General features: G+C 48.4%; 1 protein-coding gene across 1 annotated transcript; it reads left to right on the top strand.

Annotated features, from left to right (window-relative positions):
* Positions 1 to 54,941: 54,941 nt before the first annotated feature.
* Positions 54,942 to 67,347, top strand: LOC119957092 (serine/arginine-rich splicing factor 5-like). The gene is made up of 8 exons (XM_038784778.1): positions 54,942 to 55,034; positions 58,418 to 58,555; positions 59,171 to 59,241; positions 59,319 to 59,444; positions 60,029 to 60,098; positions 61,875 to 61,948; positions 62,843 to 62,953; positions 63,287 to 67,347. The coding sequence occupies exons 2-8, from the start codon at positions 58,433 to 58,435 to the stop codon at positions 63,585 to 63,587; spliced, it is 876 nt and encodes a 291-aa protein (XP_038640706.1). The 5' UTR covers positions 54,942 to 55,034; positions 58,418 to 58,432; the 3' UTR covers positions 63,588 to 67,347.
* The last annotated feature ends 4,742 nt before the right edge of the window (positions 67,348 to 72,089 follow it).

Genomic DNA, 72,089 nt, shown 5'->3' with positions numbered 1-72,089 from the left:
TGATGGGTTCCCGGTTGAATTCTATAAAGTTTTCAGACCTGCTGGGCCGCTGCTAGTGAGGACTTTTAATTTTTAAAATTTAAAAAAAAATAGAATTTACAGTGCAGAAGGAGGCCATTCGGCCCATCGAGTCTGCACCGGCTCTTGGAAAGAGCACCCTACCCAAGGTCAACACCTCCACCCTATCCCCATAACCCAATAACCCCACCCAACACTAAGGGCAATTTATCATGGCCAATCCACCTAACCTGCACATCTTTGGACTGTGGGAGGAAACCGGAGCACCCGGAGGAAACCCACGCACGCACAGGGAGGATGTGCAGACTCCGCACAGACAGTGACCCAAGCCATAATCGAACCTGGGACCCTGGAGCTGTGAAGTGATTGTGCTGTCCACAATGCTACCGTGCTGCCCTAATGAGGCAAGGGAGGGGGGGGCTTTGCCCCCGACGATGTCTAGGACGTTGATCTCACTGATTCTGAAGCGGGATAAGGATCCCCTTCAGTGCGGGTCATATAGACTGATTTTGCTCCTGAATATTGACGCGAAGCTGCCAGCAAAGATATTGACCAGGAGGGTGGAGGACGTCGTGCCGCAGGTCATACACGAGGATCAGACGGGTTTTGTGAAGGGGAGGCAGTTGAATGTTAATGTACGGAGGCTGCTGAATGTCATAATGATGCTGGCAGTGGAGGGGGAGGCGGAGATAGTGGCAGTGATGGACGTGGAGAAGGCCTTTGATAGGGTGGAGTGGGGATACCTTTGGGAGGTGTTGAAAAGGTTTGGGTTTGGGGAGGGATTTATTAGGTGGGTGAGGCCTCTGTATGAAGCCCCGTTGGCGAGTGTGGTTACGAATGGGAGGAGGTCGGAATATTTTCGACTACCGGTGGATGAGGCAGGGGTGCCCCTGTCTCCCCTGCTGCTGAGGGAGTCGAGGAACTGGAGGGGGATAGTGCGGCGGGGGGGGGGGGGGGGGAGCATCGGCTGTCGTTATACGTGGATGATTTATTGTTGTACGTGGCAGACCCTGTGGGGGGGATGCCGGAGGTGATGAGGATGCTTGAGGAGTTTGGGGGCTTCTCCGGGTATAAGCTCAACGTGGGGAAGAGTGAGCTGTGCGTGGTGCATCCAGGGGACCAGGAGAGGGATGGGGAAGCTCCTGTTGAAAAGAGCGGAGAGGAGTTTCAGGTACCTGGGGGTCCAGATAGCTAGGAGCTGGGGGACCCTGCACAGGCTCAACTTTACAAAGCTGGTGGAGCAGATGGAGGAGGAGTTTAGGAGGTGGGATGTGTTGCCACTCTCCCTAGCGGGCAGGGTCCAGTCTGTCAAAATGACGGTGCTCCCGAGGTTCTTGTTCTCCAGTGCCTCCCTATCATAATTCTGAAGGCTTTCTTCAGGAGGGTCAATAGGAGTATTATGGGGTTTGTGTGGCCGCAGAAGACCCTAAGGGTGAGGGGGGGTGTTCCTGGAGCGGAGTAGGGATGTGGGGGGGTTGGCGTTGCCCAACCTATGTGGGTACTACTGGGCCGCCAATGAGGCGATGATACGTAGGTGGGTGATGGAGGGGGGCGGCTTGGAAAAGGATGGATGTCCTGTGTGGGCATGAGCCTGGAGGTGCTGGTGACGGCGCCGTTGCCGCTCCCCCCAACAAGGTATACTATGAGTCTGGTGGTGGCGGCTACCCTCAAAATTTGGGGGCAGTGGAGGCGGCATAGGGGGGAGGTGAAGGCTTCAGTCTGGTCCCTGAAACGGGGGAATCACCGGTTTGTACAGGGAGGATGGATGGAGGGTTTCTGAGCTGGCACAGGGCAGGTATCAGGCGGATGGAGGACCTCTTTCCCGATGGGAAGTTTGCAACCCTAGAGGAGTTGGAGGGCAGGCTGGGCCTTCCCCCAGGGAACACCTTCAGGTACATGCAGGTAAGGGTGTTTGTTAGGCGGCAGGTTGCGGAGTTTCCACTGTTGCCGCCAAGGGGGGTTCAGGACAGGGTGCCCACAGGGACGTGGGTCGGTGAGGGGAGGATCTCGACAATCTACCAAGTGATGGAGGAGGAAGCCTCGGTGGAGGAGCTGAAAGATAAGTGGGAGGAGGAGCTGGGAGAGGAGATTGATGAGGGGACGCAGGCGGATGCCCTGGGGAGGGTGAATTCCTCCTCCAGCACGAGGCTTAGTTTAATTCAATTAAAGGTGCTGCATAGGGCGCACGTGACTAGGACTAGCTGAGCCGGTTCTTTGGGAGTGAGGATAGATGCGTCAGGTGTTCTGGGATCCCAGCAAACCACACCCACATGTTTTGGGCATGCCCTGCGCTGGAGGGCTTTTGGAGGGGCGTCGCGGAGACGTTGTCAAGGGTGGTTGATTCCAGGGTTGAACCGGGCTGGGGGCTCGCAATGTTTGGGGTAGCAGCGGAGCCGGGAGTGCAGGAGGCGAAAGAGGCCGGTATTCTGGCCTTTGCGTCCCTGGTAGCCCGGCCGAGGATTCTTCTACAGTAGAAGGATGCGAGGCCCCCGGGCGTGGAATCCTGGATAAATGATATGGCTGGGTTTATCAAACTGGAGAGGGTCAAGTTTGCCCTAAGGGGGTCGGTGCAAGGGTTCTTCCGGCGGTGGCAGCCGTTTCTAGACTTCCTGGCGGAGCATTAGAGGATGGTCAATTTCAGCAGCAACCGGGGGGGGGGGGGGGGATTGGACGGGCTTGTTCTTTTTTCTTTATTGGGCATGTGCATTTGTTCCCATGTTAACTATTTATTGTTTCTGTATTTGGGGGGGGGGGGGGGGGGGGGTTGTTATTGTTATTAATTTATTTCCTCTGCTTTTGTTGGTTAAAACTTGTTGAAAATTTGAATAAAAATTTTTTTTTTTAAACAAAGGAAACTAGGATGAAATGAGGTGTGAGTTGGCTATTGTTGCACGTTTTACTTGAGTGTATTACGCGTTTATTGGAGTGTATTAACACGCCTCCGTTTAAAGGCCGTGTGCTTAACACTGCTACAGCTCTGTGTGTGTATTTTCAGCTCGGAGTCGCCAGGTACCGTATATAGACACCTCACAAGTATTTCAAGGTCAGGTTCAAAGTAATAAAACTATACACCGATTAGTAAGTTCCAACGATCAATATTTATTATACAAATATAATAAATATGCATGCACACGCTAAAGACTAATACCTATTTCTACTATTAAACGACTAAATACTTATCTAAGTAGGAACCAGCAAGGTCAGGGGACAAGGCCTTTGTTCCTTTCTGGGCTGCACCTTCTGTTCGTTACTAGTCGATTAATGTATAGGCAATGCTGGGTTCACGTAGCGAGCGTCGTTTTGGCACTTACTGAACGATGGCTGGTGCTCAACGGCTGGTGATGGAAGACAGGATCAACGGCTGGAGTCGGAGTCAGGATACAACAGCAGATCTGGGTCGAAGTCAAAACAGCAGTCCAAGCCGGAGCCAACAGCAGCGAGGCCGGAGCAAAACAGCAACGGAGCCGGAGCACAACAGACAGAACCATGTGCGGGGTCTATCTTTATAGGGCCCCCAATGTCCGTGCCTTTTCGGGGCGGGCCTTTACCTGCCATGTATCGATTGGGTTATTTCCCAATTGATGTCTTACAAATCCCCCAATCTGAGGGTCTCTTCTCGATGGGTGGGGCGGTCTCTAGGGTCTTTTGTGATGGATACTTCTGGTGCCGTTTCGTCTGGGCGTCCACTCAAAGTATCCATTCAAAACCAAATGTTGCTATTGTGTGTGCCCAGATCTGGATTGCCTCATTACTATGCAAAGCGTTTTGCTATTTACACCTTTGGTTGAGATCTTCCACCTGGCCATAAACTAGTTTCGTTACGTGCAGAATGCTAATTAGCCTTTGCAGACTGCTTGTCCTGGCTAAAACTGTTTTCTCCCTGCAGTCTTAGCAGTTCTCCATTTTGTTAGCCCAGTGTCCATCTTAGGTGGCTACATTCCCTCCTTGTGATCCTCACAATTAAAAATTGTGCAGGATCACCTATGCACGTTGCTTCGAGTGCTTCTGGGTGCCTTCTTTGTGTTCCCTGACCTCGGCAAGTTCCTGGGCGTCTATTCTGTCCTTGACTATGGGAATAAAAATTTTTACCTGACATCTCTACTTGGCGCTATGTCAAAGGGGACATGCATTACCAAAACCGGGAACCTCTACCTATCACAACTATCCTTATCTTACCTTAAACATTTTATTACAGTCTAAACCTTATTCATTCATACCACATTACATAACATTTCCTGACTCGGCAGTCGAGTCCAGGACAATATAATACATGGGTATTTTTTATTCACATAGTGCTTTATTCATTGAGGGGCTGGGGGGATTGGTGGAAACCGAAAATAGGGGATTGAACTCCATAGATGGTTGAGGGGCAGGAACGGGAGGCTCTCCTCTTCCACTTCCTCAACCTGAGGGTCTGTACGATTATGCAGAGGATTGCGATCACTAGCAGTGATTCAATCACATATGACATGGAGTACCATGCCATAAATTTTGTGCACCAGGTCTGAACTTCACTGATCAGAGCTGAGCACGGGGGAGTTGGTGTGAGGGAAACATTGACGGCGGGGGTTGTGGGGGAAACGTGACTCGCTTCCACACATACAAATATAACATTTAACAGTAATGGGTAGGCTTCCATCATGGTCTTCTCTTCGTTCTCTTTCTCTTCCTCCTGTATGGCCGATCCTTGCTGTGAACCCTCTTTCGTCCTTTGAAAGCTATGGGATCAAGCACAGTATCTGTCAATACACAGTTTAAGATCCGTACTTGTTAGTGTATCTGTCCTCCAATTCCAATTGACCCATTAAAATGACTGGCCAAGTCACACCCTGTGACTCCCCTCATTTTTTTTTTTCAAAAGCGAATTTTATGAACAGAATACACCTAACAACTTTCCTCCTGCGAGCCGTCTCGCAGGCTTTGCTCATTTACCATCCGAATGTTCCTGGATGTAAATAGCATGTGGGATGGCGGCCTAAGGGCTGCCTAACGAAAAATGAAAACAAATTTGAAACAAAAGGTCGAATGGGTTGCGTATGGGCCGCTACGGGTACGATTTGAATGGGATCCCCGGGTAAGGCGTGCTGTGCCATACCCGAGCTTGGCTGACCAAAGTGGGTTCTCAGACAGGGCGGGTCCTCAGTGCCGTTTGTCCACTGCCTGAGTAACCTGGATTAAACGGGCAGGAATGTGTTTACCGTAGATTTGCAGCCTCTATTCGCCGAATAGAGGGGCACCTAAAAACAAGGGAGGAGCCAAGATGCTCCTTTTGAAAATTTGAGCTGGGCTTCAGACATTGTAGCCGATAAGGTGAGCTGCTCACCATAGAAAGTTCTCAGAGGTATCTGCGGACAAGCTAAAGTGCGTGCGAGGTGGTCACAATCTTTTCAGCTGAAAAGAAGGTGTCCAGCCTCCAACTGAACCAATAACATTCAGTACAAACAAACATAAACTGACAAACAAAACATACGTGCAGGTTCCATCAGAAAGGACATCGCTTCCCTCAAGCGGTTCCTATTTTACATCATCTGGACACCTCACTTTTCCTCTGTCTCTGTGAACAGGGTCACAAAGGGGTTGCCGTATCGGGATTCAGACACCGTGTCGTCCTGCTCTCCCGGATCCCACACCCTTGTGTGGATCAGGCATGAAATTTTTGAATTATGTGACCGGGGGTCACTTTCGTCGTTGCGGACAAGTCGGTACAAATTGTCCCTGTGCCAGAGTGTTGGGTCTAAAAGTGAATGGGTATTGTCGGGGTAGTCGGGGTCGGGTGGTGGGTCTGGGTTTTTAATGTAAGTGACTTCCATGGGGTCACTGGAGTCGGGGTCATAGTCGCTGCAGTGTGGGCTGTAGTGTTGTGTGCTGTGGCTGTCCTCAGAGTCAGTGTCTGTATCGCTGTCTCTGCTGCGGCAGCTTGTGGGCGTTTCGGGGCGTGGTCTGTCGTGGTCAGTGGGCGGAGTCGTGGGCGAGTCCGATGAAGAACTGGTCTGTGAGGGGGATGGTGGAAAAGTGTCTCTAGTGGGCGGGGTGAGGTGTTCTGCTGCGTCTAGCAGGACATGGTGTGCAATGTTGGACTGTGTTCCATATGCCTTTAGCTGGTTAATATGGAACCACGCGGTCTTTCCATTAGGATATTTTATACTGTAAACTGAGGGGCTAATTTTATCCGAAATTGAATAGGGGCCGGAATATTTTGGTGCCACAAAACCGCTGGGGTTGTATACAGATAGCATTACCTGTTGCCCAACCTGGAATTCTGTGGGGTGTACGGTCTTATTAAAGCATGCTGTGCTTTGTTTACGCCGTTTCCCTAGCTGAACTGCGGCTGCGATCTGTGCAGACCTCACAGTCTCAACTAGGTCTTTAACTGCCTTTTCATGTGTGAGGGCCGTCACTTCGGGGCTAGTCATGTCCAGTCCTAAAAGGAATTCTGCACCTTTCATAGGGCGTCCGGTCATGAGTGTGTGTGGTGTGTATCCTGTGGAAGTTGAAACTGTATTTCTGATGAACATGAGTGCAAATGGGAGCACTGAATCCCATGTTGAGTTGTTCTCTTGAACCATTTTTCTAAGTGTGGATTTTAGGGTCCGATTCATGCGCTCTACAATCCCGCTGGACTGTGGGTGATACGCAATATGAAAGTTTTGTTTGATGCCGAATATTGTCAGGACGTTCTTCATGACACGTCCTGTGAAGTGAGAACCCTGGTCCGAATCTATACTTCTGGGTAAACCCCATCTCGTGAAGATGTGGTGGGTCAGGATCTTTGCAGCTGTCTTAGCTGTATTCGTTCTAGAGGGGAATGCCTCTACCCATTTGGTAAAGGTATCGATTACCACCAGAACGTATTTATAGCCATTCCTACCAGGGGGCAATGGTCCTATAAAGTCGATCTGGAGGTTTGTCCAGGGGCCATTAACTGGTCGAGTATGCCGAAGCTGTGCCTTTTTACAATACCTCTCCGGGTTATTCTGGGCGCAAATAAGGCAATTCTCGATGTAGTGAGTTACATCTGTCCTTAGGTTAGGCCACCAACAGAGCTGCCTGAGGTGCCTCGTGGTCATGTCGATTCCTTGATGTCCATGCCCGTCATGGAACAAAGCAATCATTTGATTCCTGTCCTGCTGCGGGACCACATAAAGCTGGTCCTTGATGATCACACCAACATGTGTGGTCAGTGCGTGTCTAAATTTGTCAAACTGAGGCACAAAGTTGCCTTTAAAAATCTCCCTGAGATCCTCATCCTGCTTCTGTGCTTCAGCTAAATCCTTGATATCGGTCTGTGAGACTTGAACTGCACTCACAGGGGCGCTAGCTGGTGCGCTAGCTGGGGGTGTCCACAAGTGTCCTCGCCTGGAACCTGCCTTAGCCAGTGCGTCGGCTTTTACATTCCCAGGGGGGGATGACCTATGGTGGCTTCTAACTTTTATAATGCCGAAGGTTCTGTCCTTCGCTTTATCTAAAATGTGGCGGAGTAAAGGGGCTGATGGAAGGGGTTTCCCGTCTGCGGAGACAAAACCTCGTGTCTTCCACAGGGGCAGAAAATCTGTCAAACTATTGCAGACATATAGACTGTCCGAATATATGTCCGCCGGGCTGGGGAAAGAATCGGGGTGGTCCACTATGTACGCTATGGCCGCGAGCTCTGCTGCCTGCGCGCCTAAGTGACCTGGCAATTTTAACGCTATTTCTTCGAGTGCGCGACCCTGCGCGTCCTCGACATAGATGCCGCATCCCGTGATACGCTCACCTTCTAAAACCGTGGATGAACCGTCCACGTATATCCGTAGTGGTCCACACGTGTCTGTGTGTTGGGGGCTTTGTTTTGGGTTCCCTATCTTCCTGGGGGGTGTCTTCGCTATAAAGGGTCCTGTGTTGTGTAGGGGTGCTACAATTTCACATTCATGGGGCTGTCCTGGATATTGGAGGTTGTCGGCTAAAAATGTGTGTGTGCGGGTCCGTTTTACTGTAATGTCCCGTCCTTGTAAGAGTAGTGTCCACCTAGCTGCCCTAATCTGGCTAACTGAACCGTCCTTCAGTCGACCGTCTAGGAGTAACTGTGTGGGGGTGTGCTCGGTCAAAATAGTGATGGGGTTGAGTCCGGTGATGTACGAGAAGTACTGCACTGCCCAGAAAACTGCTAGGAGGTGCCTCTCGCAGGCTGAAAATCCCTGTTCTACTGGGCCTAAAAGTCGGGAGGCATAAGCCACTGGTCTTAGCTGCTCGTGCCGTTCCTGAAGTAACACGGCCGAGAGGGTCAGATCTGTGCTCGCTACCTCTATTGCATAGGGGGAAAGGTGGTCTGGGACTTGTAGCGCGGGCGCTGCGCTAAGGGCTTTCTTTAACTCCTCCACAGCCTCTGTATGCTGCGGAAGCCATTCCCAAGGGGCTCCTTTCTTAAGGAGGTCTGAGAGTGGGGCTGCCTTTGTCGCGAATCCGTCGATGTGGTTCCGACAATAACCAACCAGTCCTAAGAACGACCGGAGGGCTGAAACATTCTGGGGAAGGGGCAATTTGACAATCGAATCAATTTTTTTGAATTCGATCTCGCGTTTGCCGTGTGTGATGACTGTACCCAAATACATCACTTTATTTTCCAAAATATGGGCCTTTCTTGGGTTAACTTTACATCCAATTGAGGTTAAAAGTTCCAGGAGTTCGGCCAGAAGCGTAATGTGCTCTGCCTTTGTGTCTGTCTGCAGTAGTAGGTCGTCCACATACTGTACCAGACATTCGGGGCGGGAAAATTTCTCTAAACCATTCGCCAGCTGTCGGTGGAAAATGGAGGGGGAATTGTGGAATCCTTGTGGAAGGCATGTCCACGTATACTGTTGTGCTTTGAAAGTGAAGGCAAATTTGTACTGGCACGCCTTTGCCAATGGGATTGACCAGAAGCCGTTGCTAATGTCCAATACCGTGAAAAATTTGGAGTTGAGTCCCTGTTTGAGCATGGTCTCGGGACTTGTTGCTACCGTGGGGGCTACTGCTGGGGTTACTTTATTGAGCTCCCGATAATCAATGGTCAGACGCCATGATCCGTCAGGCTTTCTCACTGGCCAAATAGGGGCATTATTGGTCGAGGCTACTGTTCTAAGCACACCTTGCTCCAATAAGCTACCTATCACTTTCTCTATTTCTCCCTCTGCTTCTAGGGGAAATCCGTACTGTTTCTGTGGTCGGGGGTCAGGTCCGGTAACGTGAATTTGTCCAGTCATTCTGCCGCAGTCGTGCCGGTGACTGGCAAATGCTGTCCTGTGTTTGTGTAATACTGCCTTTACTTGTCTGTCCGTGTTTAGTGTAGTCAGGTCAAATGAATAGTCCCCTACTGCGCTAATCCTATTAGCGTAGTCTCCTACTGTGAGGGTAGCGGGTGCTCTGTCCGATCTTGCCATTCGCCAGACACACTGGTTCACTGGGTCGAACGACAGGCTATGGGCATTCATAAAATCTATCCCTAGGATGTGTTCTGCTGTCCGGGGAAGATTTACTAGAACGACGGGGTGTTTGGTGGAAATGTTCCCTTGCTGGATTGCTACGGGTGCTGTAATGTGTCCCTGTTGCGAGTGTCCTGTGAAACCGCTAAGTGTGATGGTGGAGGTGGTCGGCCACGTGTCTGCCTGTGCCGTGGTGGTGGAGTTAATCGTGGTGCGGGACCCTCCTGTGTCCCAAAGTAACTCTATGGGCTTCCCTCTAACCTTAGCTGTGACTACCGGTCTTCCGGATTGATCCCAAAGAGTGTCACAGACCCAAGTGGGGGAGCCCGAACACCGTCAGTCCGTCCCGTCCACATTGGTCTGTCCTGAATGTATCCCTATACTATGGATTGGTTTGGCCTTATTCCTATTCAGAGTGCCTGTCTGCTGGCCTCTCTGTGATCTTTGGGGTGCGTAACATTCCTTAGCCCAATGTCCTAACTGGCCACAGTTGTAGCATTCCTGCGACTTCTGTGGAGGGCTGTTCTTTCCTTCATTTACCCACGCGGGGTTTTTGGTGCGCTCTCACTGCCTGAATGTCCGCTGCAGCCTGAGCTTCTTCTGGGGATTTCACTTTGCCTCTGCCCTGAACTGATTGCTCCCAAGCGCGGGACAATCTTTTCAGGACCCACTTCTCATTATGGGCCTCTTCTGAGGAGTCATAGCTGTTGCAAGCGCTCTGTCCTGCATCTGTGGCATGGGAAATTATGGTGCGCGTCCATTTAACCATGTTGTCACGGTTCAAATGGGCTCTATTTAATTCGCCGAAAACTGCGTTAAAATGGATCCACAGCCTTCCTGCGAATGCTGTGGGGTGCTCTGTTTTCTTTTGTCGGCACTTGTTAAGTCCTTCTACTGGGTCACCTCGGTTATACCCTATGACATCTAAAATGGAGGTGTGCATTTCCTCTAGGGTGCCTCCGCCAACGTTCTGTGGGTCGGGGAGGGCTGCTACTACCGATTGGTCTAAACTCAGAACCGTGAGCTTAACCTGCTCTCTCTCGTCCAGGCCGTACATGGTTGCCTGTTGCTTTACTTTTGCGAAAAATTGGTGGGGGTCTGCGGTGGGGAGAAACGGAGTGATCTTTTCACACGCGTCCCTGAGTTGGGTTACAGTTAAGGGGGTAGTGTAGGTGATATCGGGTGCGCCTTCTGTGGTCGCTTTCCTTTGGGTGGTGACTGGATTCATTGGTGCGGTAACTATCTGATCTGTGGGGGGTTGGGGTGCTTGTCTTTTCTGCTGCGCTGCTGGCGCACATGTTCCCTGAACATAACGCTGCGCTGTCTCGCTTAATTCCTTCCAGTCTGGGGCATTCTCCTCATCTAACTGCGTTCCAAAGGTGCTTTGGAACCCATTCTGCACTGAAAGCAGCGATTGCAGCTCCGCAATCTGCTTCCTGCATTTTGCATGGTCTACTGTACTCTGTCTTTGTTCTGTGGTGGCAGCATGGAGTGCTCTTAAAGCTGCCTTTAGGTCAGAGCATTGCCTCTGCAAAGCCTCTACCTGCTTCTCTGATTCTTCTCTTATCAGGACGGCACGTTGCACGTCCTGATAGGCCTTTTCGTACTGGGTCTGGGAACTGCTGAGATGGGCTAGACAAGACTGATGTGCCCTCTTGGCATCATCCACCTCTCTACCTTTCTCTGCCAACTTCCCTCTAAGATCCATATTTTCTTTCTCGATGTCCCTGACATCCACTTTACTCATTCGATTTCTCTCTTCTAATTCTGCCCGGAGCGTCTGAACGACCTCCTCTGTGCCTCGCAATTGTGCCAAACAGGACACGATTGCCATCGGCTTGCGTGCTTTACTAAGGGTTTTCTTATGAATTTGAGAGAGGTTCTCCCACCAAGTATGTCCTATACTTCCGGGACCTGTCTCCTCATTCATACAGAACTCATTCCAAAGGGGCCATCCCTTTCCTTGCAGATACTTGCGGAGTTCCAGCTCCCACACGGGACACTGACCTACTCGGCTACTGCTGGTCGCTGCGACCACAAACCGTTCTGGATTCATGAGGCGTTCCATTGCCTGCATGGCCATTTTCTCTGACTCACTTTAATTTGGAACAGGGGGTGTTGAGGTTATGTCTCACGAAACGGGTAAGGCTTACGCTATGTTCCGTTCACAAAACTGCCGAAAGTTTGTCGCAACAAAAATGCTTTCAGGTTTTCCTTATAACCCTGTTAGTACGCATGCACTAAACACACTTCCGAATTACGTTTATTCGTTTGAACACCTTGAATACTTGTGATTTCTTTCCTTTTTCTTTACCAGATTTCTAATTCAAATTTCAGGGTCCTCGACGGAGTGGGGGTGCCACTTGTAACTGTGTCCCGTCAGGATGTCGCCACTAAATGTTGCACGTTTTACTTGAGTGTATTACGCGTTTATTGGAGTGTATTAACACGCCTCCGTTTAAAGGCCGTGTGCTTAACACTGCTACAGCTCTGTGTGTGTATTTTCAGCTCGGAGTCGCCAGGTGCCGTATATAGACACCTCACAAGTATTTCAAGGTCAGGTTCAAAGTAATAAAACTATACACCGATTAGTAAGTTCCAACGATCAATATTTATTATACAAATATAATAAATACGCATGCACACGCTAAAGACTAATACCTATTTCTACTATTAAACGACTAAATACTTATCTAAGTAGGAACCAGCAAGGTCAGGGGACAAGGCCTTTGTTCCTTTCTGGGCTGCACCTTCTGTTCGTTACTAGTCGATTAATGTATAGGCAATGCTGGGTTCACGTAGCGAGCGTCGTTTTGGCACTTACTGAACGATGGCTGGTGCTCAACGGCTGGTGATGGAAGACAGGATCAACGGCTGGAGTCGGAGTCAGGATACAACAGCAGATCTGGGTCGAAGTCAAAACAGCAGTCCAAGCCGGAGCCAACAGCAGCGAGGCCGGAGCAAAACAGCAACGGAGCCGGAGCACAACAGACAGAACCATGTGCGGGGTCTATCTTTATAGGGCCCCCAATGTCCGTGCCTTTTCGGGGCGGGCCTTTACCTGCCATGTATCGATTGGGTTATTTCCCAATTGATGTCTTACAAATCCCCCAATCTGAGGGTCTCTTCTCGATGGGTGGGGCGGTCTCTAGGGTCTTTTGTGATGGATACTTCTGGTGCCGTTTCGTCTGGGCGTCCACTCAAAGTATCCATTCAAAACCAAATGTTGCTATTGTGTGTGCCCAGATCTGGATTGCCTCATTACTATGCAAAGCGTTTTGCTATTTACACCTTTGGTTGAGATCTTCCACCTGGCCATAAACTAGTTTCGTTACGTGCAGAATGCTAATTAGCCTTTGCAGACTGCTTGTCCTGGCTAAAACTGTTTTCTCCCTGCAGTCTTAGCAGTTCTCCATTTTGTTAGCCCAGTGTCCATCTTAGGTGGCTACATTATGATTCATTGGGGAATGTTACTTAAAGGGATGACAATGGCAAACATTCAAAGAGCGCATGGAGGAAGTGCAACAATTGTTTATGCATGTCCGGCACAAAAGTAAAATGGGAAAGTTGACCAGTCCATGGCTTACAAGAGAAATTAGAGATAGTTTTCTTTTTTATATATAAATTTTGAGTACCCAATTATTTTATTCCAATTAAGGGGCAATTTACCTAACCTGCACATTTTTGGATTGAAATTGGGGATAGTATTCGATTCAAGGAAGTAGCATACAAATTGGCCAAGAAATTGGCTGTGGCATAGACATCGGCCGAGGTGAGGGAGCAGGGCGAGACGATGTAGAGAGTAGAGGAGGCCATGTCACAGCGCAGTGATCAGCTCACCTCAATGGGGGATGAGATGCGGGGGGTGGTCGAGGCCAATAAGGGGCTTCGAGCAAAGCTGGAGGATATAGAGAACCGCTCGAGGCGGCAAAATTTGAAGATTGTAGGCTTGCCCAAGGGGGTGGAGGGCTCGAGGCCGACGGAGTACTTTTCCAAGATGTTGAAATAACTGATGGGGGAGGGAAAGGAACCCTCTCAGTGTGAACTGGACCGTGCTCATTGGTCACTGAGGCCAAAGCCAAAGTTAAATGAGCCGCCAAGGGCAGTGATCATCTGCTTCCCTAGGTACTACATGAAGGAGAAGGTTTTGAACTGGGCGAAGTCGAAGCAGGAGGTGCAGTGGGCTGGTGCTGGTGTTTGTATTTACCAGGACGACGGTGGAGCTGGCAAAAAGGTGAGCGGCTTTCGGACATGTGAAGACGGCATTATACAACAGCGGGGTGTGATTTGGAGTGGTGTATCCAGCGAAGCTGAGGGTGAGCTACAATGCCAGAGATTTCTACTTCGAGCCGGTGGAGGTGTTTGTGAAGGCAGAAGGCCTGGGACAGAAGTGAAGAATGGAACTGAAGATGGGTTATGGACTGGGAATGGGGATTTGGAAGCGTATAGATGGGTTTTTTAAACCTATATTGTTATTTTTTTACTTCATACTGTTGTAGAGGTTAAGTTTTTTTGATTGTTATTCTTTGTTGCAACGGTTTTATATTGTTGAGATGCTTGGGTCTGATTGTTTTCCTGGGACTGGGCAGATGCACCAACTGAGGCGGGCAAGGAGAGTGGTTTGCAGATTTGGAGAGAAGCATGTTGGCAGGCCAGCTTCTTAGGGAGGCAGCAGTGAGGGAATTTTTTCAGGTGCGGGATAGGGCAGTGATGCACGATCAATCACCACTGAAGCGAGATTGTAGTCCAATTAAAGGCTTTAATGAACAAGTAGTTACCCCAACAGCTCCGGTACAGAATGACTGCTGTGGGTGAAACACAGACTCTTATGCTCCGCCTGCTGGGTAGAACCAACAGGCAGGTTCTACCACTCATACTACAGTATAAGGTACATCCGTCCTAGGTACCGCGATACCCCTAATATAGCCTACCACATTCACCCCCTGTTTTAAAAAAAGAGTCCAGCGGGGGTGGTGGCCTTGCTTTCACAGTGGTAGAGGTTATAGTGGTACCCTTCGGTGCCTTTACATGCAATACACATATTTACAGACAATTATTTACAAGTTCATTTTACAATGAAACTATCAGCCGATCGGGGGCCCTGGTCATCCTCTGCGACCATCGCAGTCCCGGCGATGATGGCGTCGGCTCAGGCATTTGTGGCTCTGGGAACGTGTCGTCTTCAGCTTCATCGCATCTGGATGGGGCCAGTGGGAGGACGGATCCTCCTGGGAAGGGGGCTGCGGTGGTGTGCGCCGGTTGGTGGAGGGGGGTGGTGAGGGTGGGGATCCAGCGGGGGCCAGATCCCGGAGGGAGACCGTGTCTTGTCGGCCGTTGGGGTGCGCCACATAGGCGTACTGGGGGTTAGCATGGAGGAGATGTACCCTCTTGTGGGCCCGTAAGTATTGCGGAGTAGGACGGGTCCAGGGGATGCCAGCCATGTTGGTAGCGAGGTCTTCCGAGAGAAGGCCAAGAGACGTTCATGAGGTGTTTCATTGGTAGTAGTGCACAGTAGTGATCGGATGGAATGAAGTGCTTCAGGGAGGACCTCCTGCCATCGGGACACTGGGAGATCCTTGGACCGTAGGGCCAGTAGGACGGCCTTCCAGGCCATCCTGTTCTCCCTCTCTACCTGCCCGTTTCCCCGGGGGTTGTAACTGGTCGGCAATGCCCTTGCTGAGCAGGAATTGACGCAGCTTGTCACTCATGAAGGAGGACCCCCCCTATCGCTATGGATGTAGGCGGGGAAACCGAACAGAGTAAAGATGCTGTGGAGGGCTTTAATGACGGTGGCAGCCATCATGTTGGGACAGGGGATGGCGAAAGGGAACCGGGAGTACTCATCAATCACGTTTAAGAAATACGTGTTGCGGTCGGTGGAGGGAAGGGGCCCTTTGAAATCCATGCTGAGGCGTTCAAAGGGGCGGGAAGCCTTCACCAGGTGCACTTTCTCTGGCCTGTAGAAGTGCGGCTTGCACTCCGCGCAGATTTGGCAGTTTCTGGTTACGGCCCTGACCTCCTCGATGGAGTAGAGCAGATTGCGGGTTTTAACAAAGTGGAAGAACCGGGTGACCCCCCCGGGTGGCAGAGGTTGTCGTGGAGGGTCCGGAGTCGGTCCACTTGTGCCGCGGGACAGGGCATCAGGAGGCTCGTTGAGCTTCCCGGGAAGGTACAAGATCTCGTAATTATAGGTGGAGAGCTCGATCCTCCACCATAAGATCTTATCATTCTTAATTTTGCCCCGCTGTGCATTGTCAAACATGAAGGCTACCGACCGTTGGTCAGAGAGGAGAGTGAATCTCCTGCCGGCTAGGTAATGCCTCCAATGCCGCACAGCTTCGACGATGGCGTGGGCCTCCTCGACGGAGGAATGGTGGATTTCTGAGGCGTGGAGGGTGCGTGAAAAGAAGGCCACGGGTCTGCCCGCCTGATTAAGGGTGGCAGCCAGAGCTACAACCGATGCGTCGCTCTCGACCTGGAAGGGAAGGGACTCATCGATTGCGTGCATTGTCACCCTGGCGATGTCTGCTTTGATGTGACTGAAAGCCTGGCGGACCTCTGCCGATAGGAGAAAAACCGTGGACTGGATTAGTGGGCGGGCCTTATCCGCATAATTGGGGACCCACTGGGCGTAATAAGAAAAGAAGCCCAGGCAACGTTTCAGGGCCTTGGGACAATGGGGGAGGGGGAACTCCATGAGGGGCGCATGTGTTCGGGATCTGGGCCTATGACTCCATCATGCACTACGTAGCCGAGGATGGTTAGGCAATCGGCACTAAACACGCATTTGTCGGTGTTATAGGTTAAGTTAAGGATTTTTGCGGTATAGAGGAATTGGTGTCGTGGTCCTGCTGGTCGTTGCCGCAGATAGTGACATTGTCGAGTTACAGGATCGTGGCCTGCAGACCGTACCGGTCAACCATTCGGTCCATCTCCCGTTGGAAGACTGAGACCCCATTTGTAACACCAAAGGGAACCCTGAGAAAGTGGTAGAGCCGCCCATCTGCTTCGAATGCAGTATACTTGCGGTCGTCCGGGCGAATGGGGAGCTGGTGGTAGGCTGATTTAAGGTCTACTGTGGAGAAAACCTTGTATTGCGCTATCTGGTTGACCATTTCAGATATGCGGGGGAGAGGGTATGCGTCAAGCTGCGTATACCTGTTGATGGTCGGACTGTAGTCTATGACCACCCTATGTTTCTCCCCGGTCTTTACAACCACCACAAGCTCTCTGAGGGCTGTTGCTGGCCTAGATAATGCCTTCCTTTAGTAACCGTTGGACTTCCGACCTAATGAAGGTCCGGTCCTGGGCACTGTACCGTCTGCTCCTGGTGGCAGCAGGTTTGCAATCGGGGGTAAGGTTTGCAAACAGGGAAGGCAGGTCGACCTTGAGGGTCGCGAAGCCGCAGACGGTGAGGAGGGGGGGAGGACGGGGTGGTGGTATGGGGCCGCCGAATTTGACCGTTGAACTTTGCAGGTTACACTGGAAGTCCAGTCCCAGGAGTGTGGCAGCGCAGAGATGGGGGAGGACGTAGAGTCAGAAGTTATTGAACTCCACGCCCTGGACCGTGAGGTTGGCTATGCAGTACCCCCAGATCTCCACAGAGTGGGACCCAGAGGCCAGGGAGATCTTTGGAATCGGCCGCAGGTGGAGTCCACCCTGTCCATGCGGGTACCGCGCGGTCGGGAACGTAGGCCTGGGCGTTGCGGGAGGCTACATCTAGGGAGTGCGCAAGTTTCCGTGTCTCTTTAAGCCCTAGTGTATCGTTTTCCAGCAGTCGCTGGTGGATTTTAGAGGACAGCATGCCCGCATCAAAAGCATCCCGTATTAAGAGTTCGGTGTGGTCATTGGCTGAGACTTGTGGACAGTTACAGTTTCTACCTAACACTAACAATGCGCGGTAAAAATCGTCCAGTGATTCCCCTGGGATCTGCCGTCTGGTAGCTAAAAGATGCCGAGCGTATACCTGATTCACAGTGCGGACGTAGTGCTCATTTAACAAAGTTATTGCGTCCTCGAAACCGTTCGCGTCTTTGATAAGCATGTAGACTTCTGGGCTCACCCTTGAGTGGAGGACTTGCATTTTCTGTTCCTCCGTGTGGGTAGTCGGGGCCGTCCTGATGTACCCGTTGAAACATGCCAGCCAATGTTTAAAAGTTGCTGCTGCATTTGCCGCATGGTGGTTGATTTGTAGACACTCTGGCTTGATGCGGAAAGCAGCCATTCTTCAATTTTGTTCATTAAATTGATGCACGATCAATCACTACTGAAGCGAGATTGTAGTCCAATTGAAGGCTTTAATGAACAAGTTACCCCAGCAGCTCCGGTACAGAAAGTACTGCTGTGGGTGAAACACAGACTCTTATGCTCTGCCTGCTGGGCGGAACCAGCAGGCAGGTTCTACCACTCATACTACAGTATAAGGTACATCCCTCCTAGGTACCGCGATACCCCTAATATAGCCTACCACAGGCAGGTAAATTGGTGGTGGCTCCAGATCAGATTAATATGGTGTTTGAGGAGTTCTACGAGAGATTGTATAGGTCGGAGCTACTGGGGTGGATCGGGAGATGCAGGAATTCTTGGCTGGTTTGGAATACCCGAGGTGGAGGAGGATATAGTGACAGATTGGAGGGAGTGATAGATGAGCAGGAGATAAAAGATACGATTGGGAGGATGCAATCGGGGAAGGAGCAGTGCCAGATGGGGAGTACTACAAGAAATTTAAAGATATGTTGGTGCCGCTGATATTGGGGATGTTTGAATTTATGTCCCCTTTAAATGGTTTGTTCCACCCGGGGAAAAAGTCTCTGACTGTCTACTCTATCTATTCCCCTGATCATCTTATAAACCTCTATCAAGTCGCCCCTCATCCTTCTCCGTTCTAATGAGAAAAGGCCTAGCACCCTCAACCTATCCTCGTAAGACCTACTCTCCATTCCAGGCAACATCCTGGTAAATCTCCTTTGCACCTTTTCCAAAGCTCCCACATCCTTCCTAAAATGAGGTGACCAGAACTGCACACAGTACTCCAAATGTGGCCTTACCAAGGTGTTTACAGCTGCATCATCACCTCACGGCTCTTAAACTCAATCCCTCTGCTAATGAACGCAAGCACACCATAGGCCTTCTTCACAGCTCTATCCACTTGAGTGGCAACTTTCAAAGATCTACGAACATAGACCCCAAGATCTCACTGCTCCTCTACATTGCCAAGAACCCTACCGTTAACCCTATATTCCACATTCGTATTTGTCCTTCCAAAATGGACAACCTCACACTTGTCAGTGTTAAACACCATCTGCCACTTCTCAGCCCAGCTCTGCATCCTATCTATGTCTCTTTGCAGCCGACAACAGCCCTCCACACTATCTACAACTCCACCAATCTTCGTATCATCTGCAAATTTACTGACCCACCCTTCAACTCCCTCATCCAAGTCATTAATGAAAATCACAAACAGCAGAGGACCCAGAACTGATCCCTGCGGTACACCACTGGTAACTGGGCTCCAGGCTGAATATTTGCCATCCACCACCACTCTCTAACTTCTATTGGTTAGCCAGTTCGTTATCCAACTGGCCAAATTTCCCACTATCCCATGCCTCCTTACTTTCTTCATAAGCCTACCATGGGGAACCTTATCAAATGCCTTACTAAAATCCATGTACACTACATCCACTGCTTTACCTTCATCTACATGCTTGGTCACCTCCTCAAAGTCAATAAGACTTGTAAGGCAAGACTTACCCTCACAAATCCGTGCTGACTATCCCTAATCAAGCAGTGTCTTTCCAGATGCTCAGAAATCCTATCCCTCAGTACCCTTTCCATTACTTTGCCTACCACCGAAGTAAGACTAACTGGCCTGTAATTCCCAGGGTTATCCCTATTCCCTTTTTTGAACAGGGGCACGACATTTGCCACTCTCCAATCCCCTGGTACCACCCCTGTTGACAGTGAGGATGAAAAGATCATTGCCAACGGCTCTGCAATTTCATTTCTTGCTTCCCATAGAATCCTTGGATATATCCCGTCAGGCCCGGGGGACTTGTCTATCCCCAAGTTTTTCAAAACACCCAACACATCTTCCTTCCTACCAAGTATCTCCTCGAGCTTACCAGCCTGTTTCACACTGTCCTTTCCAACAATATGGCCCCTCTCGTTTGTAAATACTGAAGAAAAGTACTTGTTCAAGACCTCTCCTATCTCTTCAGACTCAATAAACAATCTCCCGCTACTGTCCTTGATCGGACCTACCCTCGCTCTAGTCATTCTCATATTTCTCACATATGTGTAAAAGGCCTTGGGGTTTTCCTTGATCCTACCTGCCAAAGATTTTTCATGCCCTCTCTTAGCTCTCCTAATCCCTTTCTTCAGTTCCCTCCTGGCTATCTTGTATCCCTCCAGCTCCCTGTCTGAACCTTGTTTCCTCAGCCTTACATAAGTCTCCTGCTTCCTCTTATTAAAATCATTTTTATTCAAATTTTTACAAAATATCAATAACAAAAAACACTAAGAAAAGAAAGAACAACCCCCCCCCCCCCCCCCCCACCCCCATGGGTTGCTGCTGCTGCTGGCCTTTTTCTACTGTTCTGCCAGGAAATCTAGGAATGGTTGCCACCTCCTGAAGAACCCCTGCACTGACCCCCTTAGGGCAAATTTCACCCTCTCCAATTTAATAAACCCCGCCATATCGTTGACCCAGGCCTCCACGCCCGGGGGCCCCGCATCCTTCCACTGAAGAAGAATCCTCCGCCAGGCTACTAGGGACGCAAAGGCCAGAATGCCGGCCTCTTTCGCCTCATGCACTCCCGGCTCCTCTGCAAACCCAAATATTGCGAGCCCCCAGCCCGGTTTGACCCTGGATCCTACCACCCTCGACACCGTCCTTGCTACGCCCTTCCAAACTTCCCCCAGCGCTGGGCATGTCCAGAACATATGGGCATGGTTTGCTGGGCTCCCTGGGCACCTAATACACCTGTCCTCGTTCCCAAAGAACCGGCACATCCTTGTCCCGGTCATGTGAGCCCGATGCAGCACCTTAAACTGTATAAGGCTAAGCCTTGCACAAGAAGAGGAGGAATTCACCCTTCCTTGGGCGTCCGCCCACGTCCCCTCCTCAATCTCCTCACCCAGCTCCTCCTCCCATTTACCCTTCAGCTCCTCCACCGAGGCCTCGTCCTCCTCCTGCATCACTTGGTACGTTGCCGAGATCCTCCTCTCTCCAACCCACACCCCCGAGAGCACCCTGTCCTGGACCCCCCCCCCGCGGCGGCAACAGAGGGAACTCCACCACGTGCCGCCTGACAAACGCCCTTACCTGCATGTACCTAAAGGTTTTCCCCGGGGGGGAGCCCAAACTTCCCTTCCAGCTCACCCAGGCTCGCAAACTTCCCGTCTACAAACAGGTCCCTCAACCTCCTAACACCTGCCCTGTGCCAACTCAGGAACCCGCCGTCAATTCTCCCCGGGACAAACCGGTGGTTCCCCCGCATCGGGGACCCCATCGAGGCCCCCACCCCTGTGCCGTCTCCATTGCCCCCAAATTCTGAGGGTAGCCGCCACCACCGGGCTCGTGGTATACCTCGTTGGAGGGAGCGGCAGCGGCGCCGCCACCAATGCCTCTAGGCACGTGCCCACACAGGACGCCATCTCCATCCTCTTCCATGCTGCCCCTTCCCCATCCATCACCCACTTATGCGCCATCGCTGCGTTGGCAGCCCAATAATACCCACAGAGGTTGGGCAGCACCAGCCCCCCCATCCCTGCCCCGCTCCAGGAACATCCTTCTCACCCTCGGGGTCCCATGCACCCACACAAACCCCGTAATGCTCCTGTTAACCCGCCTGAAAAAGGCCTTCGGGATAAGGATGGGGAGGCACTGGAACAGGAACATAAATCTCGGGAGCACCGTCATCTTGACTGATTGCACCCTACCCACCAGAGACAGCGGCAACATGTCCCATCTCTTAAACTCCTCCTCCATTTGCTCCACCAGCCTTGTGAGGTTAAGCTTGTGCAAGGCCCCCCAGCTTCTGGCCACCTGGACCCCCAAGTACCTGAAGCTCCTCTCCGCCCTTCTTAGTGGGAGCCTACCAATCCCTCCCTCATGGTCCCCCGGGTGTACAACGAACAGCTCGCTCTTCCCCAAGTTGAGCTTGTACCCTGATCCTTCTTCCACTTAACAAGACATTCAACCTCTCTTGTCAACCATGGTTCCCTCACTTGACCATCTCTTCCCTGCCTGACAGGGACATACATATCAAAGACACGTAGTACCTGTTCCTTGTACAAGTTCCACATTTCACTTGTGTCCTTCCCTGACAGCCTATGTTCCCAACTTATGCAATTCAATTCCTGTCTGACAGCATTGTATTTACCCTTCTCCCAATTGTAAACCTTACCCTGTTGCACGCACCTATCCCTCTCCATTACTAAAGTGAAAGTCACAGAATTGTGGTCACTACCTCCAAAATGTTCCCCCACTAATAAGTCTATCACCTGCCCTGGTTCATTACCAAGTACCAAATCCAATATGGCCTCCCCTCTGGTCGGACATCTACATACTGTGTTAGAAAAGCTTCCTGGACACACTGCACAAACACCACCCCATCCAAACTATTTGACCTAAAGAGTTTCCACTCAATGTTTGGGAAGTTGAAGTCACCCATGACTACTACCTGTGACTTCTGCACCTTTCCAAAGTATGTTTCCCAATCTGTTCCTCCGCATCTCTGCTGCTATTGGGGGGCCTATAGAAAACTCCCAACAGGGCGGCACAGTGGCTCAGTGGTTAGCATTGCTGCCTACGGCACTGAGGACCCGGGTTTGAATCCCGGCCCTGGGTCACTGTCTGTGAGGAGTTTGCACATTCTCCCCGTGTCTGCGCGGGTTTCACCCCCACAACCCAAAGATGTGCAGGGTAGGTGGATTGGCCACGTTAAATTGTCCCTTAATTGGAAAAAATGAATTGGATATTCTAAATTTAAAAAAGAAAAAGAAAAAAAGAAAACTCCCAACAAGGTAACTGCTCCTTTCCTATTTCTGACTTCAACCCATACTACCTCAGTAGGCAGATCCTCCTTGAACTGCCTTTCTGCAGCTGTTATACTGTCTCTAATTAACAATTCCACCCACCCCACCTCTTTTACCATCCCCCCTAATCTTGTTGAAACATCTATAACCAGGGACCTCCAACAACCATTTCTGCCCCCCTTCTATCCAAGTTTCCGTGATGGCCACCACATCGTAGTCCCAAGTACCGATCCATGCCTTAAGCTCACCCACCTTATTCCTGATGCTTCTTGCGTTGAAGTATACACACTTCAACCCATCTCCTTGCCTGCAAGTACTCTCCTTTGTCAGTGTTACCTTCCCCACTGTGTCACTACACGCTTTGGCGTCCTGAATACCGGCTTCCTTAGTTGCTGGACTACAAATCCGGTTCCCATTCCCCTGCCAAATTAGTTTAAACCCTCCCGAAGAGTACTAGAAAACCTCCCTCCCAGGATATTGGTGCCCCTCTGGTTCAGATGCAACCCGTCCTGCTTGTACAGGTCCCACCTTCCCCAGAATGCGCTCCAATTATCCAAATACCTGAAGCCCTCCCTCCAACACCATTCCTGCAGCCACGTGTTCAACTGCACTCTCTCCCTATTCCTAGCCTCGCTATCACGTGGCACCGGCAACAAACCAGAGATGACAACTCTGTCTGTCCTGGCCTTTAACTTCCAGCCTAACTCCCTAAACTTGTTTATTACCTCCACACCCCTTGTCCTACCTACGTCGTTGGTACCAATGTGCACCACGACTTCTGGCTGCTCACCCTCCCCCTTCAGGATCCTGAAGACACGAGGGTTGGAGGACAACCTCCCGAAGGTGATAGGGGAAGATCAGATGGGGTTTGTGAAGGGGAGGCAGCTCTTTTCGAACATTAGGATGGTAATGAATGTGGTTATGGCAGACGGGAGGGAGACAGAGGTGGTTGTGGCATTGGACGCCGAGAAGGCGTTTGACCGAGCAGAGTGGGGGTATTTGATGGCAGTTCTGGAGCGGTTTGGGATTGGGCCATGATTTGTAGATTAGGTAAGACTGCTGAATAGGGAGCAGAGGGTGAGTGTCGCACGAATAACAAGAATTTGGGATATTTTGCTCGGCACCTTGGGACCAGGCAGGGATGTCCTCTGTCCCCCCTGTTGTCCATGCTTGCGATTGAGCCTTTGGCCATTGCATTAAGGAGTTCAGAGATGTGGAGAGGGATAGTGCGTGGGGGGGGGGGGGGTGGCTTGTGGATGGAGCATAGGGTCTCTTTGTATGCAGACAACTTGCTGTTGTATGTATCGGAACCGAGTGTGTCGATGGGTGTTATATTGGAGCTGCTTTGAGTGTTTGGATCTTTTTTGGGGTATAAGCTAAATTTAAATGATAGTGAACATTTTGTGGTGTCTCAGCCAGGGGTGGGGGGTGGGGGGGGTGGGGGGGTGGGGGGGGGGGGGGGGGGCTACCATTCCGTAGGGCAGTGACTTACTTTAGATATCTGGGGGTGCATGTGGCATGGGATTGGGGGGGCTCCGTAGGTACAACATTACTAGTTTGGTGGGGAGGGTGAAAGCAGATCCGACAGGGGATGGTCTTCCTCTGTCGCTGGCAGGTCGGGTACAGACAATTAAAATGAACGTGTTGCCGCGATTTTTGTTTCTTTTTCAGTGCCTGCTGATCTTCCTGTCAAAGGCATTTTTCAAGGAGGTTGAAAAGATGATTACCTCATTATATGGGGAGGTGGCCAGGATTAGGAAGATGCTGTTGCAGAAAGGATGGCAATCAGGGGGTTTGGGTCTCCCGAATTTACTGTATTATTACTGGGTGGCGAATGCTGAGAAGGTGAGGGGCTGGGTTTGAGGGGGGACTCCCAGTGGGGTAGAATGGAGGAGAGGTACGGTGGCACAGTGGTTAGCACTGCTGCCTCACAGCACCGAGGTCCCAAGTTTGATCCCGACTCTGGGGCACTGTCCGTATGGAGTTTGCACATTCTCCCCGTGTTTACGTGGGTTTCGCCCCCACAACCCAAAGATGTGCAGGGTAGGTGGATTGGCCTTAATTGTCCCTTAATTGAAAAAAAATGAATTGGGTACTCTCAATTTATATAATAAAAGAATGGAGGAGAGTCTGCGCAGGTGATTGGGTTTGAAAGCGTTGGCAACAGCACTGCTCCCAATGGCCCTGGGGAAATACTCGGGGAGTTCAGTGGTCGTGGCGACGTTGAAAATCTGGAGGCAGTTGCGCCAGCGCCTTAGGTTGGGGGCGGGGTCAAGGGAAATGCCGATTCGGGGGAATCATAGATTTGAGCCATGGAAGGGAGTTTTCAGAGATGGGATTTATTTCTTGGGGGGGGGGGGGGGGTGGTTTGCGGGACTGGAGGAGCTGGAGGTGAAATATGGTTTGGGGCAGGGGGTAATTTTTAGGTATACGCAGGTCCAAGATTTTGATAAGATGGAGATACAGAGCTTTCCGGTGGCGGCCACCACACTGTTGGAGGAGGTGCTGACGACAGGGGGAATGGAGAAAGGTGGTGTCGGCGATTTATGGGGTGATTCTGGGGGAGGATAAGATATCGCTGGGGGGATTAAGGCGAAGTGGGAGGAAGAGTTGGGGGTGGGCATGGATGAGGGGTTGTGGTGTGAGATGCCAATCACATTCATATGTTTGGTCCTGTCCAAAGCTGGAGGGGTATTGGAGGGAGGTCTTCAGGGTAATCTCAAAAGTAGTACATATGAAACTTGCACCGGGTACCCTGGGAGCCATATTCTGGGCTTTAGATCAGCCAAGGTCGGAAGCAGGGGCCGAGGCAGATGTCTTAGCCTCGGTGATCACCCAAAGGTGGATCCGGTTGGGGTGGAGGTCAGCTTCTCCACCCTGTGCCCTGGAGTGGTGGGAGGATTTGTTGGAGTTTTTAAACACATGAGAAAGTGAAGTTTGAGTTGAGGGAAAGGATGCAAGGGTTCTACAATTTATGGGCTTTGTTTATTATGCACTTTCAAGAGTTAGGTGACATCGAACATTGTGTGGGAGGGTTTGGACTGTGTACATTGTTGGTGACTATGTATGGGGTGATGGTGGATTCCGGATTCCTTTTCTTTTTTTTTTATAAATTTAGATTACCCAATTAATTTTTCCAATTAAGGGGCAATTTAGCGTGGCCAATCCACCTACTCTGCACATTTTTGGGTTGTGGGGGCGAAACCCACGCAGACACGGGGAGAATATGCAAACTCCACACGGACAGTGACCCAGAGCCGGGATCGAACCTGGGACCTCAGCGCCGTGAGGCGGTTGTGCTAACCACTAGGCCACCATGCTGCCCCGGATTCCTTTTCTTTGATGTTTGTATTTAAAATGTTGAGGGTTGTTTGGGGGTTGGTGGGAGGGAGTGATTGGTATTTTTTTAAGAATGTTTTTATTGGGTTTTATATGTGGTATATTTACAGATGTGTACACAGAGAAACCAAAAAGAAATAATAAAACACTACAAATCTAGAAAACCAAGGTGGCAAACGAAAAACAGGGAAACAAAGAACAGAGAATGTCATTGCACCTGGGTGGTGCCCCTGATCTCACTTGCATCTCTTGGTTGGTTTTATTTTTGTTTTTGTCCATTTGCCTCCTCTACGGCCGTCTGCCGTTCCTTCCTCCTATACTTTCGTACTCTATTTTGCCTTGCAGTGCTTTATTGTGGTCATTGTTGTTTCCTGTGCTCTCCCTCCAGTTTGCGTTCCCTCCTCTTTCCTCCCCTCTGGCTCTTCTCTGTTGTTCTCCTTCCTACCTCCCTGTTCCCCCCTTCCCTACCCCTCCCATCACACCCACTCCCTCTCTGCTGCTTCCCTTTCTTTTTTGCTGTGTTTGGCTACACCCTCTTGCACTGCCACCCTGCCCCCCACAGTCCTCTCTCCCTTCCCTCTCTTCTCTCATGTCTTGGCTACTTTCCCCTTTTTTGGCCACAAGCAGGTCCCGGAACAGTTGGGTGAATGGCTCCCATGTTCCCCCAGATGGCGAATTTGATTTTCTCCGTTTGAAGTAATTCCGATAGGTCGGACGGCCAGTCTGCAGTTTTAGGTGGGGCTGCTGACTGCCAGCCAAGCAGGAGTCTACGGCAGGCGACCAGGGAGGCAAAAGCAAGGGCGTCCACTGTCCTCCCCATGAAGAGATCTGGCTGGTCTGAAATACTGGAGACTGCCACTTTCAGGCATGGCTCCACCCTCATCCCCATCACTTTGGACATTGCCTCAAAGAAGGCTGTCCAGTATCCAGCAAGTCGAGGAAGGGATTGTTGACTAGGGGATTGACATTGGATTTGTTACCGTTGATTGTTTGTTGGTGTGTGTAAACTTGGATGAAAATGTGAAAAAGGAGAATAAAAATATTTTTTTAAGAAGTAAAAGACTAGCGTGTAAAATTAAAGCGATTGGTGTGGTGTATTGATTTGGATAGAAAACTGGTTGGCAGACAGAAAGTAAAGAGAAGGAATTAACGGGCCTTTTTCAAATAGGCAGGCAGTGACTAGTGGGGTACCGCAGGGATCGGTGCTAGGACCCCAGCTATTCATAGTATATATTAATGATTTAGAGAGGGAACAAAATGTCATATCTCTAAATTTGCAGATGACACCAAGTTGGGTGGAAGGGTGAGCTGTGAGGAAGATGCAGAGATCCGTCAATGTAATTTGGACAAGTTGAGCGAGTGGACAAGTTGAGTGAGTGGGCAAATGAATGGCAGATGCAGTATAATGTGGAAAAATGCGAAGTTATCCACTTTGGTGGCAAAAACAAGACGGCAGACTATTTTCTGAATGGCCATAAATTAGGAGAGGGGAACGTGCATCGAGACCTGGGTGTCTTCGTACACCAGTTACTGAATGTAAGAATGCAGGTGCAGTAGGCAGTAAAGAAGGCGAATGGTATGCCGGCCTTCATTGCGAGAGAATTCGAGTCAGGAGCAGGAATGTCTTGCTGCAATTATACAGGGCCTTGGTGAGGCCAAACCTGGAATATTGTGTGCAGTTTTGATCTCATAAACCTGGAAGGATGTTCTTGCTCTCGAGGGAGTGCAGCAAAGGTTTACCAGACTGATTCCTGGGATGGCAGGACAGACGTACGAGGAGAGATTGAATTGGTTATGATTGTATTTGCTGGAGTTCAGAAGAATGAGGGGGGAATCTCATAGAAACCTGTAAAATTCTAACAGGACTGGAAAGGGTAGATGCAGAAAGGATGTTCCCGATGGTGTGTATGTCCAGAACCAGGGGTCACAGGATACAGGGTAGACCATTTAGGACAGAGATGAGAAGAAATTTCTTCACCCAGAGAGTAGTCAGCCTGTGGAATTCGTTATCACAAGAAGTAGTTGAGTCCAAAACATTGTATGGTTTCAAGAAGCAGTTAGATATAGCATTTAGGGCGAAGGGGTCAAATAATTTGGGGGAAAACGGGATTAGGCTATTGAGGTGGATGATCAGCCATGATTATAATGTATGGCGGAGTGGGCTTGAAGAGCCAAAAGGCCTCCTCCTGCTTCTATTTTTTCTATGTTTTTATGACCTGACCCACATCTATCCCTCCACCAACACCATTTACACAGATTAACTGGTTATTCATCTTATGGCTGTTCATAGGATCTTGCTGTGTGCAAATTGACTGCTGTATTTTGACAACAATTACTGACAAGACACCCAAACTCAAAACGTTAGCTCTGTTCTTTCCACAGATACTGTCAGACCTGCTGAGATTTTCCAGTATTTTCTGTTTGTTTCAGATTCCAACATCCACGGTAATTTGCTTTTAAATGACTACATATCATTGGCTATAGGTGTTAGCAGAGAAAGAGACAGGCAGACTGTCTTTCTCATTTGAATTTCATCAGCAAACCAAGCCTCTTGAGGGAAACAGGATTCCGGTAGAAGGGAGGAATGGGAACTTGAGATTGTGTGGCCTGTCAGCCTCCATCTTGGGAGGAAGAGAGTAAGTAAGGATAGACGAAGGCTGTGAAGGAGAGAATAAAGTGGCTGAGTGGATACTTCTGGGTTTGTCCAAGGTTGTCAGAGGAAGTATAACAAAAATAGAATGGGAACAACTAAAGGGACATATTTGTTCTGCTTGCTGAGCATCCTACAACTAGTGAATGTTTTCCCTCCCGAAGAAAAAGGACAAGAAAATATGAGCAGCAAAAAGATTAGCTAAGAGGAAAGCGAAAGGAAGACCGCAGCAGAAGGATAAATAGGAGACAAAACAAAAACAACAGAGATAGGCATGGTAGACTATATTCCTTACACTGTGGAGGTTCATTTGTGATTGATTGAGCTCCAAACATTGTATTGGCTGAGCAAAAAGAATATATTTAAGTGGCGGCTAGGCAAGCAAGTGAGGGAGATGGGAATAGAGGGTTACAATTATAGATTTAGATGAGGAAAGATGAGAGGAAAATTGAGTGGAGCATAAAAGCCATCATGGGCTGGTTGTGTCAAATAACCTGTCTTTGTGCCGTGTACATCCCATGTAACCCTATGAACCCCTTGGTCTGTCTGTTCATCCGCATCCTTCTGTGCCTTTCTATTAACTGTATACTCTCATTCTTCATGTTTCTCTTTTCAATGTATTATCTACTTATTATTTACCAAATCTATTTCCAAGTTGGCAAACTGAAACAAGTGTTCCATTGTCAAAACCACATCACCTTTCAATACATCAGTCTATGCCAGTGCTGTAAATTCTATGCCAGCATTCATTCTCCACAGGAGACTCCGTCCACTTTAATCTTATTTTTATCAGCGTACGTTTCTATTAGTTTCTCTTCATGTGCTTATCTAGTGTTCCCAGAAGTACTATCTAAAAGGCTCCAACCACTCCATATGGTAGCAAGTTCTATGTCTTACAATTCAGTTTTTCCTGAATTTTTCCTTTGTTTATTAGTGACCATTTTATATTTCTGGACCCTTGTTTTCGATTTGTTCACAAGTGGAAATCTTTATGTTCACCCTATCAAACATCTTCATAATTATAAAGATCCATATCAGGTCAACTCTCGGTCTTCTCTTTTCAAAAGAAAGGATTTCCAGCCTGCTCAGTCTTTCCTGATTATTGTACACTCTCAGTTCTGGTAATGTCTGTCAGTAATTTTTGCACTTCTATGTAAACATTTAAAAAAGAGCTGGGGTATTGATAAATTTATACTTGATGTAATTATTAGTGGATCCCAAATTAACCTTTACATAGAACATAGAACTGTACAGCACAGTACAGGCCCTTCGGCCCACGATGTTGTGCCGAACTAGTCTGAAACTAAGATCAAATCAACCTACTCCCAATCATTCTAGTGCATTCCATATGCCTATCCAATAACCGCTTGAAAGTTCCTAAAGTGCCCGACTCCACTAGCATAGCTGGGGGTGCGTTCCATGCCCCAACCACTCTGAGTAAAGAACCTACCTCGGACATCCCTCCTATATCATCCACCATGAACCTTATAGTTATGCCCCCTTGTAACAGCTACATCCACCCAAGGAAAAAGTCGCAGAACGTCCACTCTATTCCTCTCATCATCTTATACACCTCAATAAGTCACCTCTCATCCTCCTTCGCTCCAATGAGAAAAGCCCTAGCTCCCTCAACCTTTCCTCATAAGACCTATCCTCCAATCCAGACCGCATCCTGGTAAATCTCCTTTGCACCCTTTCCAATGCTTCCACATCCTTCCTATAATGAGGTGACCAGTACTGCACACATGTGGTAGTATGACTAGAGGTACTATGGTACCTGGGAGTGTGAGCTGCTATTGGTGGAGAAGGCTCACTGCTCATTGGCCCAAGTGTTGTTTTCTCATTGGTCAAGACGAAGGTAGCTCCGCCCAATGAGGCGGAGTATAAGAACCCGTGTTTCCCAGCAGCCATAGTTCTTTCTGTACTCAAGCTGCTGGGGAAACATCTTGTAGATTAAAGCCTTCAATTTGGACTACTCCTTCATTTCTGTGGTTATTGATCGCGCATCAACACAATACTCCAAATGTGGTCTAACCAAGGTATTGTACATGCGGTGAATGTGATTCACACCGGATTATAATCTGTATACATGTGTCTATATTGTAAGTGCAGTTGCACTACCTGATCTCCAGGGGGAGTAGCTCTGGGAATGCTCGAGTTGTACGGGGCTTCTCCCTTGGCTCTGCCCAGGACTCCTCCCCCGGAAGCTGCTGTATAAAGATCAGTGCCACATGGTCAGCCGGCCAGTTCACCGAAAGTTCAATGGCTAATAGGCTGGCTCTGTTGTGAGTATATTAAAACCGCTATTCTAATCCTACAAGCACGTGTCCATAGAATTGTTGGTTCCAACAATTTAATATACTCAGGAAACAGTCGAAGAAATCATAGAAACAGCCCTCAAGCCCGGACGCCTAGAACTCGACCCAGAGGATGCAGAGGCTAAGGAAATTTTTTTCCCACTGGCTGAGATGTTTTAAAGCCTACCTGGCAGAAGCCAGCACCGCCGGAACAACGGAGGAACAAAAACTCAGCCTACTGCACAGAATATCCACACATGAATCCGGCCAGTTCTTACACCACAGCGCTGGCAATATTGGACAAAATGTACGTTAGGCCCATTAACGAGGTTTATGCACGCGACGTGTTTACGACCCGCCGTCAGCGGCCTACAGAAACGCTAGCCGAGTTTGTAAGGGAATTGAACAATCTTTCCAATGGCTGTAATTATCAAGCCGTTACCGCGGCTGAACATAGGGAGCTTGCTGTGCGGGACGTTTTTGTGGCGGGCCTTAGGTCTAACTATGTGCGCCAAAGACTGCTAGAAAAGGGGGCCCAGGACTTAGACACTACTGTGGAGGCTGCTACCACTATGGAAGTTTCCTTCCGCAGCCTCACCTCGTTTCCCGCGGACCCCGCGACCTCATCGTGGACCCCCGACCAACAGTCCCCTCAAGCCTGTGCCGCACGGCCCCCCCAGCTACCGCGCTGCCAAAGCCAGTTACTCAGCTGCCCCAGCCAGTTACTCTGCTGCCCCAGCCAGCTACTCGGCTGCTCCAGTCTGCCATTTCTGTGGCCAAAGCCAGCACCCGCGGCAGCACTGCCCGGCCTGTAACGCAACCTGCAGCAGCTGCGGGCGAAAAGGACACTATGCCAGAGTGTGTCTGGCGAAGAAAGCCCCAGCCTCTAACCCTCCCACGGCTCAAAGCACTCGTTCCCTGAATTCACAGGCCTGCAGGCCCCGAAATGCTGCAGCCTGTATGCCGACTCCGCCCCCACCCGACATGTGCGACTCATAGGGGCGGCCATCTTGGCAATCCTCCTCCATGCGGCTGGCCATGTGCAACTCATGTGGGCAGTCATCTTGGCAATCCTCCTCCATGCGGCCGGCCATGTGCGACTCATGGGGGCGGCCATCTTGGGATCCATCCCCTTCAAACTCTGAAACTCACCTCGACGACTAGGAACTCAGAGGGCAGTCATCACGGGGCCACTCCAGCACAGCTGATCAAGCCGCCGACTACCCGCAACTCAGCGCAGTCACCCTGGATCAAACCCGCCCCAAGCACCTACGAAGTTCGATGGCGGAGGTCCAGATCAACGGATACAGCACGCCATGTCTCTTTGACTCCGGGAGCACCGTGAGATTTATACATCCAGAGCTGGTAAGACGCTGTTTGCTTTCTATTTTTCCGGGGAGCCAAACTATCGCCCTCGCTTCGGGCTCCCACTCAGTCCAAATCCAAGGACGCAACGTCACTACGCTCACAATTCGAGGCGCTAGTTATTCTAAATTTAAACTTTATGTCCTGCCCGACCTCTGCGCGCCACTCTTATTAGGCCTGGACTTCCAGTGCAACCTCAAGAGCCTCACCCTCAGCTTCGGCAGGCCCCTGCCCCACTCACTATCTGCAGCCTAACCACGCTGCGCATCTCCCCCCCTCCGCTCTTCGCCAATCTCACTCCAGATTGCAAGCCAGTAGCTACTCGCAGCAGGCGATACAGCCTACAGGATAGGGTCTTTATCCGATCGGAGGTCCGACGGCTGCTCAGTGAGGGGATCATAGAGGCCAGTAATAGTCCCTGGAGAGCTCAGGTGGTGGTCGTCAAGACCGGGGACAAATTTTGCATGGTCGTCGACTATAGCCAGACCATAAATCGCTTTACGCTCCTAGACGCGTATCCCCTCCCCAGAATTGCAGACATGGTTAATCAGATCGCCCAATATCGGCTATTTTCCACGGTGGATCTGAAGTCTGCATACCACCAGCTCCCAATCCGCCCGGAGGACCGCCACTACACGGCATTCGAGGCCGATGGCCGCCTCTTCCATTTCCTCCGGGTCCCTTTCGGCGTCACTAACGGGGTTTCGGTGTTCCAACGAGCAATGGACCGAATGGTAGAACAGTACGGGCTGCGGGCCACGTTTCCGTATCTGGACAATGTTACCATCTGCGGCTATGACCAGCAGGACCACGACGCCAACCTCCACCGTTTTCTCCAAACAGCCCAGAAATTAAATCTCACTTATAACAAGGAGAAATGCGTTTTCCGCACAAACAGACTGGCCATCCTCGGCTACGTCGTGGAGAACGGAGTCCTGGGCCCAGACCCGGACCGCATGCGCCCCCAGACCCGGACCGCATGTCTTAGAACTCCCCCTCCCTCATTGCCCCAAGGCCCTCAACCGGTGCTTGGGGTTCTTCTCATACTACGCCCAGTGGGTCCCTCAATATGCGGACAAAGCCAGCCCACTCTTTAAGGCCACACGATTTCCCCTGTCAGCTGAGGCGCGCCAGGCCTTCAGCTGCATCAAGGAGGACATCGCCAAAGCAGCCATGCGGGAGGTGGATGAATCCACTCCCTTTCAGGTTCAGAGCGACGCCTCAGAGGTAGCGCTAGCAGCCACATTAAATCAGGCAGGGCGGCCCGTTGCATTTTTCTCCCGTACCCTCTCCGCTTCAGAACTCCTCAGTCGAGAAGGAAGCACAAGCCATCGTGGAGGCTGTTCGTCACTGGAGGCACTACCTCGCAGGTAGGAGGTTCACCCTCATCACTGACCAACGATCAGTTGCCTTTATGTTTGACAACTCGCAAAGGGGCAAAATAAAAAATGATAAAATCCTTCGGTGGAGGATCGAACTCTCCACCTATAGTTACGATATTAAATATCGACCGGGGAAGCTCAATGAGCCCTCGGATGCCCTATCCCGCGGGACATGTGCCAGCGCGCAGATCAGCCGTCGGAAAGCCATCCACGTTGACCTCTGCCATCCAGGGGTCACCCGGCTCGCCCACTACATCAAAGCCCGAAACCTGCCTTTCTCCAACGAGGAGGTAAAAGCGGTCACCAGGGACTGCCCGATCTGTGCAGAGTGCAAACCGGACTTCTATAGACCAGACATGGCCCACCTGGTCAAGGCTTCTAGGCCCTTTGAACGCCTTGCGATTGATTTCAAAGGGCCACTCCCCTCCACTAACAAGAACATTTATTTCCTCAACATTATTGACGAGTTCTCCCGATTCCCCTTCGCCATCCCATGCCCTGATATGACCTCCCACACAGTCATTAGGGCCCTGCATAGTGTCTTCACCCTGTTCGGTTTCCCCAGCTACGTGCACAGCGACCGGGGTGCGTCCTTTATGAGTGACGAGCTGCGTCAGTACCTGCTCGACAAGGGCATCGCCTCGAGCAGGACTACCAGTTACAACCCCAGGGAGAATGGGCAGGTGGAGAGGGAGAACGCGACGGTCTGGAAGACCGTCCTACTGACCCTCCGGTCTAGAAAACTCCAAGTCTCCCAATGGCAAGAAGTCCTCCCCGACGCACTCCACGCAATCAGATCCCTCCTCTGTACAGCTACAAATCAAACCCCTCACGAGCGACTCTTCATTTTTTCTAGGGGCACTACCACGGGAGTCTCACTTCCGGCATGGCTGAGGACACCAGGCCCGGTCCTCCTGAGGAAGCACGTCAGGGGGCACAAAACTGACCCCCTTGTTGAAAAGATGCGCCTCCTCCATTCCAACCCCCAGTACGCATTCGTGGTGTTCCCGGACGGTCGCCAGGACACAGTATCCCTTCGGGACCTGGCACCCGCTGGATCCAGCCCCCCCCTACCCCCGCTGAGGAACCCCTTACCCCGTTCCCTATGCTGCCGCCCCCTCGCGCCCCCGATTCCGCAAGCTTACTCCACCGGTTCAACGCGCCAGAACTAGCCCGCCCCCACGCCCCCAGCGCCCCCAGTCTCCGGTCGAGCCAGAGGTGTATAAAGTTTGGACGAGACCCGCCCCGGAGTCTGCCATCGTACCCCAGCTCTCAAGACCCACACAGCCACCGCAAGAGGCTGCAACCCCGGTGCTCCGCAGATCGAAAAGAACAATTCATCCACCAGACAGACTAACTCTGTGAGCCACCACCCCCGCTGGACTCGATTGTTTCACAGGGGGTGAATGTGGTGAATGTGATTCACACCGGATTATAATCTGGCGGCTAGGCAAGCAAGTGAGGGAGAAGGGAATAGAGGGTTACAATTATAGATTTAGATGAGGAAAGATGAGAGGAAAATTGAGCGGAGCATAAAAGCCATCATGGGCTGGTTGTGTCAAATAACCTGTCTTTGTGCCGTGTACATCCCATGTAACCCTATGAACCCCTTGGTCTGTCTGTTCATCCGCATCCTTCTGTGCCTTTCTATTAACTGTATACTCATTCTTCATGTTTCTCTTTTAAATGTATTATCTACTTATTATTTACCAAATCTATTTCCAAGTTGGCAAACTGAAACAAGTGTTCCATTGTCAAAACCACATCACCTTTCAATACATCAATCTATGCCAGTGCTGTAAATTCTATGCTAGCATTCATTCTCCACAGGAGACTCTGTCCACCTTAATCTTATTTTTATCAGCGTACGTTTCTATTAGTTTCTCTTCATGTGCTTATCTAGTGTTCCCAGAAGTACTATCTAAAAGGCTTCAACCACTCCACATGGTAGCAAGTTCTATGTCTTACAATTCAGTTTTTCCTGAATTTTTCCTTTGTTTATTAGTGACCATTTTATATTTCTGGACCCTTGTTTTCGATTTGTTCACAAGTGGAAATCTTTATGTTCACCCTATCAAACATCTTCATAATTATAAAGATCCATATCAGGTCAACTCTCGGTCTTCTCTTTTCAAAAGAAAGGAGTTCCAGCCTGCTCAGTCTTTCCTGATTATTGTACACTCTCAGTTCTGGTAATGTCTGTCAGTAATTTTTGCACTTCTATGTAAACATTTAAAAAAGAGCTGGGGTATTGATAAATTTATACTTGATGTAATTATTAGTGGATCCCAAATTAACCTTTACATAGAACATAGAACTGTACAGCACAGTACAGGCCCTTCGGCCCACGATGTTGTGCCGAACTAGTCTGAAACTAAGATCAAATCAACCTACTCCCAATCATTCTAGTGCATTCCATATGCCTATCCAATAACCGCTTGAAAGTTCCTAAAGTGTCCGACTCCATTACCATAGCTGGGAGTGCGTTCCACGCCCCAACCACTCTGAGTAAAGAACCTACCTCAGACATCCCTCCTATATCATCCACCATGAACCTTATAGTTATGCCCCCTTGTAACAGCTACATCCACCCAAGGAAAAAGTCGCAAAACGGCCACTCTATCCCTCTCATCATCTTATACACCTCAATAAGTCACCTCTCATCCTCCTTCGCTCCAATGAGAAAAGCCCTAGCTCCCTCAACCTTTCCTCATAAGACCTATCCTCCAATCCAGACCGCATCCTGGTAAATCTCCTTTGCACCCTTTCCAATGCTTCCACATCCTTCCTATAATGAGGTGACCAGTACTGCACGCATGTGGTAGTATGACTAGAGGTACTATGGTACCTGGGAGTGTGAGCTGCTATTGGTGGAGAAGGCTCACTGCTCATTGGCCCAAGTGTTGTTTTCTCATTGGTCAAGACGAAGGTAGCTCCGCCCAATGAGGCGGAGTATAAGAACCCTTGTTTTCCAGCAGCCATAGTTCTTTCTGTACTCAAGCTGCTGAGGAAACATCTTGTAGATTAAAGCCTTCAATTTGGACTACTCCTTCATTTCTGTGGTTATTGATCGCGCATCAACACAATACTCCAAATGTGGTCTAACCAAGGTATTGTACATGTGGTGAATGTGATTCACACCGGATTATAATCTGTATATACATGTGTCTACATTGTAAGTGCAGTTGCACTACCTGTCCTCCAGGGGGAATAGCTCTGGGAATGCTCGAGTTGTACGGGGCTTCTCCCTTGGCTCTGCCCAGGACTCCTCCCCCGGAAGCTGCTGTATAAAGATCAGTGCCACATGGTCAGCAGGCCAGTTCACCGAAAGTTCAATGGCTAATAGGCTGGCTCTGTTGTGAGTATATTAAAACCGCTATTCTAATTCTACAAGCACATATCCGTAGAATTGTTGGTTTCAACAGTACAGTTGCAGCATAACCTCACGGCTCTTAAACTCAATGCCCCTGTTAATAAATGCTAACATACTATCGGCTTTCTTCACGGCTCTATCCACTTGGGTGGCAACTTTCAGAGATCTATGGATATGAACTCCGATATCTCTCTGCTCCTCCACATTCTTCAGAACACTGCCGTTAATCCTGTAATCTGCATTCAAATTTGTCCTACCAAAATGAATCACCTCACACTTATCAGGGTTAAACTCCATCTGCCACTTTGCAGCCTACAACAGCCCTCCACATTATCCACTACACCAATCTTGGTGTCATCAGCAAATTTACTAACCCAACTTTCAACTCCATCATCCAAGTCAAAAATGTTTTAGTTTGGCAAATATGACCATCAGGCAAAGACTTCAACATTGAATGAGCAACTAATACCAATGTTTATTCACTAAAAGGATAAAATAAAACAATGCTCAATTCTCAATTTACTGAGCGAGCAAAAGTGGACAAGATATATTTATCAATAATATGCTGCAGACTTTATGACTTCAATGGACAATTCTGCCTCTGTCTTAGAAGGAAGCAACACTCTCCGGGGCCCATGCCAACAGGAATGTTAGTAGGAATACAAATAAATGGATTTTTATTAACTATTCTTAAATTAATCATCTGTTGCTGATTGATTCATACTTTCCACTATTAAAGGTTAAAAGTACTAAAGCATTGCATAGTTTGGCAACACCTGTTGTCAAATCACAAAATGGCTTCTTTTATATCAGTACTAATACAAAATGGTGCTTTGATGTTGTTAGCCAGTTGAAGATAATAGCCTCTAAAAATGGTTGAATTAAACCAGCAAACTAAATCCGACTAAGTTAAAATCTAGGCCATCACACATGTGTTTCATATGCTTTTTATAAAATGGAGGTTAATACTGTTTTTTCAAAAATGCTCTAACCAAGGTTTGACATACGTTTCAGAGAACTTCATTTTTGAATTCTATTACTCTAGAATGAATGCCAGGGCTTTGTTGGCTTTGTCATTGATGGAACCATCAATTCACCAGACACGTGTTTCCGATATGAATCTAGGCTTTAATCGACTTACTTCAGAGCCAGCCTGTTACCCGTTGATGAACTCTTAGTGAACTCAGGCTGACTCTGGACAAGGGTATTTATACAGCAGCACTAGGGGGAGGAGTCGTGGGCGGAGCCAAGGGTGGAGCCCAGTACAAGTTCCTGAGTACTCCCAGAGCTACTCCTCCTAGAGGTCGGATAACGCTACTGGGCTTACAAAGACAGTGTGAATTATCATATATATCTATATATTACATTCACCACAGTCCTCTATTTGTAATGAGTTTGCTTTCCTAACCTATCTAAACTTTTTTTCAAGGAGCAGGTGGCCTCTTTCCATTACCCCTGTATGAAAATGCAACACCTCACACTTATCTAAATTGAAATTCATTTGTAATTTCCATGCCCATTTTGGAATTTTGTCAATGTTTGCCTGTACTTGCCACTATCTTCCTGTAACCAAGAACAAGTATATACCTAGCACAGTCGTGGATTCAGTGCTGCTCCTGGGATCCATCATTTCTCCAATCTGAGCACCATCCATTTACCCTAAAACAAAAGCAATGTACAATGGATGGAAAAGTGGACCAGGAAAGAAAGAACGGACCCTTCAGAATGCTGAAAGTGAAGAGGAACATGTATTTGGTGATGGCATCATGCTGGAGATGGCAGAACTGATGGAGGATCATCCGTTAAATGTGTAGGCTGGTGAGATTAAAGAGGAACCTGTCACGCTCCTGGGTTGGAAGGAATGGGGCAAGGGCTGAAATGCAAAAACTGGAATACACATGGTCAAGGGCCCTGTCACCAACAGTGAATCCAGAGGAAAAGGAAAGATATATCAGAAGCATTGGTGCAGAAAGTGACATCGGTAGAAGAGGTACAACAGAAATTAAGACTGCCTAGTTCACTCACATATAGCCACTTTCTAATCAAGCACAGGGGATGCAATACGGTGCAAGACCCTTCACACAATCGTGAAATGATGATTTAATTAGTACTTTTTACAATGTAGTATGTTGTGCTCAAGTCTCTTCTACATTGGGGAGACGAATTACAGATGGGTGGTCACCGTGGGCAGCACGGTAGCACAGTGGGTGGCACTGTTGCTTCACAGCTCCAGGGTGCCAGGTTCGATTCCTGGCTTGGGTCACTGTCTATGTGGAGTCTGCACGTTCTCCCTCTGTCTGTATGGATTTCCTCCGGGTGCTCCGGTTTCCTCCTGAAAGACATGCTTGTTAGGTGAATTGGATATTCTGAAATCTCTCTCTGTGTAGCTGAACAGGCACCTGAATGTTGCAACTAGGGGCTTTTTACAGTAACTTCATTGCAGTGTTAATGTAAGTCTACTTGTGACAATAAAGATTATTGCTATTACTTTGCTGAACACCTCTGATCAATAACAAATGGCCTTGCTTTTAAAAATCACCTTTCATGAAGCAAAACTTCCCAAAACACCTCCCATGAGTGTTATCAAACAACATTTCTTTTTTCTTTTAAATAAATGTACAGTACCCAATTATTATTTCCAATAGTGGGCAATTTAGCCTGGCCAATCCACATCTTTGCTAAACAATTTTATTAAGACATTTTGGCATAGTAAACAACAACAATATAAAACAGTGTGCAAAGAACAATCAATATAGTGCAAAAAAAAACAGCTCCCCTCCTACAAGGACCAGCCTAACTACCCCCCTAATCTACGTTACCCTAACCCCCCCCCCCCCCCCCCCCCCCCCTGCTGACGATTAATTTTCCACAAAGAAGTCGATAAATGGTTGCCACCTCCGGGCGAACCATGACAGTGACCCTCTCAGAGCGAACTTAATTTTCTCCCGACCGAGAAAGCTCGCCATGTCCGATAGCCAGGCCTCCGACTCAGGGGGGCTTTGAGTCCCTCCATGCCAGCAGAATTCGTCGCCGGGCTCCCAGGGAAGCAAAGGCCAAAACGTCAGCCTCTCTCTCCTCCTGGACTCCCGGGTCCTCCGAAACCCCAAAAATAGCCACCTCTGAACTCATCACCACCCTTGTTCTCAGTACCCGGGACATAACGTCCATGAATCCCTGCCAGTACCCCCTGAGTTTTGGACATGCCCAGAACATGTGGACATGGTTCGCTGGTCCCCCCGAGCATCTGGCACACCTGTCCTCCAGTCCAAAAAATTTACTCATCCGGGCCACTATCATGTGGGCCCGGCGGACGACCTTGAATTGAATCAGGCTGAGCCTCGCGCATGTTGCGGTCGCGTTTACTCTACTCAATGCCTCCGCCCATAAGCCCTCTTCTATCTCACCCCCGAGCTCCTCTTCCCACTTAAGCTTCAGCTCCTCGGTCTGCGTCTCCTGTGCTCCTATAAGTTCTTTATACATATCTGAGACCCTCCCCTCTCCCACCCATCCACTGGACACCACCCTGTCCTGGATCCCCCTAAGTGGCAGGCGTGGGAAGGATGGAATCTGTCTACGTAGAGATTCACGCACCTGCAGGTACCTGAACTCATTCCCTCTCGTCAGCCCAAATTTCTCCTCTAACGCCCTCATGCTCGGGAAGCTCCCTTCCAAGAATATATCCCCCATCCTCTCAGTCCCAGCCCTCCGCCATGTTCGGAACCCACCGTCCATATTCCCCGGGGCAAACAGGTGATTGTCACAGATTGGGGACCAAACCGATGTCACTTCCCCCACGTGCCTTCTCCTTTGGCCCCAGATCCGCAAGGTCGCCACCACTATAGGGCTGGTGGAGTACCGTGCCGGTGGGAGTGGCAGGGACTCCGTAAACTTGTGCCCCTGCATGAAGCGGCCTCCATTCGCCCCCAAACCGACCCCGCATCCACCATCCACTTCTTTATCATAGTTACGTTAGCCGCCCAGTAGTAATTACTAAAGTTTGGCAGCGCCAGCCACCCTTCCCCTCGATTCCTCTCGAGCATCAATCTCCTCACCCACGGGGTCTTTCCCACCCACACAAATACCATAATAATTTTATTGACCTTCTTGAGAAAAGACTGCGGAATGAAAATGGGGAGACACTGGAAGACGAACAGGAATCTCTGGAAGATCGTCATTTTAACCGTCTGCACTCTCCCCTCTCGTGTCAGTGGGAGTGCATCCCACCTCCGGAACTCATAGAATCATAGAATTTACAGTGCAGAAGGAGGCCATTCGGCCCATCGAATCTGCACCAGCCCTTGGAAAGAGCACCCCACTTAAAGCCCACGACGCCACCCTATCCCCGTAACCCACCTAATCATTTTGGACACTAAGGGGCAATTTATCATAAGCAATCCACCTAACCCGCACATCTTTGGACTGTGGGAGGAAACCGGAGGAAACCCACGCAGACACGGGGAGAACGTGCAGACTCCGCAAAGATAGTGACCCAAGGTGAGAATCGAACCTGGGACCCTGGAGCTGTGAAAAAACCGTGCTAACCACTGTGCTACCGTGCTTCCAAATTCAGCCCTCATTTGCTCCACCAACCGAGATAAATTGAACTTGTGCAGACAGCCCCAGTCTCGCGCCATCTGTATCCCTAAGTATCTAAAACTGTCCCCTACTAACCTGAACAGTAGCCCCCTCAACTGACCCTCCTGGCCCCTCGCCTGTACTACAAACAATTCACTCTTTGCCAACTTCAGTTTGTACCCCGAGAACCGGCCGAATTCCTTCAGGATTCCCATGATTTCATCCATCGCAGTCACTGGATCCGTGATGTATAAGAGCAGGTCGTCAGCGTACAACAAAACTCTATGTCCCACCCCATACCAGCCACTAGAGGTTCTCAGGGCAATTGCCAGCGGCTCTATTGCTAACGCAAACAGCAGTGGGGAGAGGGGACACCCTTGCTTTGTCCCTCGGTACAGTCTAAAATAGTCAGATGTCGTCCTATTCATCCTTGCACTAGCCTCCGGAACCTTGTACAACAGTTTGACCCAGTCGATAAAGCCCTCCCCGAACCCAAATCGTCCCAGCACCTCCCATAAATAGTCCCACTCATCCCGGTCGAAAGCCTTCTCGGCATCCATTGCCACAACTACCTCTACCTCCCTACTCTCCGGGGGCATCATGATCACATTCAGCAGCCTTCTTAGGTTGGCCCACGAGCTGCCTGCCCTTGACGAACCCGGTTTGATCTTCCATAATAACGTCCGGCACACAGTCCTCAATCCTAGCAGCCAAGAGCTTGGTCAGTATTTTATCATCCACGTTCAGCAGAAAGCTGGGCCTGTAGGACCCACGTGCCTCCGGGTCTTTGTCCCGTTTTAATATCAGGGAGATGGTGGGGTGTGACATCGTCGGGAGTAAAACCCCTCTGTCGCTTGCCTCATTAAAAACCCTAACCAGCACCGGCCCCACTATCTCGGAGAACTTTTTATAAAACTCCACCGGATACCCATCCGGCCCCGGGGCTTTACCCGATTGCATGGCCCTCAAGCCCCCCAATATTTCTTTTGGTCCTGATCGGGGCCCCCAGCCCACCTACCAGCCCCCTGCCCACCTTTGGGAAGGACAGTTCACCCAGAAAGCGTCTCATCCCCTCTGGCTCCACGGGGGGTTCCGAGGAGTAAAACTTGCTATATAAGTCCCTGAACATCTGTGGTGAATGTAATATATATGATATGATAATATACACTGTCTTTGTAAGCGCAGTAGCGTTATCCAACCACTAGGGGGAGTAGCTCTGGGAGTACTCAGGAACTTGTACTGGGCTCCACCCTTGGCTCCGCCCACGACTCCTCCCCCAGTGCTGCTGTATAAATACCCTTGTCCAGAGTCAGCCTGAGTTCACTAAGAGTTCATCAACGGGTAACAGGCTGGTTCTGAAGTAAGACGATTAAAGCCTAGATTCATATCGGAAACACGTGTCTGGTGAATTGATGGTTCCATCAACATCTTGTTCAGCCCCGCCGGATCCCCTACCAAGTCCCCCCGCCCCCCACCCCGTCGACCACCTTCCCTATTTCCCTGGCCGCCTCCCTCTTCCTCAGTTGCTGGACCAGCATTCTACTGGCTTTCTCCCCATGTCATAAATCGCACCCCTCCCCTCGCCTTCCTCAGCAGCTCCACAGCCTTACCTGTGGGCAACAAAACTCAGCCTGTAGCCTTCGTCGTTCCCTTAATAGCTCTGCCCTCGGGGTCTCCATATATCTCCTGTCTATCTGTAAGATCTCCTTTACCAGTCAGTCCGTTTCTGCCCTGTCCGTCTTGTCCCTATGTGCTCGAATCGAGATCAGCTCCCCTCTCACCACTGCCTTCAGCGCCTCCCAAAGCACCGCAGCTGAGACTTCCCCTGTGTCATTGACCTGCAGGTAGTTTTGCATATATTTCCTCACCCTCTCACACACCGCCTCGTCCGCCAACAAACTGGCCTCTAACCTCCATTGTGGATGCTGAAAACTTTCCCTGCAGACCTGCAGATTAACCCAGTGTGCAGCATGGTCTGAAATAGCGATCGCCGAATATTCTACATCTGTCACCCCCGCTAGCAAATCCCTGCTCATGATGAAAAAATCAATTCGGGAATACACCTTATGAACATGTAAATAGAATGAAAACTCCCTCCCCGTCGGCCAACTAGCCCTCCATGGATCAGCACCCCCCCCACCCCATTTGCTCCATAAACCCCCTCAGTTCTTTTGCCATTGCCTGCACCTTACCCATTTTTGAACACAACCAGTCTAGGCCGGGGTCAAGGTCTGTGTTAAAATCACCTCCCATAATAAGCCTGTGTGAGTCCAGGTCAGGTATCTTCCCCAGCAGTCTCTTAATAAAATCCACATTGTCCCAGTTTGGTGCATATACATTGACCAAAACTACCCTCATCCCCTCAAGTTGCCACTCACCATGACAAATCTGCCTCCCCCATCCGAGATTGTGCTGCCCACCTCGAATTGCACCCGTTTGTAACCAAAATCGCAACCCCCCTGGTTTTAGTGTCCAGCCCTGAGTGGAAGGCCTGGCTAATCCAGCCCTTCCTCAATCTGACCTGGTCAGCTACTTTCAGATGGGTCTCCTGAAGCATTATTACGTCCACCTTCAGCGCCCACAGATTCGCGAACACATGTGCCCTCTTTACCAACCCGCTTAACCCTCTAACGTTCCAGGTGATCAGCCTGGTTGAGGAGCACAGTGCCCCCCCCCTCCCCCGATCCACCGTCTCCTTTCTTTGGGCCGCCCCCAGCCCCTGTGTCGCGCTTCCCCTGGCCCGCCTCCTGGCAGCCCCCACCTCCGACCTCCTCCATGTTCCTGAACACAAGTCCCTCCCTTATCAGCAGATCAACTACCCTCCCCCCCCCCCTCCCCCCCTAGCAACAACACCCTGTAAACTAACCCCTGCTATAAACACACACTCCCCACCTGGCTTCCATAGACCAGCTCACCCAGCTAGCCTGGTGACTCTCAACTCCGATGCCAACAAGTCTCCCACCTATTGTTCCCTCTGACCCCCGCCTATCAACACCACTTTCCCAAATCAGCCACCCTCGAGCAATTGCTCTGAAAAGAAAAAAAAACAAGGGACAAAGAAAACCCCGACGCCAGTGCAAATCGAATAAAACAAAGTAAGTAATAGGCACTTCCAACCACCCCGATCAGAACACAAAAAGCCCCCAGCATCAAATACCTTACCTACCCTCTTTTTCCAGCAAAAGCTCGAATACGGGAGAGAAAAAAAAAGTCAATACAAGAAAAACGTGTAAACATCGCTTAGTGTCTTTCTGACACAAGTCCAAAAAGTCCTTAGTTCGGCACCAGCCCTTCTATCTTGGCGAAGTCCATTGCATCCTGAAGTTCCTCAAAGTAATGGTGCTGTCCCTCGTGCGTGACCCAAAGGTGCACCGGGTACAGCAGCCCAAACTTCACCTGCTTCTAAAACAGAATCGCTTTGACTTGTCTGTAGCCTGCCCTCCTTCTGGCCACCTCCACGCTCAGGTCCTGGTAGATGCGCAAGACACTGTTATTCCAATGGCAGCTCCACATGCGCTTGGCCCACTGTAGCACCCGCTCCTTGTCTAGGAACCTGTGGAACCTGACCACCGTCGCTCGGGGGGGGGGGGGGGGGGGGTGGGGGCTCGCAAGCAGCTGCCTCACCAGAGCTCTGTGCGCCCTGTCCACCTCCACCGGTCGAGGGAAGACATCATCCCCCAATAGCTTCTGGACCATGTCTGCCATATACGCTGCGGCATCCTCTCCCTCAGCCCCCTCCGGGAGACCAACGATTCTCAAATTCTGCTGATAGGAGCGATTTTCCAAGTCCTCCGTCTTGTCCAGGAGGCTTTTTTGTTGATCCTGCAGCCTCTCATTCTCCGCCTCCACCACCATTTGGTGATCCTCCTGCTCCTCCAGCGCCTTCTCCAGCTTCTGGATTGTACAATCCTGGGCATCCAGCCTATGTTCCAGGCGCTCTATAGATTTCTGAATCGGGTCTAACTGTCCCGTTTCAACGTGGTAAAGCCCTCTTGGATGACCTTCAGCAGATGCTCTGTTGTTGGCTGGGCTGTCTGCACCGGGGTCTGGACATCGGCCATATTGTCCTCAGCAGCAGCTTCTACACTGCCCTTGTTTGCCCACTTCTTCAGCTGTTTGCGATTCTTTCTGCTTCTTAATTCCATACACCGATAACTGGAGTCGGTGCCTGAGGGCCTATACTTTCAGATCCAGCGCTCAAAAGTGCAAAAAAGTCGGGGGAAAAGGTCCAAAACTCCGACCAGATCGAGAGCCACCAAATGTGGCATAGCCGCACCGGAAGTCCCCACCTACACATCTTTGGATTGTGGGGGTGAAACATGCAGACACGGGGAGAATGTGCACATGAACAGTAACCCGGGGTCAGGATAGAATCTGGGTTTTCAGCGCCGTAGGCAGCAGTGTTAACCACTGCGCCATTGCACCGCCAGTTATCAAACTAAATTTGACACAAAGTCACATAAGGGGGTCTTGGGTTGATAATTAAAATCTTGGGCAAATTCACTGTCAGTGAGTTTAAAAAAAATAAATTTAGAGTGCCCAATTCATTTTTTCCAATTAAGGGGCAATTTAGCATGGCCAATCTACCTAGCCTGCACATCTTTAGGTTGTGGGGCCGAAACCCACGCAAACACGGGGAGAATGTGCAAACTCCACACGGACACTGACCCAGAGACGGGATCGAACCTGGGACCTCAGCGAGAGAGAAACAGAGTTAATGTTTCACATCAAATACGACTCTTCTTCCATGCTCTACGTTTCATCTTAAAATTGAATTTCCTCCCCCCTTGTGAGACACCTTATCAAATAAAATGTAATCAATTCTAAAGCCTTTTCGAAAATGTCAATGTATTACCCTCTTCTCTGCCCTTGGCTTCCCCTCTACTCTTATTCCTTATTTGCCTGTTCTAGGATGGCATCTGGCTTTCAGAACTTCATCCATGTGGTGATGCAACCACTGTATATATGTGTGCTTGCAGTAGGGGGATGTATGGCTGTACCTGTATTACAGGTTTCTCCGGTAAGCCCCTGCCGGCGAGCTCCGCCCACAGGTGGCTGTATAAATATTCATAAGTTTCACTGAGATGCCATTCTACAGCTGCTGCCGGAGAAATAGCATCTCACTGTAACGTAGCCACCGAAGTTGGCCATTCCCTCAATACAAAATGGAGGAACGCAAAGCTTGCAGGTTAAAATGGACAAAGTTTGCAGCACAAGCCAATGTGTATTCTGTCTGCTAAGAGAGCAGACAGCACTGAAACGAACATTCCGCATGCTAATGAGGCAATCTCCGGGACAGTTAACATGGTAATGGAACGATCCCAGGGACAATGGACACAAATAAGGAAGTGATTGCAACATTGTGTAGGATAGCAGACACCCCGGCACCAGCGGGGTTCGAAGACAAAGCACCTGAAGGCCCGCCCAGTAGCCAAGGGACAGCCTCAGTATTGGGAGGATTTAAACAAATCGATTGGGAAGAGACCCAATCGATCCCCAGCAGATAGAGGGTTCGCCCAAAAGGGCGTGAAGCCCTAGGATCTATAAAAGACAGGTCCCAAACTTAGTTCGTCCTTCTTGACCAGCCCTCCTCTCTTGACCAGCCCTCTCGACCAGCCTTTTACCGAAGAAGACCTTGACCGATAGAGAGGAGAGGTTTGGGACAGCAGCCGCCAGCAAGTAAGTGTCTCACAACGATCGCTACCAGAGATAGACACTCCTGACCCCTTTTTAACCCGTACCAACCTGAAGTCTGCGGACCCAGAGCAGAGCAAGAGGCCTTGTCCCCTGATCCGGCAGTTCCCTTTAAGATAAGTATTGGTTTATTTAGTGGTAGGAATAGTTTAATCATCTTAGCGTGTGCATGGGTAGTATTATAATTGTATTATAATAAACTCATTTGTTTAAACTTACTAATTGGTGTATGGTTTATTGCTTTGAACTTGGCCTTGAAACTTGTGGTGGTATCTTAACGATACCTGGCGACTCCAGAGCTAAGTAACGAAACAGAGCCAAATTGAGTGTTAAGCACACTCACCCAGAACGAGCAACAGTAATAAAGCCTCTCTTGAATTTCACTCGAGTCTTTGTGTACAATTGTTAGCGCCACAATTTATTACAATGAGATTTTCCTTACACCATGGACATCAGGATCAAACCTGACCGCCTGCAGCTGGATCTGTAGTCGTCCCACGCCAGGAACGACTTTGTTCACTGGCTTGCAGTTTTCGATGCCTACATCTCTTCAGCAGACCCTCCACCTTCGGTGGGTCAAAAACTACAGCTTCTTTACTCAAGACTCAGCTCCAGCATGTTTCCGCTAATTCGAGATGCTCCTGACTACGCCCGGGCCATGGAACTGCTCAAGGAGAACTATGCACAGTCGACGAACACCCTGTTTGCAAGACATCTACTCTCTACTCGCGGCAAACAGCCGGGTGAGTCGATTGAGGACTTCTGGAGGGCCCTTATACCTCTGGTACGAGACTGCGACTGCCGGTCCCTCACGGCCACAGAACATTCCGACTTACTCATGCGGGATGCCTTTGTTACGGGTATTGCATCGGACCCCATCCGGCAACAACTGCTGGAAGGGGCTGCTCTCGCTCTCACGGATACAAAGACTCTGGCTCTATCAATAACAGCCGCCTCCCGTAGTGTGCGATCCTACCCCGCTAGCCACTCGGCCCACCCGTCCTACCCCTTGTGGACCCCGCAAACGGCCCCCCTGGCCCACCCGTCCTACCCCTCGTGGACCCCGCAACCGGCCCCCCCAGCAGCCGCACCCGTGCACTACGCCTGTGCTGCTCGCCGCACCGAGCACCCTGGGGATCCCCGCTGCTACTTCTGTGGTCAGCAGAAGCATCCCCGCCAGCGCTGCCCGGCCCTCACCGCAACCTGCAAAGCTTGTGGCAAGAAAAGCCACTTTGCAGCGGTGTGCCAGTCCCGGACGGTTGCCGCTATCGCGCCCAAATTCCCCCCCTCGCATCAGCCGATCGCACAATGGGCCCTGCCGTCCGCTGCCCCCGATCCCACGTGCGATCAGTGGGCGCCGCCATCTTCCGCCGCCCCCGCCATGTGCGTACCATGGGCGCCGCCATCTTCACCCTCCGCCTCCATGTGCGTTCCACGGGCGTCACCATCTTGTCCCGCCCCCACAATGTACGCTCCATGGGCGCCGCCATCTTGTCCGCTGCCACCTTCTTCCTCACAGGTACTCCAGCCACCAGGAGCAGACAGTACAGCACCCAGGACAAGACCTTCATCAGGTCCGAAGTCCAGCGGCTGCTTCGGGAAGGTATTATCGAGGCCAGCAACAGCCCCTGGCGAGCCCACGTGGTGGTGGTTAAAACTGGGGAGAAACACAGGATGGTCGTGGACTACAGTCAGACCATCAATCGATACACGCAGCTCGACGCGTACCCCCTCCCTCGCATTTCTGATATGGTCAAACAGATTACACAGTACCGGGTCTTCTCTACTATTGACCTGAAATCCGCTTACCACCAGCTCCCCATCCGTAAATCGGACCGTCCCTACACTGCCTTTGAGGCGGACGGTCGCCTGTATCAATTTCTTAGGGTTCCCTTCGGCGTCACGAATGGAGTCTCGGTATTTCAACAAGAAATGGACCGAATGGTTGACCAGTACGAACTGCGGGCCCCGTTTCCGTACTTAGGCAATGTCACCATCTGCGGCCATTACCAGCGGGACCATGATGCCAACCGTGCTAAATTTCTCCACACCGCATCGCTCCTTAACCTCACGTATAACAAGGAGAAGTGCGTGTTCCTCACAGGTCGTTTGGCCATCCTCGGCTACGTTGTCCAAAACGGACTACTGGGGCCCGATCCCGACCGCATGTGCCCCCTCATGGAGCTTCCCCTCCCCCACTGCCCCAAGGCTCTCAAACGAAGCCTGGGGTTCTTTTCTTACTACGCCCAGTGGGTCCCACAATACGCAGACAAGGCCCGCCCACTAATCCAGTCCACACATTTTCCCCTCACGGCCGAGGCACAACAGGCCTTCGCTCGTATTCGCTTTGACATAGCCAAGGCCAGGATGCAGGCAGTAGATGAGACACTGCCCTTCCAAGTAGAGAGCGACGCTTCAGATGTTGCCCTTGCCGCCACGCTGAATCAGGCAGGCAGACCCGTGGCATTATTTTCCCGCACGCTCCACGCCTCCGAAATTTCGACATTCGTCTGTTGAAAAGGAGGCCCAGGCAATCGTTGAAGCGGTGTGGCACTGGAGGCATTACCTGGCCGGCAGGAGATTCACTCTCCTCATTGACCAACGGTCAGTAGCCTTCATGTTCAACAACACGCAGCGGGGCAAGATCAAAAATGACAAAATCTTGCGGTGGAGGATCGAGCTCTCCACCTATAACTACGAGATCTTGTATCGCCCCGGCAAGCTCAACGAGCCCCCAGATGCCCTCTCCCGAGGTACATGTGCCAGCGCACAAGTGAACCAGCTCCGTGCCTTGCACGAGAGCCTTTGCCATCCGGGGGTCACTCGTTTGTACCACCTAATCAAAACCCGCAATCTTCCCTACTCCGTCGAGGAAGTACGGACAGTCACCAGAGACTGCCAGGTCTGTGCAGAGTGCAAGCCACACTTCTACCGGCCAGACCGCGCGCGCCTGGTGAAAGCGTCCCGCCCCTTTGAACACCTCAGCGTAGATTTCAAAGGGCCCCTCCCCTCCACCGACCGCAACACCTACATCCTTAGTGTGGTCGATGAATTCTCTAGGTTCCCCTTCGCCATCCCATGCCCGGATATGACGTCTGCCACCGTCATCAAGGCCCTTGATTCCATATTCGCTCTGTTCGGTTTCCCCGACTGTTGGAACCAACAATTCTGTGGACACGTGCTTGTAGGATTAGAATAGCGGTTTTAATATACTTACAACAGAGCCAGCCTGTTAGCCGTTGAACTTTATGTGAACTGGCCGGCTGACCCTGTGGCACTGATCTTTATACAGCAGCTCCCGGGGGAGGAGTTCTGGGCGGAGCCAAGGGAGAAGTCCCGTACAACTCTCGAGCATTCCCAGAGCTACTCCCCCTCCACTTACAATATAGACACATGTATATACAGGTTATAGTCCGGTGTGAATCACATTCACCACACCGACTATATCCACAGTGAATGGAGATCCTCATTCATGAGCGATGAGCTGCGTCAGTTCCTGCTCAGCAGGGGTATCGCCTCCAGCAGGACGACCAGATACAACCCCCGGGGAAACGGGCAGGTAGAGAGGGAGAACGGGACGGTTTGGAGGGCCATCCAGTTGGCCCTACGGTCCAGGAACCTCCCAGCCGCTCGCTGGCAGCAGGTCCTCCCTGACGCGCTCCATTCCATTCGGTCACTACTGTGCACCGCGACTAACCACACACCCCATGAACGTGTTTTTGCCTTCCCTAGGAAGTCTACATCCGTGGTGTCGCTCCCGACCTGGCTCACGACTCCGGGCCCAGTCCTTCTTCGTAGGCATGTCAGGCACCACAAGGCGGAACCCCTGGTGGACAAAGTACGCCTGCTCCACGCGAACCCCCAGTACGCGTACGTGGAGTTCCCCGACGGTCGCCAGGACACAGTCTCGCTCCGGGACCTGGCTCCCTCGGGTGCCGATCCCATGCCCACGCCCATCTCGTGGAGGGCGCCACCCACCTTTTTCCCGGCGCCCCCCCGTATTCGTCCCCACCAGGTCCATCCCTCGTTCCCCTGCCCACGCTGGAGGGCATGGAAGATTTTGGCTCGCTCCCGGAGTCATCCCGCCACTGGCCAGCACCAACACCGCCAGCACCTGCACCGTCATCACCAACGCCGCCTGTGCCAACGTCGCCACCACAGCTACGTCGCTCGCAACAGAACGTTCGACCGCCGATCCGACTCAACCTGTGAACGGATTGCCTGATGGACTCTTGGTTTTCTTTTGTTTTGCCCTTTTGTACATAGGTCACTTTATGTATTACAGTTCCACGTCACCCCCGCCGGACTCATTTTTTACAAGGGGTGAATGTGGTGATCCAACCACTGTATATATGTGTGCTTGCAGTAGGGGGATGTATGGCCGTACCTGTATTACAGGTTTCTCCGGTAAGCCCCTGCCGGCGAGCTCCGCCCACAGGGAGCTGTATAAATATTCGTAAGTTTCACTGAGATGCCATTCTACAGCTGCCGCCGGAGGAATAGCATCTCACTGTAATAAAGCCCCTCTTGTACTTCACTCGAGTCTTTGTGTACAATTGTTAGTGCCACAATCCACAACAACTGTTAGCTCAAAGCCACAAGCAAAAACTGAGGGAGCTCAACCTGTATAACATAATTACACTAACATATGCTGTGATCAGGCCTCCAGCAATACATCCAGTCAGACTTGGAAGACCAGGTAAGATTGTAATGGCCAAAATCCTTTGCCTGGGAAATAAGGGCTTAATCATGAGCAAGCAAATGCTTAATATGCTTAACTCATTAAATTTAAACAGAAAAATACCTCTTAAGTATCTTTGAAAATATCAGGCAAGCAAATTAATTTGAATGCATTAATTATTCAAAATCTCAATTCCAAACTGCTGAAATCAAAATTGTCACCCAGTTGAATTCCGCAAGTTTTGGAGAACTTGGGGCGGCACGTGGCGCTGTGGTTAGCACTGCTGTCTCATGGCACTGAGGCCCCAGGTCATTGTCTGTGTTTGCGTAGGTTTCACCCCCACAACCCAAGGATGTGCAGGGTAGATGTACTGGCCACGCTAAATTGCCCCTTAATTGGAAAAAAAAATAATTGGATACTCTAAAATTAAAAAACATTTTTATGGAGAACTGGGTGAAATAAAAAGAGCTAATGGCTGAATTCCCCTTTGTATATTTCCTGACCCAATAAAAATTAATTTGCAGGAGGAAAAGCAAGAAATGTCAATGTTCCGGAGGCCATATAGCCCCAAAGAAGGGAGACTCCAAGGTGAATATTGTTGCACGGAGAAAAATCAATACACTTTTAAGGCCACTGCACGTCTCCAGGAATTGAAGATCAACATCCAAGGCACTGTGTGTAGCCCTGAAGAAAACAAATTGCAAAATAAGTCAGAAAAAAAAAATAATTATATTTTGTAATTTTCTTTGAAGTTTTCTCTTTACCAGGTGTAAAAATATCAAAAATGGGGCGGGGAGGGGGCTGTTTGGTGGACGGTCAACAATCGGTCAATTGGGTATGATTATTTTCAACGTAGGAAGGCAGAGCGCCACAACGCTGGCTTACTAATGGCTGGTGAGGGGCAGTCTTGTGCTGAAGCCTCCAGGGATACCCTAAATCACGGTTGGCAACCCAATTCGTAAGGTTGCCTCGGCTGGATGTGCCTAAAATGCGCCTGGGAGGAGGGGATTGGTAGGCTCCCATTGAAGCAGGCAGGGAAGAGCTTTAGGTACCTAGGGGTCCAGGTGGCTGGGAGCTGGGGGGCCCTGCACAAGCTCAACCTCACAAGGTTGGTGGAGCAGATGGAGGAGGAGTTTAAGAGGTGGGATATGTTACCGCTGTCACTGGCGGGGAGGGTGCAGTCCGTTAAGATGACGGTGCTCCCGAGGTTTTTGTTCCTGTTCCAGTGCCTCCCCATCCTTATCCCGAAGGCCTTTTTTAGGAGGGTCAACAGGAGTATCACGGGATTTGTGTGGGCGCATGGGACTCTGAGGGTGAGAAGAGTGTTCCTGGAATGAGGCAGGGATGGGGGGAGGGGGCTGGCGTTGCCCAACCTCTGTGGGTACTATTGGGCTGCCAACGCAGCGATGGTGCGTAAGTGAGTAATGGACGAGGAAAGGGAAGCATGGAAGAAGATGGAGGCGGCATCATGTGTGGGCACGAGCCTGGAGGCGCTGGTAACGGCTCCGTTGCCGCTCCCTCCAACGAGGTATACCACGAGCCCGGTGGTGGCAGCTACCCTCAAAATTTGGGGGCAATGGAGACGGCATAGGGGAGAAGTGGGGGGCTCGATGGAGGCCCCGATACGGGGGAACCATCTGTTTGTCCCAGGGAGCATTGATGGCGGATTGCTGGGCTGGCACAGGGCAGAGGTTAGGAGGTTGAGGGACCTGTTTGTGGAGGGGAGGTTCGCGAGCTTGGGGGAGTTAGAGGGGAAGTTTGGGCTCCCCCTGGGGAACATGTTTAGGTACATGCAGGTTAAGGCGTTTGCCAGGCAGCAGGTGGAGGGGTTCCCCTTGCTGCCCCCACGAGGGTTGCGTGATCGGTTGCTCTCGGGGGTGTGGGTTGGAGGAGGGAGGATTTCGGACATATACCGGGTGATGCAGGAGGTTGACGAGGCCTCGGTGGAGGAACTGAAGGGTAAATGGGAAGAGGAGCTGGGTGAGGAGATTGAGGAGGGGACGTGGGCGGATGCCCTGGAGAGAGTGAATTCCTCCTCTTCCTGTGCGAGGCTTAGCCTCATACAGTTCAAGGTGCTGCATAGGGCCCACATGACTGGGACGAGGATGAGTAGGTTTTTCGGGGGCCAGGACAGGTGTGTTAGGTGCTCGGGAGCCCAGCGAACCACGCCCATATGTTTTGGGTGTGCCCAGCGCTGGGGGAGTTTTGGAAGGGGGTAGCAAGGACGGTGTCGAGGGTGGTGGGATCCAGGGTCAAGCCAGGCTGGGGACTCACAATTTTTGGGGTTGCAGTGGAGCCGGGAGTGCAGGAGGGAGGGGGGAGGGGGTTGAATCGGGGGGAGGGACAACTGTGTATGTGGGTTTGTGGGATGTGGCGGGTGTTATCTCTTTCCCTTTTGTTGTTGGGTGTTCTTTCGTTTTTTTCTTTTGTTTGTAGTTGCTTTTGAAGTTGGGTGGGTATTGTTCTTGGGGTGTTACCGCGGTTGTTTTGTTAATAGAGTTGTTTATATTATGTAAAAATTTCAATAAAAATTTAAAAATAAAAATAAAATGCGCCTGGGTCGACACCAGGAGCGAGAGTCGAGCATGTTGCTTTGGCTCGGAGGCATGTGTGGGGCAGACCGATGTGGTGGCAAGATTTCCGTAACAGGTTATATGGGGAGGGTGCGTTGGGCTGGGCAGCACAGTGGTTAGCAATGCTGCCTCTCAGTGCCAGGGACTTGGGTTTGATTCCGAATTGGCTGACTGTGTAAAGTTTGCACCTTCTTCGCCGTGTCTGCATGGATTTCCTTCAGGTGCTCCAGTTCCCTCCCACAGTCTAAAAATGTGCAGATTAGGTGGGGTTAAGGGGGCCGTACTCCCTCGGGGGAAGGTGCAGACTCCAGGGACCAAATGGCCTCCTTCAGTACTATAAGGGTTCTATGGTTCTAATTGCTTTAGTTTGGCAACTCAATTTTACTGGTAGACTTCCATTGTAGTTTGCTGGGGGTCTGTACCTCCCTTGCAAAGGGGCAACTCAAGGCTGGGTTACCCTGGTCTTTGAAGCGAGGGGGAGGTGAAGCGGTAGTGACGTCGAGCACATGACCAGGGAGGGGCGGGGAGCGGAAGTGAGGCGCGACGATTGACAGTTGACCGCCATTTTGTGAGCGCATTTTATTTTCACTGCGTCATTGGAGTCGAGTCCGGGTGAGTGATCCTCAAGGAGAAGAAAAAATTCGGCAAATAAATGACGCCGCCGCCGTTTGTCTTCAACTTTTAAACCGGGGAGGGTGTGTGGAGGAGATTATGCGCGGGGGCTGGAGGGTTGATTGATTTAAAAAAAAACTTTTGGCGGTTAGGGCGGCAGCGTGTGGAATCGGACGCCCTCGAAGTCCGGGCGGGCTTTTGGAAATCGAGCCTCTGGGCTGAGGGTCGGGCCTACGCGCATGAGGTGTCGCTAACATGAGGGAGACAGGCTGGCGGGCGGAGTCTCCGCGGCCCGAGGGCGCGGCCGCGGCCGCCATTTGAAGGCGGCGAGGCCGTCGTCGTCGTCCCCCTAAAATAAAAGCGAAATATTGCGGATTTTGGTGTTTTGTAGCTTTTCCCCCGAGGAAAGCGGTTTTTTTTTGGTGGGGGAGGGGAGGGAGAGAAATAATCCTCCAGTAGCTTTTGTGGAGAGGGGATCGAGAGATAACCTTCCCAGTCCACTACGACGATCCTGTTGAGTCCCGAAGCAGAAACCTTTTGGATTCGACCCCATTTGGGTTATTACTTCTCCGCCAGTGCGACCTGGGTTTTTTCCGTCTCTCTTCCCCCCCCCCGGCCCGGCCCGGCCCGGCCCTCTTGATGCTGGGTGACCGGGCCGGGCTTGGCCACAATCCCCCGCCCTTCCCAAGTAAGACTGGTCTGAAATCGTCAGGGAATCTAGAACTGGGGCACACGGTTTTTAAAAAAAGTGAGTTTGGGGGGGGGGGGGGGGGTCTATTTAAAAGGCAATGCTGAGGAAATTCTCTCTCTCGATTGTTGGTCTTCAGCCAGCAGTGGGGAGCTGAGTAGACATTGATCATGTTCAGGGCCCAGTTATGGCATATTTCTGAGGGGGTGGGGGTGCAGAGAGCCGAGGGTTATGGTTTGGGGGAGGGGTGAGGGGAAGGAAACTGGAGCTGAGTAAAATCAGACCAGCCACGACTGGCAGAGCAGGTTGGATGAGCTGCAAGGCCTGCCCCTAATTCTTAGGCTGTCTTTTACTTGTGGGGAAGCACTTCCTTGCACATGCAAAAATGTAGTTAGTGGTGATTCAGCACTGAGCCTTGCATCTACTGTATGCCTTAAATTGAAGAGCAAAACCATGAGAGGGGGAAATGCCAGTGAGGAAGTAGTGGCAGTATCTGGTTCTCTAGGTGCTCAATCTGGACGCCTTCTAATGAATGTGTCTGCTACAATATTTCATAAAACAAACCATAAAGCTGTGTCCAGACTACCTGGCCAAAGGCCTCTTGCTCAGTTAGAGTATAATTTATTACCTCAAATAAGTTGTCGCTCAGTGGGGTTTGAGACCAGGATTGCTGCCAAGTGAGCTAGCTGGCTGTGTAACATAAAAGCAAATTACTGCAGATGCTCGAGTCTAAAACAAAAATAGGAAATGCTGGACAATCTCAGGAGGCCTGCCAGCATCTGTGGGGAGGGAACGGAGCTAATGTTTTGAGTCTGGACGATCTTAGTCAAAGCTGTGCAGTCTTTCCAACTTGGGTAACAGCTCTGCAACTGTTGTGCAAAAAATTTCCCCCATACTGGTCTAAGCAATAAAATTTTGGACAGGGTAGTGTTGGCACAGTCCTTTGTTCTCTTTGTATTTTCAAACTCCACCAATGCTCCTGCCGACCAGAAAGTGGCAGGAACAATGGTGTGTGCGCCAGTCGCTATAGTGTGAACTGAGTGCACATGCGCAACTGTTCCTGATGTCTTTTTGGTCAGCTGCAGGAGATAATTATGTTAACTGCTAAACTCTTAACTGTTTCTGCACATCATTTACTTCCCCATTTACAATTTCCAACATCTTAGCCCATTGAGATAAATGCTGGAAATATTAAGCACGACTGGCAGCATCTATGGAAAATGAAAACCAATTAATCTTTGAGTCTCAGACCTCAAATGTCAACACTTTCTCACCATAGATGATGTCTGCCCTGAGTATTTCCCACATGTTCGTTTTTCATTTCAGATTGTCCTTTAGCATTTGAGGTCAGCAAAGTGTAAATTGATAGCCTGTTGGTCTCTGACCAATGGATCAAAATAGCAGCCATGAGGTAATGTGTTCCAGGTTGAGCATCCTTTATCGGAAAACCGAAAAATTGCAAAATCCACACTTTTTCCAAGTGCCGGTGTGACGTCACAAGTGGGAAATCCCACAAGACTCTGGGATAGTCCCCGGGCGATGCACAGTTTCCAATGCATGCCACAGGTGCACATTATAGAACAGTACTGCACAGAACAGGCCCATCGGCCCTCAATGTTGTGCCGAGCAATGATCACCCTACTCAAACCCACATATCTACCCTATATCCGTAACCCAACAACCCCCCCCCCCCCCCCCCACCGGACCTTACTTTTTAGGACACTACGGGCAATTTAGCATGGCCAATCCACCTAACCCGCACATCTTTGGACTGTGGGAGGAAACCGGAGCACCCGGAGGAAACCCACGCACACACAGGGAGGACGTGCAGACTCCACACAGACAGTGACCCAGCCGGGAATCGAACCTGGGACCCTGGAGCTGTGAAGCGTTTATGCTAACCACCATGCTACCGTGCTGCCCTAATTATATTCTAAAATCTGAAAAATTCCAAAATCTGATAATACTCGGCCCCACAAGCGTTTCGGATAAGGATGTTCAACCTGTAAAAGCACTTTTTATTTTTTTTTAAATCTCAATTTCCGTAAGCCTGTTTGAAATGGCTGTGGTGACTTGCATAATATGAACCAATATTTGTATTTTTTTTCCTTCTGTATCTGATAAGTGTCTAGTTGACTGTTACTTTTTGTCCTCTATTTATTGATGTTGTTACAGAGTTGTAAGTAGTTCACTTAGCTAACGTGGAAATATATTGAAACACTTTTGAAGAAAGCTGTAATCAATCACTTGTGTTTTGAGGACCGTTTGATGTTTTTAAAAGGATCAATGGCATTTAAGTTTTATTTTTCTAAAATAAACCAACATTTGTTTGATCTTGGCTGATTTTGGCATTTTTGTTATGTGGGGCTTATGAGCTGCCGCTGGTGTCAATTGCAACTATTGTTGCACTTTAGTTGTATTTGTTGATTGTGACCAGCCCTCCTGAGTGGAGGAGTTTATAGATGCACAAGACTAGTCAGGTTAAGAGTAAGCTCTATTCCCAAAGAGCCTGGCAGCGTTTCCCCATCTTGATAGTATTGACTCCTTACTGGATATAGATGCTTTCAAGTACATTGCTTCGCCAAGCTCATTACCTGCTCAAATCTGAGCCGTATCTGCTGATGCATGAATGATGATACTTCAGCTGGTGGCTCAGCAAAACTATTTAAGACTTTGTTTATACCTTTTTTAACAGTGTTGATTGTTCAGAATGAGTTCCCGAGTGTTCATTGGTAGACTGAGCCCTCATGCTACAGAAAAAAATGTGGAGAAGTTTTTCAAAGGATATGGACGAATTAAGGAAATTGATTTGAAGAATGGCTTTGGATTTGTGGTAAGTTTATCCCCCCCCCCCTTACAAGTCTATAGTTGTAGAATAAAATTCTTACTACACAGTTTAGTGTTTGTTATTGACTGTTAAATTCAGCCCATCTCTAGAAAGTGCATCTTTCATTGCTTCAGAACATAGAACATACAGTGCAGAAGTAGGCCATTCAGCCCATCGAGTCTGCACCAACCCACTTAAGCCCTCACTTCCACCCTAGCCCTGTAACCCAATAACCCCATCTAACCTTTTTTGGTCACAAAGGGCAATTTATCATGGCCAATCCACCTAACCTGCACGTCTTTGGACTGTGGGAGGAAACCGGAGCACCCGGTGCAGACTCAGCACACAGTGACCCAGCAGGGAATCGAACCGGGACCCAGGCGCTGTGAAGCCACAGTACTAATCACTTGTGCTACCGTGCTGCTGAAACTAAAATAACAATCAATAACTTCCATTGTGACGTGTATTTAGAGCATAGAAAACAATACCAAGAGATCCATATTGGTCTTTATGTCCCACAGGAAATGTCCTGGCTTAATTTTGCAGTTGTACATAATGAATTATTGATTGAAGACATCTATTCATTTAACATTTTTAGTGAAACATAAATTTCTTTTTTAGGAGTTTGAAGATTACAGAGATGCAGATGATGCGGTGTATGAGATGGATGGAAAAGAGTTATGCAATGAAAGGTATACAAAAATCATGCATTTATAATATAAATGTATATGGTGTTAATTATGTATATTAATGGGTTTAACATTTTCAGAGTTACAGTTGAACATGCCAGAGCACGCCCTAGAGGAGGACGTGGAGGGGGACGATTTCAAGGTCGCTTTAACCAACGTTGGTCTCGTGGTGGTGGTGGTGGTGGTGGTAGTAGTGGAGGAGGAAGGTGAGCCCAAGTATTCTAGTCTTTCACTGTGGCTTGAAGAAATAACTCATGGAGAGCATAGATACACAATTACATTATACTTTAATGAATTCAATTATTTGAAAGTATTTTTGTCCTATTTGGTAAACCTGAGATTCATAATTAGTTGATTCTGGATGTGAAAGTCCACAGCACAGGCTGAGAAATGATAAATGTAGGACATTCTGGCGAATCTCCTCCCTTCCAAGTATCCATTGCTGCATCTGCGCATTGAAGGTTGGTTGCAGGAACCACCACAACCAAGCCTAATATATCTATTTTGGTTGACAGTGGCTAGAAATGGGCAATGGAAAGTTTGTGTTCTCATTGGGTGGTGTCACCAGTTGTACAGTTACGACTGTTCAGGTTGATTTAAATCATGGGATCTTCTAGTGTTCATGGCTCAGCCCACACTGCTTGAGAAATTAATAATTTAACCATTGAGACCTTCTAAGCCTCCACTGTGGAACAGTATAAATTGGCCATTGCTTTCTATATATTGACACCAGGTTCAAGTACCCCGGCAGTCTATTTTGATATTGAGTTCTCCAAATGTTATCTTTCAGAAATGGACCTCCAATTCGCACAGAAAACAGAGTGATTGTTGAGAATTTGTCTTCCAGAGTTAGCTGGCAGGTATTTATGTGGAACATTAAATTGTATTTTTGTAAACTGCTGCTAGTGTTTGAAATTAAATTGGTACTTCCGTTTGAATTAAATATGTATTGGGCTTTCAAGATTAGTCAAGAATCCATATACAATGAAGGGCACACACTTGTGACATCATGTCTGTTTGTCTTCCTGGATTAGCTAAACGCTCATCCATTCACCAAATCAAAAACTATTTTAAGAGGACTAATTGTCATTTAGCTGTAAATAACTTGGACAGGCTGCATTTCTTTTAATGAACGAGTTGCCGCTAAATTGGCACTGAAGGTAGAGAAGTGGCTGTATTTGCCTTCCTGAAAGGCTAGCTGAAATGTTAAGCCTGTAAGTAGTCACATTAGCAAAACGGTTAAGTCACATCCTTACTAGAGCTACATAATCTTTCAAACTGGTGACCTGGAAGTAAAATTAAGCTGGAGTATGTGTTCCCTTTACTGTAATTGGCTTGGTCAAGTATAACCCATTATCTTTAAATAGTTACTGTAATGCCGTGTGAGTTGTTGAAAACATTGTATTATCAAATATTTTCTTGCGCAGTTAAATCTTTTCAGTTTTACAAAAGAAAAAATCTTACCATTTTGGAAGGTCTCATTTTGACCTGATTATTGTTCTGTCCAAATTCCAGCCCCATTATGTTTTAAATCACAGAATCACAGTATTTACTTGCCGAGTGTCTCAGGTGATAATCCTGTTGACCTCATTGAGGAAAGAGGTGAAACAGGTATATTTGCAGTGAGTTGTGGGCTTATGCCCATGATAACTCACAAGCGTAGTTCCTTCTCTCAGCTGGCTGGGGATGGGAAGTAGACAACCTGCCCACAATGAAGGAAGATACTGGGCATGTTGTTATCAATATTAGTGGGGGTGCTGATTGCATACCTGTCCCCTCTCCAGCTAGTGTGTGACACTGAGGCGATTTGTGAACTGTTTAATTTGCAGCACTATTAGTTACAGTTTTCTGGAAGTAGTTAACTCCATGTTAACTTGTTTGTCTGTTAACCTTGAAAGCCTTAAGTATGACATTTATTTGGTTTTTATGCTTAAATGTTTACAAAGTTTAACCAAGTATTAAAACCTTTATTTACCAGCCTCTCGTTATGTCGTTGGCCTTGTGACGAGGAGTGCCGTTGGTTTTCCTAATCGCTCTGGCTTGGTCTCTTGGGCCTAGTTGAAATGCCAGTCCGCTCCTACGTTTGTCATTTGGTGATCTAGATCTGTGTGTGGTGGTCTGACCTACATGGTGGGCACTTGGTTAATGCCAGTGTTCCATGCTGCACCCCGAAAAATGGTATCTTCCTAAAGTCGAGTGTTCTGGGCGCCCACTCTAAAATGAGGTCCTTGATTGAAAGAAATGGGAGAAATTCGCTAGTAGGGTTGGTTGGAAGCTCGATTGGAGTGAGGTGAGGAGTCCCTGGTCACGGCGCAAGAGTAGCAATGTTTGTTCCCATGTCAGCGTCTGCCTTTAAGGTAGGGTGATGTCCGGGAAGGCTCGTATCGAATGATAGCGTCGGTCAAGGGGTGGTGAAGAGCACCATCTGGTCTCCAGTCGTGGTGATACCTCCGAGCGCTTGTTACATTTGGCTGGTTGAATAGCCTAGGGAATGGTACAGGAAGGTAATAACACATTTTGATAAATTAGAATTGCTTTTTATTTAACATTTTTCCAATAATCTTCTATATTGGAAAATAACAAGAATGCGTGTCTTATTGTGCTCTGTTTTACCTAACTGATCTGATCTTACTTAGGACCTGAAAGATTTTATGCGACAGGCTGGAGAAGTAACCTTTGCGGATGCGCACAGGCACAAACTCAATGAAGGGTAAGTGACAGAAATGAGTTGATATTTTAACTGGTTGATCGTGCTCTTTAATTATATTGTGCTCCACTGGTCTGCTGATTTTTTGTAATCAATGCAAATATTACTCCATGCATTGAACATGTGTTTAGGTTGCGGTTAAAGTCACAGGCAGACTTTAGGCTGAATTGTTTTTGTCTCTGGGTAAGTTAGCTGAAATTAAGCAAATATTAGATCCCCTCTGACCTTGCACCTACTAGGAATTTCGCTGAGACTTTGTCCACATCTCCTTGTATAGGTGTACAGTTTCTTTCAGGAAGTCAATTCACAGTTGCTATTCTGTAATGGACTCCACGGTTTTGGTATTTTACCTACTAACTGAACATTATTCAGATCTGAACAAAGCTGTTGAGTATGTTTCCAATTGATCAGAATTTTGCAGGTCTTTGACAAGTTTTGATTATAATAATGGCCCAAATCAGTTTGGAAATAATTAGGTTTCTATTAATGGTGTTTCTGTTAATGCCGTTGCAATATACAGTAGTATGTAGTTTGCAAAACCAAATGCAACTTGGGATTTTACTACTCTTGCTTTCCTTATGCTTAGAATGTACACAAATGCTTTGGCTCATATTTATACTGCATGAGCTTCCCAACAACTTGCCCCATATTCCTTTTTTCTCTCATGCCTCATAAGTATCAGACCGTCAGCTTCATCTGTTTTTCTGTCAGTGAGGTCTACATTTTTAATATTCTGTGTAAAGACTCTTCCAAAATTTGCCTAATTAGTTGCTATTTTAGATTTTTATACCTTTCCTTTTCTAGACTTGTCGTAGGGAAGTACCTGAGTGTTTTTTCTTCCCCAGAAGAAGACCCTGAACAGATTTTTCTGATAGTTACTTGATTTTTCTTTCGTAGGATTGTAGAGTTTGCCTCTTACAGTGACTTGAAGAATGCACTGGATAAGCTCTCTGGCACAGAGCTCAATGGAAGAAGAATCCGACTGGTTGAAGAACGTAAACAGTACAGGTAAATATCCTGCAATGCTGTCTAAATACCAGAAAGACCGTCCTAGTGTGCTTTACAGCTTCCTGCAATCTTGGCATTTATGTAGAGAAATCAACAGCCCTTAAATTGAGTTATTTGTGCTCCACTGAGGAGCACCATGCCCTATCAAAGCAGCAACTTCAGTGAAATAATGGAAGTCTGAACTTTTGGAGTGGGTTGAATACATTGCAGGTTTATTTTAAAGACAGTTCACTCCAATTAATTTCCAAAATTCATGGGTTGACCAGCTGCACTGGAGTTTTGAGAACGAGGAGCGTAAAATAATGTCTTATCTGCTTGATTTTTCTCTTGCAGGTCTCGCAGCAGATCCCGTTCCCGTAGCCGCAGTTCTTCCAGATCTCGTAGCCGATCACGTAGTCGATCTCGTTCCAGAGGCCGCAAGTCCTACAGTAGATCAAAGAGTAGGAGTCACAGTAAATCACGTTCCCGTAGTAGATCACCTGCTCCTGCTAAGGAGCAGAAAGGCCGCTCCCCTTCACCATCCAAGTCGCCTGTGTCGGCAGAGCATGCAAGATCCCGTTCTCGCTCCCGGTCTCGTTCACGGTCAAAATCGCGTTCCCGGTCCAGATCGCCTTCCGTTGAGAGTGCTGACTAAATGTTAATGTCAAAGTGGACTTTTACCCCCAAGTGAGTGAAAGTTGATGTAAAATATGGTAAGTAGGAAGTGGTGAATTTCTGTCAAAGGAGTTTAGATTTTTTGTTTACTTAAATACGTAATATGTATAGTTATTGGAAGTAATTTTGACTTGATTATAAATTCACATTTTTATTCAATGATAATTTCTTTTCCTGCTTCATGTGCGGTTTTTTCATATTGATTTAATTAATTGATCTTTATGTTAGTTTATCTATCTGTAATATTGAATGCAATTTCATAAAATTGTTTTTCTTGTGCATCGCTTTAAATAAATATTCCACAAAAAGGTGTGCGTTTATAATGGGTTGCACAAACCTCATTTCTGCATATCATCTGGCAGATGGTGAGTGTTTTCTGATTGCTAGGTAAGTTTAAGGCATTTTCATAGCAAATCTTAGGCCACTAAGTTCTTAAAATTGGGTTAAGGAACAACAATGTTTTTAATGTTGAATGCACATAGTTCTTTGAATATTGAAATCCTGCATTGTTTTGCTGATGTTTTTTACTGTAACCTTAGTATTTAGCACATTTTCTTATTTCTTAACAATTGCCATGCTAGAGTAGTGGTGGATTATTTGAGTGACTCGCTGTGATACTTATTGGGCTAAAGAATGATTTTTAAATCTTCCTCGATAGTTGTAGTGTTGAAATGTTTACGGTAAAGTTACCAGCATCTTCACAATAGTACTGTTTTTCAGTATGCCCAAGAGATGCATGCAAAACTAATGAGAATAAAAGTAGTTTCCCTTCCCTAGGTAAGGTGGGTGGAGAATTTTTAATGTCATGTATAGCAAAAAGGCAGCATTTTTACTTTTATGCACTGCTGACATATTGACTTCATTATAAAAGAAATCAAATTATTTCCATGTATCTCCAGAAATTAGTTTGATTAAAAACATGCTTGGATTTAAAACTACCAGTGATCTCTGGTTCAATCCCTTAACCTTGGCTGAGCTGGATGATCTTGGCTAAATGTTCTTCTTCCCCAGGGGTATAGTGATTCATGCTATGGTATGGCTCTTTCAAATGTGGAGTGGACAGGGAAGTTTGACTTCAATGCCTCAGCTGATGCCTGGATATTAATAGGGAGTTGTTCAGGCCAATCATAATGCAAATCCTTAGGGAAGCGTTAATTCTTCCCATTTTGCTCCTCACGGAGTAACTAAAATTTGGTTGCATTCTTTGTGCTTATTTTTATAATCTAAATTGATTTGTCTGTGTAGACAGTAGTCAAAATGAACTCGCTACACAAAATATGGTGCATTTTGCAGGTTGTTAAATAAAATTTATCTTGATTAATATAGAATAGTGGGATTTGGTAAAGGTTCACTTTCTCTCAAACCAACGATGTTGTAAGTGGTTGTAAATCTTCCCTTGCATCCTGGGAGGCAGATGTGTCATCGTTTGTAAGTAAATTGCTATGAAACCAATATAATCGGCACACGTGATGCTTGAACTGAGCAGGCTGCATTTTTGTAACTTGTCAATGCAGAAAAACCTGAATGTGGCATATAAGCCAGATACGCAAAGTATTTTAAATCACTGTCAAGACACATGACCTTAAGCTCATTTTTGCCATTATAGCAAACAAGCTTATAAACGAACCTGGAGCAAGCAACAAGAGATCTCAGTGAATAGATATGAAGGTGATTCTGTTTTGTGGTGCTTCAAAAGTGAGTAACGTTGAAACCACCCTAGCAGTGAAAATATATATTTTTGAGTGCTAGACAGGAAGGGATATGGCTAATTTAATTTGGGGGGTGGGGGGGGGGAGCTCTCCCTCTTGACATCCCCTGAAGGGCTTGAATATCTGACTACTCCCAAAAAGGACCGCAGCCTCGGAACTAGTCCCACCACACTTGTTTTCATCGTGGGAGTGAGTGCACATGTACGCATGTCACCCGTATTACTCTGCCCCTTGGGGAAGGTAATGCTCCTGTGGGAAATTTTGAAGACCAATCTGTTGTGATAGTGTTATGCCCCCAATCTCTTAACTTTTTGTTTTTTATAACTTTTCTCCATCCTTTGCTCTTTGGGATTCAATTCCACAGTTGCTACTTGCCCTCTGGTATTGTGCCCAAGTATTCATTATTCAAGCGTAAGTACGCCTGTACAATGATTGCCAACAGGCTAGTATGCCACAGGGATCTTCCATCTAGCATGACATGAGAGATCTGACTGATCTTACTTGCTATATCCAGTAGATTTGAATATTTGTACTGTTTTATTATTATGTAGTTCTGACTAAAAGCGACACTGAATGTGGTCTATATAGATTAATACAGCAGTGAGAACTCACTTGCTGCCAAATTTACCCACACTCGCTAAAATTTCATAAGAGCATTTGGTGCAACAGCGAGAATGTTAAATTTCCATTGTACTTGCCACTGGGAGGTAATGTAGAATTAATTAAAATTGATTCTGGAACCTTTATATTAAAATTAGCTAACTTACTGAGACATGGGAACTATCCTCTTACTGCATATGGAATGTGGGCATTGTAGAAGATTGGTGACTTGCACTTTCCAAGTAGTCATTTTGTGATAGGTTTGTTGAGCTATTAAGGGTATTATTTCTAAAAACGAATCTAGGTAAAGTACAGAAATTGGTTCTCAAGGAGCTCAAGGAATTAGTTTCCAGTGCAAAACACCAGCCTCTTATTTGAGCTGTATTGTCAATATGTAATTGAGCCAGGCAAAATAACTTTGGCACATTGAGATGTGATATTGCTTTGCACTGAGGAGGGGGAAACGAATTGAGTCCTTGCTGTTGATCTGCCAGTAATTCCTGACAATGTAAGTGTGGATAATCGACACACTGAATCTGGCGAAGTAATCATTCCCTGTCCCAAACTATTATAATCGGCGCATTAGTATCGATTTTTGAGTGAAGAATAGCTACTTATCTGTGTGGGTAAAGGAGGCTAGAACAGTTGGGGGAGACTATCAATTTTCAACAGAAAAAAAAAGTAGAGGCGGAAAGGCAAAAATGTGGCGCCTGAGCCCAAATTTTTATATAATCACTGCCTCCTATGCCGTACTATTCCATTTGGAGCATTCAGTCTGGCTCTTTTGAAGAGCCCAATTAGTTCCACTCCTCTGTTCTTTCCCCACATTCCTGCAGGATTTTTTTCTCCTAAGTATTTATCAAATTATATTCAATCTGCATCCACCACTCTTGAGGCAGTGCATAGTTTAGGCAAAGCGACATACTTGTATTAAGACTCTTCGCACCTTTCAGAAAGTTAGCAAAGAGAAAATTGATCTATTTAATGTATTTTCAAAACACTTTCAAGATGTGTGTTTGTATGATTAATTTATAAATTACTTATCTCAAAACCACGAATAGTAGTGTTTGGAAACTTACATTTATAGAGTATCTGGTCATGTCTCAATGAAATTCATATGAATTGAATTGTGCTGTACCTTCTGTGGACATTAATAACCCCTCAACTATCAGTTTTGTAAGAAGCTCACTAAAAGCCTCAATTGATAGCATATCTTGCAGGTACCATATGTAAACTTTAAAAAAAAATACACTCCTGTCAGGTCTTTTGTCATTAATTGGCAAAGATAGGAGAAATATTTTTTTGTCTTTCAATGAGGATTAGAATTGCCTTTTTAATCTAATATTTTTCACATGCTTATGTTGTCAAATTATATTTTGCTAAATGTAGTTTTATCATGTTCTAATACCAAAATAAAAGTTTCAGCTGAAATCTGTGTAAATGTGTCTTTCCTCTGGTTATATGCAGAGTGTAATGTTTCAATTTAGGTATTTCTGATTAGTGAGAATAATACTTGTTTATTATATGGACTTCTATTTGGGGGCAAGCCTAAGCATTCAGCCCTTGCGCCTATTGCACATTAAATTGGATAGTGGGTGATCTATATTTTGACACCATCCGCCCACCATAGTTACTTAACCCTAATGCTATTGCAAAAATCTTCGTTGAAATTTTACTTTTGGGGAGGAATTTCTTTCTATCTTATGGCACCACTGAAAAACCTAGCTCATCTTTGTGCTCCAGGACAAATTTTCTCTTTACAGTCCTATCAGATGACCATTAGTTTTAATGCAAAATTAGGTCAAAACCACGCCGTGTAGAAAATGGGATGGTTAGAGGGGTCCAAACTTTTTAAAAATAAATTTAGATTACCCAATTATTTTTTCTATTAAGGGGCAATTTAGCATGGCCAATCCACCTACTCTGCACATTTTTGGGTTGTGGGGGCGAAACCCATGCAAACACGGGGAGAATGTGCAAACTCCACACGGAGAGTGACCCAGAGCCGGGATCGAACCTGGGACCTCAGCGCCGTGAGGCGGTTGTGCTAACCACTAGGCCACCGTGCTGCCCTCTGAGGGGTCCAAACCTTAGTACCCAATTCGTTTTTCCAATTAAGGGGCAATTTAGCGTGTCCAAACTACCTACCATGACCATCTTTGTGTTGTGGGGGCAAAACCCACGCAACCACGGGGAGGATGTGCAAAATCCACACGGAGAGTGACTCAGAGCCAGGATGGAACCTGGGACCTCGGTGTGGTGAGGCTGCAGTGCTAACCACTGCACCACCATGTTGCTCTGATTATTGCTCTATGATCTTAAATAGAATGTGTTTAAAAACTATTATTAGGATATATATTTAACCATGTTCTTAAACTAAGATCTCCTAGGGTGGCATGGTGGTGCAGTGGTTAGCACTGCTGTTTCACAGCTCCAAGGACCCGGGTTTGATCCTGGTCCCAGGCCACTGTCCGTGTGGAGTTTGAACATTCTTCCCATGTCCGTGTGGGTCTCGGCCCCACAATCCGAAGATGTGTCTTCGCAGTGGTTTTTAGCAATGTTTTAATGATGTCAGCCGTGATAACATTCTTGCTTTTGAGTTCAAATCTTATTCCAGAAACTTGACCACTGAATATTGGTTACCTCCACACAACAGAAGAAAGTGTTATTCTGTTGGGAGCTGCTGTCTTTCAGAGAGATGTTAAACTGTGGCCCAGTATGTTAGGTGGCCATACAAGTTCCCCTGACAAAGTGAAAAAGCTGAAGAATGCATGTGTTCTATTTATCCTTCAAACCGCATCATTTAAGACGATAGGTAGTTTTTATTGGTGTTTGTGAGGCAATGCAGCACACAAATTGGCTGCCACATTTTGTGTATTACAATAGTGACTACATTGAGCCATGTGGAACTCCAATATGATAAATGAAATTATGACATTTGCAGTTCTAACTTGTATAGCTAAAATAGATTGCAGTACTGGAAATCTCACTGGTATGAAACCAAAATAATAGATGCTAGAAATTTGAAACAAATGGTTTTAATGCTCAAGTTAGGGAGCATCTGCTAAGAGAGAAACAGTGAGGTTTCAGATTTATGACCTTGGATCAGAACTGAAAAAAGTTCAGAAATATCCCGTTTTTAAGCAAGGGAATAACAATGGAAGGTCCGTGATGAAAATTGCTTATTGTCACGAGTAGGCTTCAATGAAGTTACTGTGAAAAGCCCCTAGTCGCCACATTCCGGCGCCTGTTCAGGGAGGCTGATAGAGTGCGACATGGTAAAGAAAAAGTATCTGTGGTGTAAGGGGATGGGATGATGGGACAAGCAGAGAAACAAAAGATTGGGCTAGTGATACAAATGGCAACGGCCGAATCATTACTTGTAGTTGATCTAAAATTGTTGGAACTTTTTTTATTGGTCTGGAAAGTGCATAATCAAAAAGGCATGGTGTTGATCAGAGTTGAATGGCGAAGACCAATTTTGGAGTGGAGCAGAGAAATTGGAGTTAGTATTTGTTTGCTTCATTATAGTGCAACACACCACATTTTAAAAAGGTTGATGCACCAAACTAGTTTTGAAAATCACTCTTACATCTTGGAAGCTGTTGGCCCACTACATGTAATTTCACTCTTCTACCAACAAGAAGCAGAACCACTTTTTATGGGTATATTTAGAAATATCTGACAATATGCTGTCATGGTGGACTGCTAAAAATGGGTATTTTATAAGTATTACAAACCCTGAACAGCCGTACAGGGTGATTTTTCAGATGGCAACAAAAGTGCTTGTCACGTTGGCTGCTGAGTATGTGAACCCCTGCATCTGTCCTGGGTGAGACAGCACCTGGAGTATTGCTTACAGTTTTGGTCCTCGCGTCTTTTTTTTAAAGCAAATTTAGCGTATCCAATTCATTTCTTTTCCAAATAAGGGGCAATTTAGCATGGCCAATCCACTTAGCCCTTGGGCGAAACCCATGCAAACACAGGGAGAATGTGCAAACTCCACATGGACAGTGACCCAGAGCTGGGATCGAACCTGGGACCTCTGCCATGAGGCAGCAGGGCTAACCCACTGTGCCACCGTGCTGCCCTTGGTCCTCATATCTAAGGGGCAATGTGCTCAGGTGGCACATGGCCCAGGTGGCTAGCACTGCTGCCTCACGCCGCCAAGGTCCCAGGTTCGAATCCTGGCCCTGGGTCACTGTTTGTGTATAGTTTGCACATTTTCCCCATGTCTGCGTGAGTTTCATCCCCACAACCCAAAGATGTGCGGGGTACGTGGATTGGCTGTGCTAAATTGCCCATTTAATTGGAAAAAAATAGCAATTGGGTACTCTTAACTTTATTTTTTTTTAAAAAAGGGAGAATGCATTTGATAAAGGTTCATCAGACTGATTTTCTGGGATATGGGGACTATCAAGAATGAGGGGACACAGTTTCAGAATAAAGGATAGGCCAGATGAGGAATTTCTTCATGCCGGTAGTGAACCGTTGGAATTCTCTGACCCAAAGGGCTGTGGAGGCTCAGACATTGAGTATAGGATCACTACATTGCAGAAGGAGGCCATTCGGCCCATCAAGTCTGCAACGACACTCTGAAAGGTTATCCTATCAAGGATCAGGGTCCCACTCTATCCCCTTAACCCTGTAACCCCACCTAACGTTTTGGACACTAAGGGCAATTGATCATGGTCAATCCACCAAACCTGCATTTCTTTCGACCGAGAGGAAACCAGAACACCCAGTGGAAACCCATGCAGACACGTGGGGAAAGTGCAAACTTTACACAGTCACCCGAGGCTGGAATTGAACCTAGGTCCCTGGAGCTGTGATGCAGCAGTGCTAACCACTGTGCCACCCCATGGCCCTGCCTAACTGAACATATTTAATACCGATTGATAGATTTCTAGATAGTAAAGACTTTAAGGAATATGGAATGACGTAGATTATCAGCTATGATTGAGTTGAATGGCAAAGTAAGCTCAAGGGGACTGAATGGCCTTCTAGTTCCTGTGTTTCTAATGAAAGCACCACAGTGCTTCAATTAATAAATTCAGACTTGCAATTTATTGAAGGAATAGTTATCGTTTGGAAAATATAGAAAGGGATTTTCACCTCTGGATTTTATTCCCTTGTGGTTAACTGCTAAAGGATTTAAATGGGTTTGGCTACTATGTTTGCATCTTACGACCAGCATCTTTCCTTTAAGCCTGGCCAGTGCCAAGAGCAGAAGCCATTAAAAAAATTTTTTTTTTTAAATTGACTACCCAATTTATTTTTTCCAATTAAGGTGCAATTTAGTGTGGCCAATCCACCTACCCTGCACATATTTGGGTTGTGGGGTGAAACCCACACAAACACTGGGAGAATGAGCAAACGCCAAGCGGACAGTGACCCAGAGCCGGGATTGAACCTGGGACCTCAGTGCCGCGAGGCAGCAATGCTAACCACTGTGCCACCATGTTGCCCAGCAGAGGCAATTTTTGATAGATACCCTGAGTGGCCATGTCCCTACAAAAATGTATTAACATATAAGGAAAGTGTTTGCCTTGATGCAGAGACACAAACTGCTTTCTGAACAGAGACATTTTTAAACATAGATCACAAATTGATTAATTTTCAGAAAAATATTACTTGAAATAGGGCACACCATAGAATGGCAGAGAAACGGAACCCATTCAGCCCACTATCTAGCAGGGGGCAACTATTTTAGTCCCTTTCCCCATTACCACGCAAGTTTCCCCTTTCAGTTATGCAATTCCCTTTTGAAAGATATTGCATCGGCTTCCACCAGCTTACTGACAGTGCATTTCAAGTCATAACATTAAAATGTGTCTCCAGGGTGGCACAGTGGTTAGCATTGCTGCCTACGGCGCTGAGGACCTGGGTTCGAATCCCGGCCCTGGGTCACTGTGAGGAGTTTGCACATTCTCCGTGTGTCTGCGTGGGTTTAACCCCCACAACCCAAAGATGTACCCAAAGGTGAATTGGCCACGTTAAATTGCCCCTTAATTGGAAAAAATGAATTGGATATTCTAAATTTATAAAAATAAAAAAAATGTCTCACCTTGCCGCCTTAACCCTGTTTCCTTTGGTTATTTACCCTTCTGTCATTGGAAAGAGTTTCTTATTTACTCTCTTGAGTCTGCTTGTGAACTTTAATGCGCTTATTA

Source organism: Scyliorhinus canicula, chromosome 2, assembly GCF_902713615.1.
Source record: "Scyliorhinus canicula chromosome 2, sScyCan1.1, whole genome shotgun sequence".
In the NCBI taxonomy this organism is placed as follows: Eukaryota; Metazoa; Chordata; class Chondrichthyes; order Carcharhiniformes; family Scyliorhinidae; genus Scyliorhinus; species Scyliorhinus canicula.
Note: the sequence above shows the minus strand (reverse complement) of the source record. Positions and strands in the feature narration are given on the sequence as shown.

Coding starts and splice junctions, on each gene's coding strand:
- LOC119957092 (XM_038784778.1), top strand. CDS start 58,433: ATGAGTTCCCGAGTGTTCATTGGTAGACTGAGCCCTCATGCTACAGAA. Junction 59,445..60,028: donor GGTAGTAGTGGAGGAGGAAG/GTGAGCCCAAGT, acceptor GTTATCTTTCAG/AAATGGACCTCCAATTCGCA. Junction 61,949..62,842: donor AGGCACAAACTCAATGAAGG/GTAAGTGACAGA, acceptor TTTCTTTCGTAG/GATTGTAGAGTTTGCCTCTT.